At 39.9% G+C, this 72,089-nt stretch overlaps 1 long non-coding RNA gene across 1 annotated transcript; it reads right to left on the bottom strand.

The window, feature by feature from the left end:
• Positions 1-34,034: 34,034 nt before the first annotated feature.
• LOC119864737 lies at positions 34,035-70,683 on the bottom strand. Its single transcript, XR_005368299.1, has 3 exons — positions 70,498-70,683; positions 35,592-35,739; positions 34,035-34,860 (listed from the first exon to the last, which is right to left on the bottom strand). It is a non-coding gene; the product is annotated as an uncharacterized LOC119864737 (long non-coding RNA).
• Between the last annotated feature and the right edge of the window lie 1,406 nt (positions 70,684-72,089).

The following is a 72,089-nucleotide window of genomic DNA, read 5'->3' as shown; positions in this document are numbered from 1 at the left end:
CCCATAGTGGTAGGTGGAGAGTTTGCTCGTCCCTCTGTTTTATGGATGGGGACCTGAGATAGGGAGAGGTTAAGCAATTTGACCGGGGTCACACGATTGGCAGGGGTGGAGCTGGGAAGAGAGAGGAAGTGCTCCAATTCCTAGTCCAGTGCCCCCTGCAGGCTATGTTGAGAGATGCAGTAGGGTTAAAACTGAAGGACTGATGCGGAAATGGAATCACACGTTAAGATCAAGAAAGGATTGGGGTGACTGGGTGACGGGCGCTGAGGGGGGCACTTGATGGGATGAGCACTGGGTGATATGCTATATGTTGGCAAATTGAACTCCAATAAAAAAAAAGATCAAGAAAGGAAATCTGCAATCATCTTGTCAATGTCTTCAGTTCCCAGTTGAGGAGATGAGGCTTGGGAAGTTGATGCGATTTTTTCAAGGTCAAATGCGTAGTTGATTACAGAGCAGAGGCTAGAATCTTGTCTCTTAACTTCCAATCCAAGGTGGTTTCCACTTCACTGTGCTCTAGTTATCTCCGTCTACACCAGCTTTGCAAACTTTAGAGTACCTAACAATTTCTTTGGGGTTCAAGAAATGTTCAATGATAATTTGATAGTCTCATACCAGCTTTCCTTCTCTATGCCTTTGTATTCATTTTTCAGCATTCAGTTCAGGACCTAGAGTAACTAGGAAACTCCTTGATCACCTCAAAATAGCTCTAGTCTCTACCAGTTGAATCACACATTTGGGCTCAGGCATCATTTCCTAAGGTGTCTCTGTCCTTCCCCTTGACTCTCCAACTGCCACAGACTAGGTTTCCACAACACTTTGTATCTAAATCTGTCACAGTGTGTGAAAGACTTGGTCATAATCCATGATGTACTTGTGTCTCTGCTCCACAAGACCTTTTATGTGCATGGATTCATATAACCTCACAGCAGTTTTGAGTTGCAAATTTAAACCGTTTGGTAGCAAATGAAGAAAAGCAGAGGTGAAATAATTTTGCCAAGGTCTCACTGCTGGTGAGTCACTTGCAAGCCAAGTCTTTTTATACCACAATTCTGTGCTCTTTCTATTTCACTTAGCTGTGCTTTTCAAGGGCACCAACCACGTGTTTTACATCTCTATCTCCTCCATAGGGACCGGTATGATAATGATCGCTGATGAAATTCTGATTGCTCTGAAAAGAAATGGATCATAACACATCACCTGATACTACTGATGATGAGCCATGATTTTTGTTGTGTCTGCCTCCTATGTCCACATATGTGGGTGAACGTGTGAGTTCTTTACATCCGCAAAGCCTCTCATCTAGTCAAATATATCTCTAAATCCAAGCTTTCTTAGAAAACCTTGGAAAGTGTGTAGGACAATGATTATAATGTGGGGCGGGGCCATGGAAGTGGGAGTGTCTTAGTCATTTGTGGAGGTTTGTCCAACTATCACTTCTCCCACAAAATTATAACATGGGCTCCAAAGTTTTCTTTAGTTGAGAATCACTGGGAAGAGGTGTAGTAGTTCAAGGTAACGCTAACTGTTGTAACAGACTCCATGCATAAAGGCTCACACTTACTCGGAGGTTGTTTGGTGTTTGATAAAATGGTTCTGGAAATACATGCATGTGTGGTCAGGCTGGCTTTACTTCATGTTATTGGGAGACAGTTTTACAGAGCTGTGCAATCCACCACTTGCTTCCAAGTTTGCTATGATGAGCTCCATCCCAGCCAGCCATAGGGGAAACGCTTAGAAATTTTTATAGGTTAGACCTGGAAGTTATGTTTCACTGGCCCAAAAGTCACATAACCACATCTTACCTGCAAGGAAGGCTGGGAAATATAATTCAGCAGTGTGTCTAGGAACAGAGGAATACATTTATTCTGAGCTCAGATTACTGATATCATCTCATTATAATGCCTCTGTTGCAGGCACCTTTTTTCACTCATTATTTGATTCATTTACTCATAAACTTACAACTATTCATTGAGGGTCAATCATATGTTAGGCATGATAGTGACTGGGAAGAGGCAAAAGCAAAGAAAAGATCTACTTTCAGGGAGCTTACAGACGAATACAGACAACAGACATAGTTTAAATAGTCACACAAACCAATGTACATTTTTGATAAGTGCTGATTTTGAAAGAAAGGAATACAATGTTAATGAGAACTTAAAACAGAGGCTCATCATGACTTAGATTGGTTGGTCAGGTATGACATCCCTAAAGATGTGTTTTCAGAACTGAGAATAGGAGTTAACTAATGAGCTGATGGATAAGTGCCAGGAAAGTTTTCCTAGCCAGTCCCAAATAAAACAGTGTCTGATACATAAGACAGTTTATATCCTGGGGTAGGGGGAGAGAGATGCCGCAAACACATGGTATAATTTAGTCAAGCAACTGGTAAGTCTTGAATTAAACCAACTGCCTGTCTTTCAACTAGTGGCTTTGGCAGTGACCAATGGTGAGGCTTTCCAAGTATGGACAATCAGCTTAGCCAGGAGTGGATGAATAATCTACCTGACACTCCACCTGAGCATACTGTCAAGGGACCCCTTTAGGAACACAATGGCTCCTGTTCCCTCTCCAGGGATAATGCTCAGCTTTATCCCTTGAGATGGTCAGGAGTCTTTGGTGTGCTGATAGTTAATTAAGTACATCACTGCTTGGCCTCAGGCTGTTCTGCTACCTGAATCCATGTTGAGAGTCTTCAGTTTGCTCTTCTTATGCATATGTTTTTGCCATGATTATGGCACTTGGGTTGTGTCAATATCGCTGAACTGTCCTATGTTGTGTCATAGCATGTCAGGACAATATCCTACAATAACAGGGTACAGAAAGTCTGGCACAATACAAGGGAAAATAAGCCTGAGAAAAAGAGAGAGAACAAAGTCATTTATTTGTAAGATAACAAGCAGGTTGAACATTTTTCTTTTTGGAAGCTGCTGGTTTCCCAGGGCAAACACCCCACAGGTAGCAGAGCCCCAGGTACTGTTTGAAATGATGTGTGATCCCATCACAACTATAACTTGGTATATATATTTTAGAGGTATGTCCTGCCAAGAAAGATATTAATGAGGTATTGCACCATTTCTCCTTCTATTGCTTATGTGGAAATGCTGAGTCCAAATGAGATTCCTTGGGGGTTTGAAATTTAGGCTGGGGAAGAATTACCCACATAAGCTATTTTGTGACATGAGTTCTGTGGTGGGATGGCAAAGTTTATTTAACAAGTGCCATTGGTCAGGCTACCTTTCCAGCAGTCAGGTGTAGTTTTAACCAGTGAAATACTAATGACTCACTTCACCCCTCTGGGCCTCAATCTATTCATCTAGGAACTGGGAGATGTTTATAGGTGAGACTTTAGAAGTCTGTACAGCAAAAGCAATAAACAGGCCTTTAACCCTGCTGAGTGTGGGGTAGATGTATTGGATGGTACTGGTCAGTTAGGCTGAGTGCCAGGTGTGCCTTTGGGTTCTGCAATCTTGGATTTTAGCTACTTCCTTGGTGGTGTCACTAGGCATTCCTTCCTCAGAATCTCCTTTAGGTGAGTCCTGATATCTGGGCCTCTCAATTTCACTCACGTGTAATTTGTTTAAACTCACTCTAAACAAAGCAATGATATCTGTGAAATGAAAGGTTTGACAGGCTAGAGATTTAGTACTAACACATGTTAAAATTGTAGTTGTTTGAATATAAAATAGTCTTCCACATACTGTGGAAAGTTGCCTCCCATAGTATTCTGGCCACTCTTTGGGAAACATTCTGTTGAAAGCATCAGCAATAAAGTTTTTTCAATAAAGTTTCTTCTCTCCTTTTTGCTTTCTTCACCAATTTCTTAATAGCTGCTAAGGACTCTTCAAGGGGCAAGAGCTCTTGCAAAGTGACCACATATGACTGCATTTATCTCTTCCGCAGATCTTAAGATCATTTTCTTGTCTGTGTCTTCAGGGCAGGGATTGTGTTTGAGTTCTGTGGGACCCTTAGAGTTGCCATGGTGCCTGGCACACGGAAGTGCCTCAGTGAATCTGTTGCATGCATGGACACTGTCTTTGGGGTCATGGCGCTCTGGATTTAATACTGGGTAGCAAGTCAGAACTGGTAAACCTGCCATCAAAGCATACAAATGCTTCAATGTGAGAGAAATGAAAAGGAGTCGAGTTTGTCTGGGCGAGGAGTGGTCAGGGTGGCTTCATGGACAAGACTTGAACTCCATCTTGAAGAACGAATAGACAAAAGAGAAGGAAATTCAGGGCAGAGGAATGGTAGGGAGACCTGGATGGGAAGGATGAGCTTGAAGGCTATGAAAATCTTGGTATGGAAAGTGACCTACAGCGAGTAGAAAACAGTAACAACCACACAGCCCTTCCTGTGTGCCAGTAACTTTTTCAAACACTCCTCATGTATTGCCTTCCTTAATCCTCTTGCCTGCTTTGTGAGGTAAGGATTATTTGAATCCCTATTTTATGAAGGAAAAATGGAAACAGGTTCCCAAGTACAGCAGTGAAGCTGATGAGTGAAGACAGGCACCCTGGTTCAGAGTCTATGCTCATGATGACATTATATTGGATGAGAAAATAAATGGGGCTAGAGGAGACTGAAAAGGTGGTGTGTGCTAACAATTAAGCCTGTAATGAGTATCCCCAGATCCCAGGGCAGAGTGTGCTGGTTGGAGTAAAGTTTTGTCATGGGAAAGACCTTCTGAATATTGTTGTGTTGGTCGCTATTCAAATTGCCCACTCCTCAGGACAGCTGGGAATGACAAAGTGGCTTCCTTGAGGAGATAATGTAGGTAGGTGTCAGTCAGCAAACATTTATAGGCACTTCCTGTGTATCCAGAATGATGGCAGTTTTAAATGAATAAGTGAAAGGATAAATGAATGGCATCAGTGTAGAGGAGATCTGTGAAGGTTCTGGTGTGTGTGACCAAAGATAATGGTTTTTATCTAGCGGGCAATGGAAGTCTACTGTCTGTTTTAAACAAGAACAAAATATAATCAGATGTATGGATTAGAAACCACTAGAAACATATTCTTGTAACTGTAGAGAGTACAAGGTGGAGAGTAGAGTAAAGGTGGTCAACTCTGCAATGGTCTAGGGCAAATGAAGCAGTGGATATTATGAGGAGGGAAAAGATTTGAGAGATACTTATAGGGAAGAAGTCAAAGGAGAGGAGTGAATACAGAGGATAAAGGTGAGGTGGAAGTCATAAGCAGTGCTTGATCTCAGTAAGCAGTGGTTTGTAAAACATGATCCAGACCCAGTGCCTTACATATGGACCCATGGGAAAAAAGATTTAGACCAGCTTATACCCTGTCATGTGTCACTACTTATCTATCAAACAGGAAGCTTTAATAGGAGTTCTAGAAAAGGGGCAAATTCAGTATTTCAAAAAGACCGAGAGAGAGAGAGAGAGTGTGTGTGTGTGTTTAAGGTTAAAACACTTAGGAAATGTATTTTGGCATAAGTGGAGGTACAGGAGTCTAGGGAAATAAAGCTCTTTTTACCAGAATATGCTCAGTGCTGGAATTCATTCATAGGAAAGTGGAGTTCCTATGAAGAGAAACAGGAGCCTCTTTCTCACAGTCTTACTTCCTCCAGCTTGTCTGGGTTTGGCAGTGGGTGGGGAAAGGCTGATATGGGGGTAGAGGCAATGTGTGGGATCAGAGGCATCACCATCTATCAACCACGGTCCATTGATTTTGTATTTTTACTATCCCCATGATTTCTTCTTTTCAAATTGGCAGCTACAAGCAGCAGAAGGAAATTGGAGCCTGTGTGATTTTTGCCTCAGTGGTTTAAGCTTTGACTTTATTTATGCCTTTAATTTTCTATTTAGCAAATAATTGTTGCCTTACACTCTATTGCATGAAATGTCCTGGAATTGAAATTAGATTCTGCCCTTGGATATGCATCTCTGATTCCTGTTGACAGTCCCTATGATGTCATACTTTGAGCTGAGTCTCTTCCAAAGCAGGTCAGACTTCCAGGCATGGAGTATCTCCACCTCTTCCCTGTGCTTCTGTAATGCCCTCTCTCAGAACTGTCTGGTATGGCTCACCGGCCCTTCCCATCATTGCTCCTTTAACACCTGGACTGAATCTTCAAGCAGTCAAACACCAGGGAAGGCTACATTGTAGCAGAAAAAATCTGGGCTTTGTGTTAGCATCCTTGTTCTATCACTTGGGAGCAAGATGATGTTGAGAGATTATTTAAGCATGATGGCCCTGGTAAAATGGGAATAAAAATCAACTTTCTCAAAACATTGTTATGGTGATTCAAAATGTGGTACCTAAATAATGAAAACATGGGAAAGGTTTAACACAAGACCATGGTGGCTATTGACAGTTTCTAATTACAAGGGTTTCAGACACGACAGAGCACTGTTGGTGGTGGAGGGGTAGGGGCATCTTCATAAAAAACTTCTTGGAGAAAGAGAAATTTCACTTAAATCTTGAAGGATGAGAAGATTTAGCTGGCAGCAAGGACTCCTTGGCTGGGACTCACTCGGAGGACTCAAGGGAGTGGATGCTCACAGGCATCAGATGTAGGTCTGTCCTCTCCTGGGAGATGATTTCCACAGTCACTGACATGCAGCTCAGGGTGTTGGGCTCTCCTCAGCAAGGCTTGGGAGGTTGGGGCTGCCATTCGGTCTTCATTCCCACCAACTCTTTCTTTTCCCACCACATCTTCTCCCACATGGTTCCTCCCCATCTCCTCCCAGTGGGTCCCAACACTAAACTCTTGGGCCTTAAAATGTGGCTGTGAATTGTGGACTTTGTTTTTGCCATGCCTTAGAGTTTACTAGATTATTGTTTCCTCTCTCCTTTCCTCCTTCCTTCACGTTCTATTTCCTTTCCTTCCTTTCTCTCTTTCATCCTTCCTAGTAGAGTTAACTTTTGAATATAGTGAGCCACATTGGCTTTGAATTCCAACTCTGCCACTGTGGGTTTTCATGCCTCCAAATAGTAGTTTTATCCTCTGTAAAATGCTAAAAGTAATTATAATTACATTCTAGAAATTGTAGGAAGATTAAATGTGCTAATACATTTTAGGGCATCCATCAGCATTTCTGGACTTGAATAAAAGCTCAATAAATATCTTCTTTAGTTCTTACTCAATAGATACTTGTTTTTTCAAAAAAATGCATGCATGTATGTATGTGCATATTTGTATATAAATGTAATTAGAAGGACATCGAGGCATTGTATGTTCTGGGACCCCTGAGACCCTCAAATAAGAAGCTCCACAGAACAGAACCTTCCAGAACCTTTGCTAATTCTGCACCCTCCTCATAGAATGCCATACCTATTGATGCTGCACCTTCTCAAAACACGATTGATGCTGTATGACCACAATTGACCCTTGAAGTATCAACTTGGATCTCCCACTTGCACCTCCCCTCCAGCACAGTGCCCCACATAGTACCTGTGTAAAGAAACCTAAAACAGATTTCCACAACTGAATGGACTGAGACAAAAATAAGTAGGTGTCAAATTCTACAAGATTTTGTTTGGTAACCTCAGATAAAGATGCCAAGATCAGATCACTGCCTTCAAATCCTCTTGCATTTACTAGTAGAACTCAATCAAAGCTACCACAGACAGCACAATGACTATGGTGGTCCCGCTGAGAGAACAGTCACAGATCTTTTAGCCATGTAAATGGTGAGATCAAACCAAAATCAACAATGGAATATGCCCAGGCTTGGTGTAAATTAATTTACAGTAAGAAAAAAATAATTCACAGTAAGAAATAAGATACATTCCATATGTAAGAAATGACCTTGTCTATCTTGTTCATTGCTGTATCCTTTCTAGACAGCACTGTCCTTGACATTCAATTGGCCATCAAAAAATACTTGTGAATAGATAAATGATTCAATGGTGCCATAGGAGAAGGAGCTGGCTTTTCAAGAACTGCTAAGGTTTATTGAGTTTCAGTTGTGTGCCACCAACTTTAACATATATTATTTTATTTAATCCAAACAACAAAGCATTATGGTAGGCTTTATTATTATTTCAATTTTTGAGATGAAACTAAAGCTTAGGGAAGTTAAATTGCTAGGCCAACACCATACAACTGGTTGGTCTGATGCTTTTCATCATCCTAATACACAGTCTTAAATGCCTTTGTTTTGCTCTCACCTAATGGTAACAGAAAAATCCCAGTTCAACATTTTAATTTAACATAAAACTCATTAAGTACTCCAGAGGTTCTACTCTCAGGTGGACTATGGCTTTGTGTTCCATAGGGCTCTGCCTCAGTTTCTCCATTTGCAAGGTGGAAATGATGAAGCTTGCCTCTTCTTTGGGAGGTTATGAGATTTAATTAGAGCAACACTTATTAAAATGCTTTGAAGTTAGAAAGTACTTATTAATATCAGGACTCATGATTATGTTTCCAAATAGGATTTCCTTGTCTTTAAAGCCAATTGCCTGGGATGAGCCCCAAGGCCCCCCAGAGGGAATGGTAGGGAGCATTCATGTTGGATGCCTAATTCAGCCCATATGGTTTTACAGTGATTCCATAAGTGAGGAATAATCCCATCTCTTTAACTTTCAAGTGTGGGAACATTAGAGTTTGCTCCTTAATGATTATAACATTCAGGAATGTTGGCACCTTTTCTTCCTGACTTCACGTTATGAAACCCAGAGAGTGTTGAGTAACAGGATGTACATTCATGCCATTTTCGGTTTCTTTGGGGGTTCATTTGGGAAACCTTCCTTCAAGCAAGAGCTACAGTGGTTAGACACGGAGCAGCCCTTTAACCTCAGGGCTGTTGCCTCCAATGTGGTGTAAAGGTCCTGGTGTGTGGAGTAAGAGTTGGATCCTGTTCCTCATCAGTTAGGAGCCATTGTTTGCAAATGTGTTCCCCGATGGAAAAGGATTAGGTCCCGGACAGTAGGGAACATTATGTTCATATTGCAAAATCTTGGTATGATCTAGTCTTGGGCTGATGGGGATTTGATAAAACATTCTTCTTGGCTGAAAATGTCATCATAGGGCTCAGCATATTGCCGAATCCCACCCCACCAGCCCCCTCCCTCTTCATGCTGCAAGGCCAGATTTACAGAAGTCCCTTTGGCTCTGTTGGAGTTGCCTCAGGACTGTGGGAAGACCACAGGAGTCCAGTCAGAAAACTGACTTTGCTTCCCTAAGCAAAGGGAACCTGGGAGCAGGTTGTTTTAACTGTACAGCTTAAGTGTTCTCATTGCAAAGTGAAGACCATAATACTTGATTCTGTTTATCACCCATGTTTTGTGATTATCGGATGAACCTATCTCTATCTCTATTTCTCTCTACTAACCTATCTATTCAACAGTAGAGTGATAGATAGATTGACAAGAAATAAAGGGACATACGGACATGGGAGGCTGTCTAGCATGATGACCATCATGTGGATTCAAATTCTGTGTGACCCTGGGAAAGTTAGGTAATGTTCATAAGTCTTAGTTTCTTCCTTTGGTAGAGAGGGATGAAAATGACAATATTCACCACAGAAAGTTATGAAAATTAAATGAGATGATGTATATTGAAGCACTTAGCACAAAACCCAGCACATTGTAAGCTCTTCACAAATACTAGCTATAGTTATCATCGTCATTGTTAGGAGAATAATTAGAAAATTATAGGAAGTTATATACATGCAGAAAGTATTACTATCTTTTAAATTTGCTGTTTATTTTGGCAAAAGCAATTCTGAGGCTTACAAATTGTTCTTTGGGAAAATGAATTATTCACCAGGTTATTGGCCTCAGCACATTTCATCCTCAGCAGGAACAAGAGAAGTGCAAAATCTGCTGGCTGCAGCTGTGGCCCACTTACAGGATGCACTTGAGGAAATTCAGCACAGTGAGAACCTGGCTGTAACTGTTTCTTGTGAGGTCAATGTCTTTTGCAGAATAGGATCAATGTTGAAAAGATGCCTGGAAAGTGAATCTATGCATATTGAAAGCTATCTTCTTATTAAGTTTCCTTACAAATATACAAACATGTTCAGCCAGAAATTGGAACATAAAAATCACACTGGGAAACTTAGCTGATATTTCCAGTCTATTCTTTAATAGAAAAATAATAAGTGTGTATTAATAAGATAAACTATAATTATAAAAGAGCTAGGTTTTACTTTCAGTGTGGAGTCTTGAAACCCAAGAGAGGTAAGTCCTACTGATAGATTATCAGAGTCATCTGTAGATTTAAAAAAAAATACAGGTGTCCAGCCTTACATCTTATGCTGCTGATTCATAAGTCTGGGTAAAGCCCAGGATTTTTATTTTCTTCTTGGTTTGCTTTAGCTCCACATGTGATTTTTATGTACAACCAGCAAGAACCATTGAAAACATGGTGGAACTGAATAGAGCTCAATTGTTGAATTAGTAATTCAACTCTTAATTCTGTGCCTTGATTTATAACTGCATTTGGTTGTTCAGATCCTGTTTTCTAGCTCTTATTTTAGAAATGACTTTTTCTTCCTGTATAAGCCTATCTGAGGTAATGAGGAGATGTGGTGGCGGGGAAGGGGAACAGGTGACAGGAGCATAGAGATGGAAAAAACAGAGAACCCCGGTTAGAATTCACAGAATAATTTAAAGAGAGTGAAACAAGATTGTATTTTTGGAACAATATATAAAAATTTTTGGAACAAAGAAAAGGCAAAGAATTCTGAAGAGTTTTCAGATAATGAATATGCAACCAATGAGTTACGAAGTCTTGACTTATGAAAGTTTTCTTTTCTACTCATTCATGCCTAGAAGATCTAATTGACCTGAAATAACACACATAGGTGCAAATACTGGAAGAAGTTTTCATAAAGAGTAGAGAAGGACTAGGATCTAGTAACTGTAATTTCCCTAACAAATCCAGTGGGCTGCCTGTTTATGTGTATAGTAGATAGTCTACAAGATGGCTGCCCTCAATTCTGCTCCTCACTTCAGAGGTCAAAGCTTAAATCTAGGCTGATGTTAGTGATTGCTTAACTAATAGAATGTGGCAGAAATTATGTGATGGGACTTGCAAGTCTAGGTCAGAAAAAGCCTTAGAGCTTCTGCCTGAATCTCTTAGTACACTTACTCCTAGGATGCCTCCAAACTAGCTGCCATGCTGGGAGAAACCCAAGTGACACAGAGATGACAAACATAAGCGCTCTGGTTGACAGTCCCTGTTGAACTCTCAGTCAAAAACCAGCATCAGACACTAGCCAGATAAATGGGTCATCATGGATGTTCTGCCCAATTTAGTCCTCAGATGATGCAGCCACCCTAGCATCCTAGCCAACATCAGGTGGATCAGAAAAGCCACCCAAATAACTTTTCAAATTATGAGAGATAATAAAATATTGTTTTAAGCCACCAAGTGTTGGGCAGGTTTGTTATACAGCAAAAGATAAATGAAAAAAAAAAAAAAGGAAATTAGTTGCTACTCTGTATTTGCCAGTAATAGGGAGATTTTGAATTTGTTGATGCTATATATCTATCTGTTTATCCATTCTTCCATCCCTTTAACCACCCATTCTTCCTTCTATCATTCCATTCAACTGACACTTATTGAACATCTATTATGAAAAGGACAGGGAAAGGAACATTTATTTTTCTCATTCAACAAGTATTTATTTATAATTTATTACTACCAGGTATTGATCAAGGAATTGATAAAGGCAAATAAATGAGTTTAAATCAAGACAGAAATGGTATTGGCTCATATTCCAGTGGGAAAACATGGAAAAGAAAGATACCTAAATAAACAAATGGTGTAATTCAGATGAGTACCATAAACGAAATAAAACACTACTATGGGACAAATATTTTTCTGAGGTACTAATAAGTGTGACTATGGTATGTAAGTGGTTAGAGAAGATGTTTCCTAAAAAAAGTGACATTTGAAAGGAGACTTAAATGACAAAGAGATAGCTATGTGAAGAACTGGGGTGAGAGGAGCATTTCTCAAAAATGAAAACATGGTAAAGGCGCTGGAAAGAAAATCATATTGGTCTGGAGGAGGGATAGCAAAAAGATCAGTGTGATTGGAACACTGGAATAAGGGAGAGAAGAGAAGATGGAGAAGAAGGAAGAGGCAAGATCACATGGGCCATGGTAGGGATTTGGAATTGAATTTAAAATATACTGGGAAGCTCTTGCAGGATTTTAAGCAGGGAAGAAGTATAATCTGAATGTATTTTCTGTAGATCACTCTTGTGTTATATGGACAGTGAGTGTTGAGGAGGAAGAGTAGAAGTAGGGAAACCATTAGGAAGCTCTCGCAGTGGTCCAAGTGGAATTCGATGGTAATGTGAACTAGGTTGGTAGCAGTGGGGGTGATGAGAGAATATTCTATTCAGAGTGTGTCTTGGAGGCAGAACCAACAGAACTTGCTGATGGGTTGGATGTGAAGTGTTAGGAAAAAAGAAGAATAAAGGATAATTCCTATAATTACAGACTGAGCAACTGGGTGAATAGTGGCATCATTAAACAAGATGGGGTAGATTGGAGAGGAGTGTGAAGTGGGGGTGGGCAAGTTCTGTTTTGGCCCTAGTAAGTTCAAAATTATTATGCATGTTAATGAAGGCATTGAACACGCCATTGAAAATGCAAGGAGGGAGATCAAGGGAGTTCTGAACTAGACTAGTCAGCATATAGATTTTATTTAAAGCCACAGTTGCATTTCCCCAGAGTGTAGAGTGACAATAAAGTCAAGCACATTGGTTTTTTAACAAAGTTATGAGCAAGAGGAAGACCCAGCAAAGGAGATTCAGAAAGAGCAGCCAGGTAGGTAAGAGTAAACCCAATAAAATGTGCTGTAACGAAGTCAAGTGAAAAAAGCATTTAGTAGAGAAGGTACACACAAGTAAATGTCAAATTATGCTCATAAATTAGTAACATAAAGACAATTATCTATTGGATTGGGCAAGATGGAGGATGTTGGGAACTTGACAAGAGTAGTTTTAGTGGGGTGGTGGAGACAAAATCCTGACAAAAGTAAGGTAAAGAGAAAAGAGGAGGTGAAGAATTAGAGACAGAAAACAGAGTTTACTCTTAATAAATTTATCTATTAGGAGAAAAAAATGGGGCAGTCATTGGAGGGAGACATGGGGTTAAGGGAAATTTTTTTTAAGATGGAAGAAAGTATGGTATATTTATATGTTAATTGCAACGATCTAAGAAGAGAGAGAAATGCTTGATATAAGAGAGAGGTGAGATCATTTCAAATGCAAAATCTTTGAGTAGATTAGAGAGGATGGGGTCTAAAGCGTAAGACATGAGGCTGGCTTAGATAGGAGCAGTACCCATTTATATATGTTAATAGGCAGGAACACAAAGTACTCAGGAACAGAAACAAGCAAGCTAAAATTTGGTGATGAGAAGAATTAGCTGTTCTTATCTGATCTGATCTCCAGGTAGGCATGGCTTTTTAGGAAAGCTCAAATAAGTTGCCAAGGAGATAAAGAGTCTAAAGGGGTTACAGATGAAATGATATAGAAATCAAAAGGAAAGAACAGAAGTTGCTTCCAAAAGGGGGTTTAGAAAATAGATATTTATTTCTCAAGTTTCAAAAATTTCACTTAGATTCAGAGGACTTTAAATTGAGCATATCTGTAGTAACAGATACCGATTTTTTTTCTCTACCTTCCAGACACTTGGACATGCACATGTGTGTGCGGGTGCAAACACGTGCCTATATACACACACAAAGCAACATTCTGATATTGGAGAGGAACACCTGATCAAGCCTGGGCCAATTATAATGTCCCCTGCTCTGGACCTTTGTGACTGGGCCAGGAATGAACACATGACCTAAACCAGACCAATCAGTATCCTTCCCTGTGGTTATTTTTAAATAGGAAGTAGAAGAGGGAAATCTGTCCTCTCTTTACCCAAGAATGCAGTTCTGAGTCAGCTTCTGGCCCTGTTCTCTACTGCATAAAAGAAGCAGGTCTCAGTGGAAGTGGATGAGGTTAGCACTTTGATAGAAGCAGCAGCATGGAGAGGTGAGAGGAGAGAAAGTCCTGCTGGCTTTCATGCTGGCTGAAACTCACCGTATGGCTGAAGCCCATCTCCCTACATTCTGTGTTTTGTAGGAACCAATAACTTCTTGTCTTTGTACTTAAACAAATTCAAGTTCAGTTTCTGTTGTCTGAAACTCAAAGAATCTCGACTAACAACCCATCTCTGGGCACATGCAGAGAGAGTCACCCCTCCTGTTCCTGTGGCAGTCATCATTGCTCTTATCACTTTCTTTCTGGGGAGACTTTACCCTGTCCCAGCATTCTTATCAATACAATGCCCCAGCCAATTTTGGGTGAAGAGAGTTGGAACATGGATGAAAGGTAACTGGCATTCCTGGCCTCACATTTGGATGTAAATTTAAATAAACATGCCTCTTAGATTTTAAGGATTTTTTGCTTTTACAATCTCTCCCTGGCCCATGTATCTGAGTTGGTATTTGTTCAACCAGAGCAATAAACTCTTGGAGGTAGCACTTATCCCCAGTCTTCCTTCTGTGGTGGTTTACTTTCATCAGACATGCATGGTATGAACCTTGAATATGTGAGGATCACTGTTCTTCCCCAGAAGCCTATTGGGGTAACCCAATCCGACCTTATTTTAGGCTCTCTTTAAGGCTTTGTTACCAGTATCTGACATTTGGATTTGGGTTAGGAGATCCTGTATGAAAGCCATCATCCACCAAGAGGCTGTGGCTAAGAGAAGATAATAGCACTGACACCGGACAACTGTCAGAGGGGATGATCAGAGCTCTCCCCTTGACTCTTTCCTCATGTTCAGGCCTGGAAGGAGAGGGTGGTAGAGCTAGTGGTCCAAACTCATCTGGGAGAGCAGATATTCCCCGACGGTCTGTGCGTGTGTGTGTGTGTGTGTGTGTGTGTGTGTGTCTGCGTCTCCAGGCCAGGATCAGCATGGGTTCTACAATGACAACCAAGGTCCTTTAAGAGGAGTGCCAAGGGAACAAGCTCTCTGGAACACAGGGAGGTGCTGGCCAGCCCTCCACCTTGGTTCTGATTGTAAGCTCTCATTCACGCTGGCCTAACATATGCAAGGAAGAGTTTTTCCTCCTCCTACCCCTTATAGTTGGGAAAATAAAGGATAACTTTGTGATAGAAAACTAAAGTTGGTGCCCCTTTTTGAAGGGAACTATGGCTGGTATGTCTGAGGAGTTACCAGCTATGGAGGGGCCACAGCAGAGCAGCCCAGTCACAAGCCTTGGGACTGTCTTCTAGAATCAAATCATCAGATCCAGGTTCTTTCTCTTCTCCTTACGTCAGAATTTGACGTGGTCCAATTCTGATATCGTACCACTATCTGCCTTGCTCTGTACACCCTTGAAAATCTGTTTTGTGTCCTTCTTAATACATATGGCTGCTCTCCACCATGGTGTATTTTTGCTTTGGGAATCGGTTTCTGTTTCTCCTTGGGCCCCATCCCCCATAAACTTTATCTAGTTAACTTTCGGTCACCTTTCATGATACTCCTAGCGCTTCATTCACATCTACCACGAATGCCTCCTTCACCACCACAGCCTGGGCCACGTGCTCCTTGTAGGTTTGCAGGACAACTTGTCACGTTGAATTTGGATCACTGACTTAGGGCGTTGCCTCCCAGTGTTTCAGTTTAATCTTGGTGAGGAGAAACTGAGGAAAAATGGACTTGATCTTGACGGTTTATGTCTGCTGTGCCCAGAGTTGAGAGAGATTCTGATGTCAGCTTGGTAAGTGATTATTTTTCTCAGGATGCAACATCAGATTGCACTCCATGATGAGAGCAGAGATTTGTGTGTGTTCCCACTGTCAGCCATCCTGGGAATGGTGGTTCCTGAAGAGGTGGGAGAGGACTTGGGAAGTGAGTGTCCGTCTGGACTTAGATAAAATTGCTTGCTTTGGGAGCCTTGGGTGCAAGGAGGGGGACAGTTGGTCACATTTCAATGAAGTGAACTCAGAGAGAGTGATTCCAGGAGGTAGAGCATGCTGGCTTAGGTCTCATGAAGAGATATTAAGAGAGAGAACGAGCACAAGGCCAGCACTGGCCAGGGAGGGTCAAAGCAGGGCTTGTGGGTTATCTTGTTATTGTGGTTCCCTGCTAGTGTCACTGAGCTTCAGTAATATCTAGTGAACATATTTGCTTCTGTGATCTGCTGGGCAGAGTTTACAAGGAGGGCTTGGTGCCTGCTTGGGATGAAGCAGGTGGGGGAGAGCAGTGGCATTCTCTGAGGCCAGGGTGGGGGTAGCCAAGGTGGCCACCAGTGGAAGGCCTGGCAAAGCAGCTTGTTTCTCACGGGTCATCACCAGCAACCTGGAGGCAAGAGCAAATAAATAAGAGCATTCTGCTCTTTCACAGAATGAGGCAGCCTGGAAATTCTAGTTTCGGGCAATTAAGTGGTTAGAAGCTTGTGCTCCTAACACTAATTTGAGTTACACTATTATTGCTTTAATTTATTGATTTAAACCAGAGGTTCTCAACTGGGGGCGATTTTGTCCCCTAGGGGACCTCTGGCCACGTCTGGAGACATTTTTGGTTGTCATGATGGGGTGGGTGGAGACCAGAGTTGTGGCTGACCATCCTATGATGCACAGAACAGTGTCCCACAACAAAGAACGATCCAGTCCAAATGTCAGCAGTGCCCACTTAAGTCGTGCCTGCTTTAAGAGCAATTGAACAAAGCAAACCCTGGGATCAAAGTCATTTCCAACTCCCAGGGATCCATCCACTGGTTTGGTGAAGCACCCCCTGCAGCCCCTCACAGGCTGTGGGAGAGCCAGCTTTCTCAGGGAATTCAGCTTCCTGATGGCAGAGCTGAATATAGAACCTGCCAAGCGGAGATTCAACCTTGTTTACATTCTTGCTGGCAGCTAATGAAGAAGCTGCTGTGTACTGGAGCCATTATCTGAACCAAAAATAACACGAGAAAATGATTAATTTCATCTAAAAATAGGCAGGCGCTTTGCTATGTCAGCCATGATAATCAGCTCTAAGCTGATTGTACTGCAGCACCGGAGTGGAACCTGGGAACCTGAGTGAGGAGCAAGTCTGGGCCCAAAGCAATCATTGCCCCCTCCTCTGGCTTTTGCTTTTTTACTTCTCTTTCTCCATCTCTCTCTTCCTACCTTGTTCCTATTTTTCCTCCCCTACTTTTTATTCCTCTAATTCTTCCTTGTTCTCGATGGTTCTTCCTCTTCTTTTCCTTATCCTTCTTTAACCAACCCCCCCAGCCCCAATTTTAGCCCCAGCCCCGCCCCCAGCCCCAGTCCCCGCCCCAGCCCCGCCCCAGCCACAGCCTCCACCTCTAGCTCCAATATCTGTCCCAGCCCCGCGCCCCAGTCCCAGTCTCCGCCCCCAGCCCCAGCCCAGTTTCCGCCCCAGCCCCAGTCCCAGTCTCCGCCCCCAGCCCCAGTCTCTGCTCCCAGCCCCAGGTCCCAGTCTCCGCCTCCAGCCCCAGCCCCCAGTCTCCGCCCCCAGCCCGTCTCCGCCCTAGCCCCGCCCCAGCCTCCGCCCCCCAGCCCCAGCCCCTCCCCCAACCCCAGTCTCCGCCCCGCCCCCAGCCCCGCCCCCAGCCCCAGTCTCCATCCTAGCCCCGCCCCCGCCCCGCCCCGCCCCAGTCTCCACCCCCAGCCCCAGCCCCGCCCCCGCCCCCGCCCTGCCCCCTGCCCCAGCCTCCACCCCTAGCCCCTGTCTCCATCCACACAGCCCCAACCTAGACCCCAGCCCGTCTCCACCCCAGCCCCGCCCCCGCCCCAGTCTCCGCCCCCAGCCCCAGTCTCCGCCCGCAGCCCCAGTCCCCGCCCCTAGCTCCAATCTCTGTCCCAGCTCCGCCCCCAGCCCCGCCCCCAGCCCCGCCCCCAGCCCCAGTCTCCACCCTAGCTAGCCCCGCCCCCGCCCCGCCCAAGTCTCCACCCCCAGCCCCAGTCTCCGCCCTAGCCCCGCCCCTACCCCCGCCCTGCCCCCAGCCCCAGCCTCCACCCCTAGCCCCTGTCTCCATCCACACAGCCCCAGCCTAGACCCCAGCCCCAGTCTCCACCCTAGCCCCGCCCCCAGCCCCAGCCCAGCCCCCGGCCCCAGTCTCCGCCCTAGCCCCGCCCCCACCCCGCCTCAGTCTGCGTCCCCAGCCCCAGTCCCCGCCCCTAGCTCCAATCTCTGTCCCAGCTCTGCCCCCAGCCCCGCCCCCGGCCCCAGCCTCCGCCCCCAGCCCCAGTCTCCATCCACACAGCCCCAGTCTCCACCCCAGCCTCGCCCCCAGCCCGTCTCCGCCCTAGCCCCACCCCAGTCTCCGCCCCCCCTCCCCAACCCCGCCCCAGCCCCAGCCTCCGCCCCTAGCCCGGGTCTCTATCCACACAGCCCCAGCCTCGGCCCCCCTCACTAGTCATGTCCCCCATCCCCAGTCTCTGCCCCCGCTCCCAGACTGGAGAAGGCATCCCATTTCCTAGCGTAGTTTCCAACAGCAGAGTCTGTGTCTACTTGTGGCACAGGACATAATCTTAGGTAGTACATGGATGACTGTTGGTTGTTAAGAATCACAACTATTTTAATGTTTTCTAAAGGAAAAAGTACATATAGCCCATTATTTCATGAATATTTGTGTTTAAGATGAGACAAAATTAAGTATTTAAGCTAAAAAATATTTCAATTTAAACAGGAAGTTAAGGAAATAAATAATGCTGTCTTCCATTAGGAAGAACTATATGAAATTGCTGATAACTGATTATTTTTGACTTACAAAATGGCAATTTCATATGTTTTCACCTAATACAATAAAATCCATGTTCCTCAGCATATGTGAAGTCCCTTATGGCCTGGCCCAAATTTATTTTTCAATTCTGAGTTTCCAGTTTTTCCCTAGATGAACTTTCTGCTTTAATTAGATCAGCAAATATTTACCAAGGGCCAATTGCAAACGAGGTACTGAGCAAGGTCTTTCCATTGCAGATATGATTTGAAATCAGCAGTCCCTACCCCAAAGGAGCTTACTATCAAGAGGAGGAGAGACACACATGGTTTCAGGCAAAACGTAAATATCATGAGGTAGGTTTTAACTGGGAGCAGTAGTACCCATTTAGAGATGTCTGGAAAAATGTTGTGGAGACTTTTGGCTGTCAGAGTGATTGGGGAGTACATTTAGGATATTTAGGGAGTGGAGTTAGGTATACTAATTTTCCTGCGATGCATGGGAGATTCCTGATAGAGCCTTTATTGAATGCTCAATAAAAAACTGATCTACCCCAATTGCCAATAGCAGCCACATGAGAGACACTGATGGGGGCTATTAGAGGTAAAAAGGAACAAGGAGAAGGAGCATCTTTGCAAATATGGGAGTTCAGAGAAGTCCCAGAGGAGGTGGCATTTGAGCTGAGTCCTCAAGGAGGAAGATCTTGTTTGTCAATCAAAGTGGGAAAGGCCTAGATGGACAGAAAAACACATTAATTCTGGAAACCCAAATCAGCTTAGCTTCTGTCTTTCCTCACCTGGCTTCAACTGTGTACTGAGTTTGTATAAATCCATTTCCATGCAGGACATTCCATCCCCCCCTCCAATAAGTGTTTCATATGCCATCTCCTTTATGAAGTCTCCTTAGCAATTCAACTGGGGGTGATTTTTTCTAGGTTTTTGAACCCCAGCAATGCCCCTTGTCTTTGCACCTTCTCCCTTCCTCTATTGGGTTGTGATTTCTTTAAAGGCAAGACCTGTTTTGTGATTTTTTTTTTTTGCACTTGGCAAGCGATCACTAATAAATAATATTAAATTTGTCATATACTACCTTATATTGACAAATACATTGTTTCTTTTTAAAGATTAAAAACCATACTTACCAAATTTGCTCCCAGGATGGCTCAATAAAACAGTTTCACAAGTACTTGAATCCTCTCTTGTAAGTCAATAATTCTCAACTGGGGACAATATTGCTTCCCAGGGATCATTTGGTAATGTCTGGGGACATTTGTGGTTATCCTGACTGGCTAGGGGGTGCTACTGGTGTCTAGTGTGTAGAGGCCAGGAATGCTACTAAGTATTCCACAGCACACAGGACAACTTCCCACATAAACAATTATCTGGCCTGAGATGTCAGTAGTGCTGAAGTTGAGAAACCCTGGTGTAGATTAAGAAATGCAAGCAACTTCCTGAAGGTTTTGCAGCAAATTTCTGACAGATCAACTGTCCAGAACCTAGGGCATCAGCACCATGGAAGAGTGGAGAAAGAGCAGGCTGTGGAGCCAGGTGACCAAGCTCATGGTGGGACTTACTAGAAAATCTCTGACTCACATCTCACATTCCTGCACTGTCCTCCATTGCTTCCTCTTTCCTCAGTTAGATCTCCAATTGCCACACTGTTTTATTTTGTCTATGACTTTGGCTATGTTAACTTCTCAAGCCTCCATTTATTCTTAAACTTAACAAAATCTCCATCATATAGTAGTTGGGAGATTAAATGTGATAGTATACATGGAAGTATGCAAGGGTTGTTTATGACATACCTACGGTGTGCTGGGTACAATTCTAAATACTTTACGGGTATTAAGTCACTTAGTCCAACCAATAACTGTATGGGGTAGGAAATACTATTAGTTCCATTTTATCAATAAGGCAACGAGGCTCAGGGAGATTACGTAAATTATCAGAGTATCACAGCTAGTTAAGTGATGTAGCTGGATGTGTGTGTGAGTGTCTGGACATCATATTTTTCTGCCTTTTGCCATCCTGTCATTTCATCCTTCTCTGTCTGCTGATAAATGCTTACATCCTGCTCTGGGGAGAGGGTGCCTGGCTCACAGCCCACATTTCTGCTCTGTTTACCCCACTTTGGGCCTAAACTGCATCTCTAATTGCCAGGTTATTTCCATTTGGTTTCTGCATCAATAAGACCCAAGCTATGACCAGTTGTGGCAATCCAAAAGATTGGCTCAGATCTGCTCAGCTGGCCGTGGGAGTTTTCAGGGTGTGTAAGTTTCCAAGGTAGGTTGCTGTAACAAAATTCCACAAACTAGGTAGCTAAAAACAGCAGAAATGCTCTTCCTCAAGGTTCTGGAAGCTGGAAGTCCTGAATCAAGGTGTCAGCAGGGCCATGCTCCTTTTGAAACCCATAGGAGAATCTGTTCTTAATTCTTCCTAGCTCCTGGTGTTGGTCAGCAATCTTTGGCCTTCCATGGTTTGCATTTGCATCTCTCCAATCTCTGCCTTTTTTGTCGAAGGGCATTCTCTCTTTGTGTCTCTATGTGGGCTCTCCTCTTCTTAGAAAGACACCAGTCATATTGAAGTAGGGCCCACTCTACTCTTCATATGGCCTCGCCTCAATATAACCCATTATATCTACAATGACTCTGTTTCCAAATAAGGTCACATTCAGAGATCCTAGGGCTTAGGAGTTCAGTATATCTTTTTTTTTTTTTTTTTTTTTTTTGTAGGGGGACACAAATCAACCCATAACAAAGGACACAAACTTATTTTTTTAATATGTTTTTTATTGGAGTTCGATTTGCCAACATATAATATAGCACCCAGTGCTCATCCTATCAAGTGCCCCCCTCAGTGCCCATCACCCAGTCACCCCAACCCCCCTACCCACCTCCCCTTCCACCACCCCTTGTTATTTTCACAGAGTTAGGAGTCTTTCATCTTCTGTCATCCTCTCTGATACTTCCCACTCATTTTCTCTCCTTTCCCCTTTAATCCCTTTCACTATTTTTTATATTTCCCAAATGAATGAGACCATATAATGTTAAAGGACAAACTTCTATCTGTCTCTGTCATCCCATGGAAACTGGGCTCTGTTCAGGGTTTGGCCACCTCTGAGCCTCACTCTGCCTTCCCCAGGCTCTTTGGAGGATAGATAGTGTGTTTGCAGCTTCTTATCTTCAAGGAAATGAGGTATCACATGTCCTTGTCAGAGTCCCTGCTATTTCATATGTTAGTTGATCCAAATAAATGAACTCTTGAATAAATACCATCTGGACCTGCTGAGTCACTTTCTCAAGTGGCCCCCATTGCTACTTCCCATCAGGGGCATCCATCTCTGCTGATGCCATGATTTCCAGAGCTCATGGGAAGAACTCAGCTTGTTTCCCACCCTGATCCCGTTTCTGCATCATAGACTTTCTAGGTACCCCCGGGAGGCTGTGAGCTGGCCCTCCTCAAATAAAATGCTCCTGCTCCTAAAAGTATTCCTAAAAGTAATTATAAAGATTAGCCCTTTTCCTTCTTTTTTCTTGTCTTCTTTTATGAAAATGTGAGCTTAAAAGTAAAACAAAGGACTTTATTACAGCAACTTTCATGGAAATTAAAACAAATATTCACCCACATTCTCTTCATGCCTAAACAAAAAGAACTGTTAGAAACTTCATTTTCCAATTTTTAGTCAGAAGCATGCATATTTTTTTTTTTAAATTTTTTTTTTTTATTTATTTATGATAGTCACACAGAGAGAGAGAGAGGCATAGACACAGGCAGAGGGAGAAGCAGGCTCCATGCACCGGGAGCCCGACGTGGGATTCGATCCCGGGTCTCCAGGATCGCGCCCTGGGCCAAAGGCAGGCGCCAAACCGCTGCGCCACCCAGGGTTCCCAGAAGCATGCATATTTTTACATTAATTGCAACATAAATAAAATGCTCTGTTCTATTTTTTTCTTCTTTAACATTACTTTTGGAGGAATTTCTTCATGTTGCAACATGGTCATTTTGATGACTGCAAGATACTTCCATTGGGTTGTACTGATTTGGTCTCTAAAATGATTTATCCAGTGTATTTGTGTCCCTTTTCCTTATAATTCTGTATGCATTGGGCTTTGTAATTTTTAATTTTCTTTAAAATTATTTTAGTGGGTATAAAAGAGATACCTAATGCAGTCTTACTTTGCACATCTTTGATTAGCAGTGTGAACAAACACCTTTAAAATATATCTTATTATCTAATACTCCTGACAGCATATAAAAGCTATTTACCTATGCATCAGTCCAGGTTACCAGTAGCAATGAATGCTTCCTACAATTCACACTTGCACCAAGGAGAAAAAACAATAGCCTCCTCTTCCTTTTCCTGAGCATCTAGGGAGCTACTTAGGAGCTTAAGCAACTTGAGTGGTGGAGTTGTCTATGTACTTTAGCTCTGCTCTTTCAAACTTTCATGGCCCAAAGTGACAGGACAAGAGCAACTTCTATCACTTGGCATGTGTTTCCATTGGTAGTGGTAGGGTATTCATTCAAGGTTCTTTTGCTACACTGACCATAGGAAGTTACTAGAAAAGTGGATAGGGGAGTGGGCGGTTTGGATTGGGAAACTGACACCAAAGAATTAGTAGTATTCCCAAGTCACAACCAAAATACAAAATACACTAGCTTCAAAATGCAGACCTATGGTTCCAGTTAACTGTATTCTGAATATAAATCTCTAATAAAGTTTTGTTGGGATGAAGACAAAGAGGAAGAAGGAAGGTGTGTAGGAAGGATGAAGGCATATATGGGACACTTGGCTATATCATAGGTCAGCAGACACTTCTGTAAAGGGCCAGATTGTAAATATTTTCAGCTTGTGGGCATATGGTCTGTCACAGCCACTGAACTCTGCCATTGTAGCACAAAAGAAGCCATAGAAAATTCTTAAATGAACGGGTGTGACTGTGTTCTAACTTTATTTATGGGCACTGAGATTTGGATTTCATCTGATTTTTATGTGTGACAAAATATTATTTTTCTTCTGATTTTTTTTTTTGCTTTCACCATCTGAAAATGCAAAAGCCACTTTTGGCTCACAGGCAGTGGGTTGGATTTGGTCCAAGGGATGAAGTTTGCTGATCTCTGAGTTATAGTCAAGAAAGGAAGGATGGTGTTGTGAAGTGGTTTTCAAGTTTTTTTAGCAAGAGACTTATTTATGAAATCCTATATATATAGTAGTTTAAAGTATCACTGCTCTGGTTGGGAGAGGAGAACATGGAGGCTAAGAAGCAGTTCTCTTTTTCTGCTCCTTCCCACACATAAGACAACCTCTGCATCACCTCTGGCTATGGAAATCAGGCTGACCCAGAAATCTTGAGACTAGCTTTTAGTCATTCCTCTGCTACTCTGAACACCTTGTATGTGATGGGTGCTCATTTAGTTCATTAATCCAATTAGTGAATTGAGTACTGCTGAACAAGCTGTGAGCCCTTGGACTGGTTTCTATAGCTCACTGGTTTCAGTTTCTTCTTTAAAAATCAAGCAGAGTTGAAGAGAAAAGGATGGAATGATGTCTGTGGTCTCTTCCAGCTTTGTCTTGATTCTAGGTTGTATACTTTCCAATACTGGAAAGGTTGTGGCTCATTAAATTTGATGAATGTAAAGCATGGCCTTAGCTTCACTCAATTAATCGGTACTTTTTTTCTCCAACCCTTGCTCCTAGGTTGATTGAACATAATTGGAAGTCATACAGGAAGAAATGATGGGTGTGGTAATGGGAATATATTGATACTGAATTATCTAAACTTTCTTTCTTGTTCCACTAATTGAAAAAATGGAGTACTCTTCAGTTGGAAGTCCAGTTCCTTGAAATTAGGAATGGCAGGGTTTTTTTCCTTCTTCATTGCATAAGATCCTGAGTATAATAGGTATTTTAAAAAAATATTACTAATATTGATGCTAATAATGATGGCTTCTTCTCTGATCCCTTGCTAGTTCTGCTAGAGCTACACTAGCTTACTATCTCTTCTTCATATACACTAAGCTCATTTTCTTCTGTCTGGAAAAGCAGAGCCATAAGTCTTAACGCAGCTGATTGTTTCTCTTCATTTAGGTCTCAGTTTTCATAACATCCCCTTGGAAAGGACTTCTCAGACACTCTGCCTAAATAGGACAGCCTCCCCTCCAGTAACTATCCTATACAGTAGCCAGCACTTACTGAACTAGGGTTGGTCTGTGTGACCCACTGCACATAGCAAAAGTGATGCTATATCTCTTCTAAGGTTAGGTTGTAAATGATCATGGCCTCCATCTTGGGTGTGTGCAGTCTCTTTTGGATCATTTGTTCTGGGGAAGGCCTGTTGTCATGTCTTGAGGGCATTAATGCATCCTATGGAAAAGTTCACATGGAGAGGAACTGAAATTTCTGGCAACAACCAGTGAGGAATTGAGACCTGCCAACATCCATGTATGCGAACTCAGAACAGGGTCCTCCCTCAATTGAGCTTTTGGATGAGGCTGCAGCCCCAGCCCACAGCTTGACTGCCACTTCATGAGAGAGATCTTGAGTCAGAATCATCTAGCTAAGCTGTTTCTAGATTCTGGACTTGCAGAAACTATGAGATAATAAATGTTTGTTGTCTTAAGCTAAGTTTTGGGGTAATTTGTTACACAACAATAGATAACTAATATACTATGATTTATTTTCTTTGTAATGCTTTTCATGATCTGATTTAGCCTTATTGACTGATTGAGTAAGGGATATGGAATCACAAACAAGTAATTTACAACACATGCTATAAGTACAATGAAAAAATTATGTTAGAGGTAAGTGTAGGCCAGCAGTTCTCAAAGTGTGATCCCTGGGCCATCAGCAACAGTATTACTGGGAATATAACAGAATGCAAAGTCTTGGGTCCCATACCAGACCTACTAAACCAGTAACTTTTGGGATGGGAACCAAAAAACTGAATTTTAACAAGTCTTTCAGATTGTTCTGATGCACAGCAATATTTGAGAGTTACTGAGCTACCATTATAGAAGCATGTAGAAAGGCTCCTATACTGGCCTTGGGCTCAGGATAAAAAGGCAGGACACCACAAAGTAATCCTGGAGGAGGGGACACTAGAAATAGGTATGTAAAGGTCATTTAATCTTAAGCTCCTGAGGTGAATGCAATAGCAGTATAAGTATAAAAGTGAAATAGAGAATTCTTCTTGTAAAAAAAAAAAAAAGTGACTCTGCTTTTCAGTATAATGGGAAGTCTTCCTAGCAGAGATGACAACTGCGTAGGAGTTTTCCAAGAGAAGGAAGTGAAAAGAGGATTCCAGGTAGAGGAGACTGAATGAGAGAAAGCCCAGAAGTAAGGGGCATGCTGGGAATACATGGAAGGATCGTTAGCTGCAGGTAGTAGCAGTGGTGAGGCTGAAAATGTAGGCTGGAACCAAACTGCTCCAAGCTGAGCAGAGGATCTGGTAGATGGATAGCAAGATGAACATAGACAGGATTTCTGAATTCTAACATTGTGAGGCCAGATGGTGGGATGGCATGCATCTCTGAAATGAAAGTGGTAGGGATGCACCTGTAGCAGGAGGCCATCAAGGTGAGGGGAAGAAAAGGTGGTTGTTCTCTTCCTCTTCATTGACTGCCCTGCCTTAGGCACTAGAGCCTCCCTCTGTCTGTTCAGACGACAGGCTCCTCCAGCCTTCAGGCAGGAACTGCTGGCAGTTTTGATCATAAAGGGCAAGTTGTTTTAGGAACTGAGCAAGGCAAAGACATTCCTTTCCTTGTGCCTAGGAGACAAATCTTGCTTCTCAGACCAGTATAGCTTTTGCCCTTCTGTCTCTCCAAGGCACTCTTTCATCAGGAAACCCTACCTGCCCCTCCACTCCCAGTCATTGAACTAGAGTGGAACCAAGTGCAGTTGCATGTAGCCTGCCTTTTGGGTGAGAGCATCATTTATGTGGCTTGCCCTTCTGTGGAGTCACAGGGACTGGATAGTTTCCAGAACAAGGAGGTTTGAATAATCAACCACTGTATTTGCAGCCTGAGGTACTGGAGATGGTTTATGGCTAGTTTATTTCACACTGACTTGTCCCTCATGCATATAAGTCCACATGGTTGTGTTCCCAGAGACATCCATCGATACTTTGTGTGTTGCAAGAGCTAAGCCACATACTTTCTCAGAACATTTATTGAAAGAATAATAGACCAAGTGACAATAAATGAATCAATGAATACATGAATACTGTGGTAAAAAGAAATCTGGACTTTGGAGTCAGACAAAAATGGGTTTGAATTCCAGCTCCATCACTTATTATCTAGGTCACATTGGCAAGTTATTTTGTTTTTCAGAATGTTTATTTCCTTATCTGTAAAATGGGGCTCTGATTTATTTTGAAAGACTTAAAGATTTTTCTGAAGACCAAAGGAAATCAGATATATATGTGTATACCTAGCATGATGCTTAGTACTTAGTAGCCACCTCCAAAATGGTGATTTCCCTATAGAGCAATGGTTTTCAACCTTGGGTGCACATTGGAATCAAAAGAAAGCTTTTAAATTTACTGACACATGAATCTCACCCTAGACCAATTGAATTGGAATGTCTGAGGGTAGAACCCCAGCATTTGTACTTTTTATAAGCCCTCCAAGGTGATTTGGATATACAGGAGGACTAAGCATCACTCCTATGGAGAAGTGATTGGTAACCCTCACTGCACACCAAAATTATTTCTGGATCTTCTAAAACATACCAATTCTGGGACCTGCCTCCCAGAGAGTCTATTTTAATAGGAGTGGGGGGTCTCAGCATCAGATTTATTTAAAAGCCCCCAGGTGATTCTAGTATATAGTCAGCATAGGAAAAAACCCGCCTTTTTATCCATTTACTCACTTACCGTCCTGACACATTTTATAACTATAAATTAGGAAGAATATTTGCACATCAGAAGCAATCCCTTCTTCACTTAAGCTCTTACCACACTATTTTTCCCGAATAGTTTATTCACATGTATCATAGTTAGTTGTTTATAAATCTAACCTTTATTAAACATGTGAGCTCCTTGAGAAAACAGATATGGTATTTGTCTCTCAGGGGTATGGTACAATGCTTGGATGAGTAGGTGCACATTATTGTTTGTGGAAGATGAGTCTATGCACAGCCTTCTCAAAATATTATAGTCTTATCCATATATGTAACTGGGGTTATAAAAATCTGAGCCTACTATGATCCATTTTCTGATAAGATCAATGAAGCCATTAGGACCAGCGAATCATTTATATATGAATATACACACATTTTCCCCCCTTAAACTAAGTGGGCAGATGACTTTTTCTATACTTGAAAAAATCGTGTATATAGTCTGGAAGTAGAGTTGATTTATAATACAGTTTTATTCAAAGACTCAAAAAATCATGATCTGGTCATTCTCTTTCTTACATGGTTCTCCAAGTTAAAATCATTCTTAGACAAATATTGCCTCCTTATCATAGCCAGATGGCTGCTGAGTAACCAGACTTTATATTCTTTCAGGTTCAAGTTAAACCAGATGAACTAGAGTCTCCTAGAAGTTTAAGCAAAAATCTGGTGATAACTCATTGGCTCTGATTGCATCAGATATCCAAACTTGAATCTTTCTGTATAGGACCAGGAAAAGGAAACATTGTGATTGGCTCAATTGATGTAGTACTTCACCTAAGTCATACAAGACTGATGGGGGCATGGTTTCTTTGAGAACAATCAAAGTACGGTTATCTGAAGGACAACTGGATGATTGGCAGCAAAAACAAAAACAAAAGTAGATACTCAATCTAAGAATCTATTCAGTCAGTTCAATTAAATACAATTTTTAAATTAAAAATTTAATTTCGTTTGTCAAAAAGTTAAAAAAACACTTTATCATATAGATATTCTCATATATAGTCTGCGTCCTAATCTTAAAAGGGATTCAATATAAAAATTACTCATCTGAACACATACACATTTCAAAATATTATGCCATTGTGAGATATTGTTGCAGCTGTTGGCGGAGAACAGCATTATTTCCAGATCCTTCATGATCACTACCTGGCTTTGAGCGCAGACAGAGACACTATGTGATTCTAATTTCCACACTGTAAATATGCAAGAAATAAATCCATCTGTCCAGCCACCCATTCATCCATCCTTCCATCCATTCATCGTTTCATCCATGTAACAAATATTAACATCTACCCATTTAACAAAAACTATGTGTTTTAAGTACTCAGCTTTCTGAGATAAATAAGATAAAGTTCCTTCCCCAAAGGAGCTCTGAGTCTTGAGGGGACAGACATTCGTGAATTATCCATAACAGAGCATGATAAATGCTTTGCTTGAGGGATGAGCAAAATGCTGTAAGAGCACAGATCAAGTGGAGGACTCGGTGAATAGTGCAATAAAGTAATTTCATTCTCAGGAGAAGAGAAGCTGCATTCACGGGTGTAGATGCTACTTTCTGGGGCTTCTTAAAAATCTCTCCAGTCTGTGGTTGACTTTCATAGGAAGAGCCTTCCCTTATCCCACTTGCTTTGACTTGCTTCCTCGAAGCCCAACAACCTATTTGAAGTAGCACAAAGGAGGCACTCTTAGAAAATAAGAAAAAATAACCAGCAACAAGAAATCTGTGCCTCAGAAGGATCTCTGGCCAGGTCATGTAATTTATATTGTATTCTAGGGGTGTACCTGGATGTACCTGGTCCACATGTGCAATAAAATGTAACAGAGGTAGGGGATTCTCCTTTGATGGTATACCACATGGTGTGACTTTAGAGGAAAAGAAAAGCTAACTCCTCAAGTTTCAGTATCAACTCTATACTTTTTCTTTAATGCCTTCATATATTCATAGATATGCCTAGAAAAATAGACTGTGTTAAGCTGCTATCAGGTATCAGTCATTTCTCCCTCAATGTGGCTGAAAGGACTGGTCAGAGGTGGGATTGGAAAGGGAAAAAATATTTGTATTCCATTCAATTAATCTTTATATGGTGCCTTCCGAGTGATGAATCTTTGCTAGTATTTGGAGATGTAGAGATAGATGAATAAGATACAGGTGTGTTCTCAGAAATCCTTAGTCTAACAGGGAAATGGCAGTAAGCAGTCACTGCAGGATGGTAAATGACACGCTAGAGGTGACAGAGCATCATCTCACATGCTGTGGGGCTGGCCTTCTGGAAATAACAGAGTGACTTGGTTGTCTGCAGGTGTTGGCATTTCTCTAGAATTTTGCTGAAATTGAGCCCATGCTTGGACTCTGAGCTAGTTGCAGTACTTGGTATGAACTGATATTTGTCTAAAAGAGTGATTTTTAGACTTTACATGCTTTATTCTGGGAAATGCTTCTCTCAGAAATCATCTTAAAAATAACATGATGACATTGGACACAGCTGAAGACTTGGAAGTTTAGACTGATGAGCTTAAGATTTAGCTGATATCAAACATCGACACAGAGGAATTTCAAAGAGGATATTTGAGAACCAATTTTCTTGAAAAGCTCCTCTCTCCTTAGTGGAATTTAGAATGACCAGGAGCAAATGGAGAGGGGACTATATGAGGGAGATTTTTCCAGAGATTCATTGAAAGGCTGTGAGTTCCTCTCCAAGGTGGCGGGAGTGTGTTCCTCACTTCAAGCCAAGGGCGATGGGGCTTCCCTGAGACCATTCAGGGAATTTGATGTGTGTATCTAGGAGCTGTGGACTGATGACTGACTCCCTCCATAGGACTCCAGCATGAAGGAGAAGGGACTCCACTTCCTTGCACAGAGCCAATTTGAGAGGGGCAAAAGATGCCAACAAGCACATGAGAAAATGCTCTGTGTCACTTGCCATCAGGGAAATACAAATCAAAACCACAATGAGATACCACCTCACCCCAGTGAGAATGGGGAACATTAACAAGGCAGGAAACAAGAAATGTTGGAGAAGATGTGGAGAAAGGGGAACACTCTTGCACTGTTGGTGGGAATGTGAACTGGTGCAGCCACTCTGGAAAACTGTGTGGAGGTTCCTCAAAGAGTTAAAAATAGACCTGCCCTATGACCAAGCAATTGCACTGCTGGGGATTTACCCCAAAGATACAGATGCAGTGAAATGCTGGGATACCTGCACCCCGATGTTTCTTTCTTTTTTTTTTTTAATTTATTTTTTATTGGTGTTCAATTTACTAACATACAGAATAACCCCCAGTGCCCGTCACCCATTCACTCCCACCCCCCACCCTCCTCCCCTTCTACCACCCCTAGTTCGTTTCCCAGAGTTAGCAGTCTTTACCCCGATGTTTCTAGCAGCAATGTCCACAATAGCCAAAGTGTGGAAGGAGCCTTGGTGTCCATCGAAAGACGAATGGATAAAGAAGCTGTGGTCTATGTATACAAAGGACTATTACTCAGCCATTAGAAACGACAAATACCCACCATTTGCTTTGAAGTGGATGGAACTGGAGGGTATTATGCTGAGTGAAGTAAGTCAATCAGAGAAGGACAAACTTTATATGGTCTCATTAGTTTGGGGAATATAAAAAATAGTGAAAAGGAATAAAGAGGAAAGGAGAAAAAATGAGTGGGAAATATCAGAAAGGGAGACAGAACATGAGAGACTCCTAACTCTGGGAAACAAATAAGGGGTGGTAGAAAGGGAGGTGGGCGGGGGGTGGGGGTGACTGGGTGACAGGCACTGAGGGAGGCACTTGATGGGATGAGCACTGGGTGTTATTCTATATGTTGGCAAATTGAACACCAATTAAAAAAACAAAAAACAATTAAAAATTAAAAAAAAAAAGAAATGGGCACATGGGAGAAAGCTGGCTTCAAGCACTTTGCTACCTACCCACAGGGCTACCTCAGCATAAGTTCATGGAATGGGAGGAGCACTGTCCATGTGCTCGAATGAATCTAGGTCCCATAGAACTGAGGGTGCAGTTGATGATCTCCGCTAGGGCATCTAGCTCATTTTGGAACTGGCCTTGTGAAAAGTATAGAATTCATAGGATTTGTCTGTTGGGCCCAGAGACAGCAGAGCTATTTTACAATAGTACTAAGTAAGGACCTTTTGACTCCTCTTACCTCTCTTTCTTCCGTCTTCCACCCTCATCTGAAAGGGAGCAAGGATCAGAAATAACTGCAGCTGGCAAACAAGAAAGCAAGAAGTGATCCTTCTCCAAGGCAGGTTACCTGACTACCATAGGTTCTGGCTGTTGGGGTGGGCCAGGTGGAAGAGGAGTCTTATTCTTGAATATAGATAAAAATTTTGATTAATGTATTGGACTGCATTTTAAAATTTCTGAATGAAGACTGTCCATTTGAGATTTATAACCATGGGATGACCTGAATTTTCCCTCAGTGGCAGGGGAAGACTTATTAGCCTCACTGAGTGAGCTTAAGAGGGCAGTTGGGGACAAAAAAAGAAAAAAAACCCCAAAAACCAATTTTATGACTAAACCCTATGAGTTCTGCATGTTCAGTGTTCTCATTACACATGTGTCCTCATCCATTAAAAGAGGACCCGTAAGAGAGGAACTAAAGCTGCACTGGGAACCCACTAAAACGCCCATGTGTAATGAACAGTGGGTGGGAATCCATCTGGACTAAATTAGCTGAAGTGTGGGTTTGGGCATTGGAGCAGGAAGTGATTCTGAGAGCTGTCTCATGAGGCAGCTGTCCAGAGGAGGAACTCTTTGGGTTACCCAGTTTATCTCAACTCCATTAAAAGCCAGAGCAGGTCTTTTTTGCCTGAAGGGTTTTCTCTGACAAGAGGAGATTCATAATTCATGCCACTGGCTCTTATCTGGCCTGTCACGCATTGTGTTGGACACAGATTCACTGCCTTTTTCAGAATTTGTGTGTGCCATAATGTGCAGAAAGAGGAGGCTGCTATCCCTAGAGTAGCAATTCTTAAATTTGGGGGTTCATCAAAATCATCTGGGGATCTTGTTACAGCAAAGAGTCTGACACTTTTCCCTCAACATCAAATGCTGTTTTAGGAAGTCTGGGGTGAGGCCTTGGAATCTGCATTAATAATGAAGCCCACACATTTCTGAACCAGATGTCCTGATGATCATACTTTTAAAACACTGCCCTGGAGTTTATATTCTGAAGTTAGGGCACTGATGGCATCACACCAGACCTGATAGACTCACATGCACATACGCATCTATACTACAAACTCTATTCCCTGTCTTGTGATTACTATCCCCATGAAATCTTCACAAAACTCTGTGAGATGAGTCTTACATTCTTCCCATTTTACAGATGAAGATAATGAGGCACAACAAAGTTAAGTACTTGCTCAATGTCATGCAACTAGTAAGTCATGGAAAAATGATTGAAACTCAGTAGTCATCTGCTAGGGTTAACCATGGTGCAACATTGCCTCTCATTTTTTTGCAACCCATCTCTTGGTGCAATTTTGTAGGAGAGTTTCAAACAAGTTATAGTTCTTAACTCTATCAAATGTCTCTGACTCTGGTGGCCTAAGGAGTAAGTCATTCCGGGAAGAGATGGGGATGGGACAAGCTTTGTTCAAGGCCTTACACACTCCATAGCCCAATTGTAGAGAAGTTTCCTCCAATGAAAGATAAAGCAGCTCCACCATGCAGAAAGCTTAGTAATGCATCTCAGCACACAAGGAATCTGTTGAAAAGTGAGGGTCATACTAATGACTCATAGGCTTTGCAAATACTGAAAGCCTTTCTCAAGACAGAGGAAATCATGTTCAATAATAATGTGTATTATTATTATCATTATTATTATTATTATTATTATTATTATTATAGCTAATTTCTATAGAGAGCAGAGGTTTGCAAAATTTTTTCTTAAGGGGTAGCTCATAAATATTTTAGGCCTTATAGACTACATGATCTCTGTTCTAGCCACTCAGCTCTGCTGTCATAATGTGAAAACAACCATAGACAATACATAAAGGAATGCATGAGGCTATAAACTTTATGTACAAAAACAGGTTGTCATAGTTTACTGCTCCCAGTATAGAGCATTAGAGTTTATGGCACACTTTCCAGTCCCTTACACTGTTGCATCTAGAAGAATAGGATTCCTAGGGAAGTGAATGACCCACTTGAGGCCACTGGCAGTCTGGTGACACAATTGTAAACCATGCCCATGCATGCTGCTTTCATATGTAGACCTGCAACTACAACCCCAGGCACCACAGGAGATGGTATTGCAAAGATTTTGAAAATGGCTTCTTACATATGGTAGCCATCATGACAGATATGGGATGGCTTTACTGTGTAGAATCTTTACTAAACCAGAATGCCTAATTTTCCTCTTTGCTAGAAATTTAGTATTTACTGTAGTAAGTAAATTACTTACTGCTGTAAGTAATTTAAGGCCAGGGACCAGAATCATTTTTTTTTCACTTTTGTATCTTCAGAATCTAAACCAAGGATCTCAAACTGGGAATCCTACGAGGACCCAGACTGCTAACACTAATAGATATAATCATGGAGTGGTAGGAACATGGACAAACTTAGGGCATATAGCCCATTTCCAAGAGGCAGTGGCTACCTAAGTTGAGACAAATGTTGCCTTGCAGACGTACAGGCCCAGTGCTGCCAAATAATGGTTTTTCCAAGGGATTCCAGAAACTTATATTTTTAATGTGAAATATCCTGATTTTACATATCGGCCATCTGCTTCCAACTGTAACAAAAGGATGGTGCAGATCAACTAAGCAGGACACAGACCAAGTATGAGGATCATATTCTACTTATAAATCACCAGCTTTTGACCTCTTATCTAGCACATAGTAGGTACTCCACAAATGTTGACCAGATGAATGGAATTTCCATTTTATAGATGGGGATATGGAATTCAGTGATTAGAACATGGTTCAGTGCTCCTTCTGTTAAGTGAAATCCAGCTCCTAGGAGCTCCAGCAATCTTTCCTCCTCACCTCTCTCCTTCATTAGAAAGCTATTGACAAATGTTTTCTCAATCAATTACTGTAATCAGTCAGCTGCAACATTTACAGGTCAGGAGAACACATCAACACCTGTCAGGAGGCCAGACAATCATGATTCCCATTTGTCAAATGTGCCGTTTCCCTCATTCCATATGCGACTCCATCCGCAAGTGCAGAGCCTCACAAATAAAGGGCTGTCACAAGGCCCTTTAAAGAAACGGCCAGGAGAAAGGAGATCATGGTAGAAGTGGACCCAGTTGAAAACCTCATGGATACCTCGCCAACTTAAAACACTGACCTGTAATGGAATAATTAAAACAGGCATCAGTATAAGACAGGAGCAACCAAGCTATCTTTGACACAGAAGGGTAATAGCCAGTATGGGGGCGGGGGGGCTTCATTTGTTCATAATCCTAAATCTGGCATTCTCCTAATACCTCCCAGGCTGGTGTGTACCATTTCCCTGTTTCATGGTGCACCCACAGCAGGGGAAGGGAGCAGAGAATGGAGGTCTGCCTTCTATTTCACAAACAAGGAGCCTTCAGTCTGGATTCATCAATGAGTGACAGAATTTCTGGGGAAACCATATGGTGATTATTAAACATTTATATAATGCCATCTGTATACTCCATGCCTCATGAATCATGAATGAGACAAGCGCCCTTCTCAGCAAGCTGAGGATTTCTGTAAAAGTGAAGCAGAGAAAAACAGAAGGCGAGCTAGTGAACAAGGGCCTGTCAAGTGGGCCTGTTGAATAGAAGGGATGGGACTCCAGAGGAAATCTGAAGACACAGGGAGGGAATGGCTTTGGGTTTAGTGGGGCCAGGAAACAGTGCCAGAAAAGCCATAATGGTAATCATCAGAGTAACAGTAGCAACTTTGATTCTTTGAACACTTACTATGGGCTGGGTAGGATGTGAAGTGCTTTCCAGCCACAGTTTTACTTATGCTCATGACTACCATATAAGGTAGGTATTACCACTCACCCCATGGCTTTGAAAACTGAGCTCAAAATGTTTAATGACTTACCCAGTTCCAAGACCTAGTAAGTGGCAGAGTTGGAATTCAGGTCCAGGTCTGTGAGGCCTTAGGCAACCTCTGGCAAGTCCCATAGGTCATGAAGACTCAGTATACTTTTTTATTCCATTTACCACAAGCTGGCTTTGGTGTTAGGCCTCTGAAACAAACATGAGAGATGGCTCTTGCTTTGGTGTTGCGTCCTCCCTGAAGCTTGTTCATTCCCCCCCTCCTCCTGTCCTTAATGGCAGGTGATTGATGGCAGTATAATGAAAATATTGGTAATGATTATTATAAAAATAATGATGAGTACTTTTGAACATTGGTTAACTATGTGCCAAGAATTGTGGTACTTTGTGTGCATATGTTTTCTCCTCTAGTCTTCCTGCAAATTCTGTGTGGTAAGAACAATTATTTCTGTTCTATACTTGGGGAAATTGGGAGGCAGAAAGAATAAGCAGCTTGTCAAAGAATTTGAAGTTACCTTTGCTCCAGTCCAAGTGTTATGCTATAATTGTCAGTGAAAGAAGTGGATTTAGGCATGAAATATACCATCCTTTCAATATAAAGATCTCAGAGTGGGCGAGGAATTAACACCAAATCACAAGGAAGGGAGAGATAGAGGCCACACTGGACCCGAGGTCAATGGACTCCCCTCCAAGTGCTTTCCCCCCTTTTCTTCTTTTTTTCTTAGCTTCTGTAAGCTGCCTCAATGCAGAAGCCAAGAGCAGACATGTCATTTAAGCAAACAAACAAAAAGGCACAAAGAAGCCAGGATGATGTTTGTATTAGACTTTGGAGACCACCTGATTCATAATAGTTGATCTGGACTTAAAAACCAATAAGGTCACCCTTACAACTAACCTGATATAGGTTGGCTCTGACAGCAGTCATTAAGATGGTCAAATAAATGGACAGAAAGGAACAACAACTGTTGATTCCGTGTTACCAGAGGCAGTCTGGCTCACACAGTGCAATTTTTTCAAAGAAGAAAGCCATCAGTCCTGGAGATGTCCAGGATGAGATGTTGGATGAGTCCCCACCCAACATGAGGATCTCTAATTTATTACATGCATATCTTAGGCTAGATTTTTAGAGCAATATGATTTTTTATTTATAGGGGGATTTAAATACGGCATTTTTCAAAGTGTAAACTTCAGATCTAGCCTATCAGCTAGAGTCATAAATCACAGCTGTTTCATTTCCAAATCATTAGGGAGACTGAAAGCTTAAAGTATTTAATTTATCCAAACCACATGGGGTAGTTTATCATTGTGCATGATGTACCATTTTTTTATTTCAATGCTGACTAGTAAAATTTTGAACAAATCATGCTGAGTTTTGAGGGTGAATGAAAGCAATGCAAATCTTCTAAATCTCCAAGTAGTAGGTAACATGAGAATCCCTATGAAAATTTGCAGAAATAGAAGTTTATATAATACTTATGATATCTACCTGATATGACAAGGCAGCTCATATTAGAACCCATTTTGCATGGAATAAGTTGAAGGTTTCTTAAGAGAGAAAAATGTGGTGGGCTGATAGATATGGATGACATGACTGAATAATATGGAAAGAAAATGTCCTAGTCTCTTCTTGGTTGGAAAGGACATTTTCATCCCAGTTATAATTCTCTCTCTATAAATAACACGAATCCTACTGCACCTGCCTTGAAACTTATCTTGGCATGAACAAGCGAAGATCTTTGATTCTTTGATGAGTACTTTTTTAAAAAATTGATTTATAATTCCATGCAGCCTACACTCAAGGACTGGAGCAGTTGGGTTGCTTATCTCTTTTTAAGCTTAAGTGGTATGTATTCATTAAGATAACAAAGATTTAATATGTTAACAATGCTAAAACCTGGGACTTGAGCCCAGATCTATTTTGACTCCAAACAAGGTGAAGCAATTTCAGTGGTACTCAGTGCTTTTCTTTTCAGAGAAAAACAGATAGCTCTAGGCAGGAGTAAGCTGATGTGAATGTAATTTTCTTCTTAACCTAAAATGAGTTAGTGTGTCTCCCAAGTGTGACTCCACATTTGCATTGTTTTTACTTCTGCATTGAAGTTTTCATTTATATCTGTACTCCCATGTTCATTGCAGCATTATTCATAATAATCAAGATATGAAAACAACCCAAGTGTCCCTGACAGATGGGTAGATAAAAGAAATATGGTGTCTACATACAATAGGATATTATTCAGCTTTAAGGTAGAAGGAAATCCTGCCTTTTGGGATGATATGGATGAACCTGGAAGACATTATGCTACATGTAATAAGCCAACCACAGGAAGACAAATACTGCATAATTTTACTTATAGGAGGTAGCTATACCAGTCAAATTCATGGAAGCAGAGAATGTAATAGTGGTTGCTATAGCCTGAGGCAAGGGAAAGATGGAGAGGTTGTTATTCAATGAGTATAAAGTTTCAGTTCTGCTGGATGGACAAGGTCCAGAGGTCTGCTGTACAATGTAGTGTTTATAGTTAACAAGGCCATCTTGTGTATGTTAAAATTTGTTGAGAGTAGATCTCATGTTTAGTACTCTCACCCCAAGGAAACAAAACACAGACACATAAACAACAACAACAACAACAACAACAACAACACTAAAGGGACATTAGGATATGGGAGGTTGGATATGTTTATTACCTTGATATTGGTGATAGTATCATGAGTGTCTGCATATATTTGAACTCATTGAATTGTACACACTAAATATGTACAGTTTTTGTATATCATTTATTCCTTAATAAAGAATTGGTGTTACGCTAGGCAATGGGCATTCTGTATTAGACCAATATGTGTGAAATTCTAAATTGGTGTGCACTGGACCTTGAAGTTATTTCCCAAGTTTGTCCTATAACTTTAGGTGACTCTAAATTTTTATGCAAAATTTCTCTATCAATCTCTATCACCTTTTGTTTTAATGTTTTTAAAAAACATGAACCTTCATCTGCTTTTTCAAAAAGAGATTTATTTACTATTTAACAGAGACTGCATGTGTGAGTGGGGATGGCAGTGGAAGAGGGAGACAGAGAATTTCAAGCAGACTCCTCACTGAGCACAGAGCCCGACATAGGGCTCTATCCCAGGACCCTGAGATCACGACTTGAGCCAAGGGCAGACACTCAACAACTGAGCCACACAGGCGGCCCACTCCAACAACTTTTAAATTGTGGAAGTCATGCAACGTTTCTGAGCCTCAATTTTCTTAGCTGCAAGATGTAGAAAATAATGCCTTCCTTTCTAAATTGGGAAGATTAGAGGAGGTAGGGTAATGTAAAATACTGGCAATAACAATAGTACTAATTATTGAGTTTAAAGTTAATAGCTAACCTTAATTGACCACTTAGCATGATCTAAGCAAACCATGTTTTTCATTTTACATAATCTTCAGTAGAACTAAACAGAGAGGTAGTATTATTATTTTTAAGGCAAGTAAACAGAGACTTAAGAGAGATTAAGAACTTGCCCAAGATCATGGCCTGTTATACATTAACATCACGTAAAGCTTTATGACTTTGCAGTAGCCTTCGACAGTCTTGAAAGTAGAAGAGTGGAATTGTCACACCCAGCTTTGGGACAGGTTGGGGGATGCTCATGCATCTGTGAGATTTTTTAAACTTGGCTACATGTTCCCATGCCTCAGATCTGTCACATCTTATTGAAAATGTTTTAAATGGGCCACATACATCAGCCAACTTTTTGCCTTCTCAAGGGAAGGAGAGCACTAATATTTAATAGGCATCTTCCTATGTTCAAGGCTATGCTAAAAACTTTATTTCATTCCTGTCTTCATAACAATGCTATGTAGTAGGTGCTTATAACCACTTTTATAGGTTTGAAAATTAAAGTGTAGAGAGATTTTTATTTATTTATACTCTGCTTGATTTGCAAAGATTGAATAAAACACATTTATATGCTTATTTAATAAGAGGGGAAATTATGAATATAAGCATAAAAACCAGAATCATGGAAAATATGGTAGGGGAGAAGATGAAAACCAAAAGGTAAATTAGCATTAACATAGATATCATTGGGTCCTATATTGTTATTTAAATTGAGTTCTAGACAAGTCTATGAGCTTCCTGGTAGCCAGGGCATAGAGTAAAATGCAATTAGTTACATGATTTTTCTTGTCCCTAAGGAAAAGAAAAAGTATAATTTAGTATCACAGGAGCAGCAAAGTTCAAGATCACAGAGTTAGGAAGAAATGGAAATACTGGCATTGGAACCAGGGTCTGCCTGTCTTCCAATCCCACATACTTTTGCTCCACCAAAAGCTGTCTCCTACTATGTTGAGCTTGGGAAAAGGGTGCTTTTACTCTGGTTTCTATCAGTACAGCTTTGCCTTCAGCACTCACCTTGTTTCAGTATAATTAAAGTATTTCATCATAGGCAAAAGGGAAAGATGTTAAATTTTAATTCCTGTGTGACGTTAATAATGTGGGCAGGTTTATTAATTTCCCCCTCCAGTTAATACAGGCATGTGGAAGGATGGGGCTTAAGGACCAAAAGGAAGAAAGGGAGAGGCACCTCAGGTTGGCAGGTACCTTTATAAATGAAATGAGCAGATGTGTAAGGAATGATGAGGACAGTGAAGAAGGCAATGTGCATTAGGGAGAAAAAAGAAAGGAAATAAAGAACTGCAAATAAGGTGGTGGCATCTGCTGTGGCCCAGGTAGTACTTCAAGGATATAGGAAGTCTGCAATCAGGGAGGCCTTGAGATATAGGTCCCAAATGGGAATAACCACTCACCTTGGGATTGGGGAGGGGCTTCATACTCTTCCCTCTTGTCCTCTGTTAGCTTGAAGCACATCTCCAACAGAGAATCCTGGCTATCTTACTGCCACTTGATGGCTCAGGAGATGTGGGGCTACATAGTTGGACACATCTGACTCCAGTTGCAGCTTTATTATTCTAGTCTCATGAAAGTCCTTGAATCACTTTCCCTCCTGGATCTTAGTTTCCTCTCCTGTTGTGTGGGCATAACCATCCCTTGGCTTCCCAGAAGGGTTAGTCCACTCCTATAAGTGAAAAGCCTTGGGGAAATGCACACAGTGATGCCAGCATAGTGTAAGGAATTCATGACTGAGTTTCCTCCAGGATTTCTGCTTTCCATGAGAACTCTACAGAGAGGAATTCAGCCTTGTGACATTCACACAAGGAGTAAGCAAAAAATAAGACAAAGCAAGACAGGCAAGTATTAATTTGAATGATATAGCTATTTAATAAATGTGGAGTTGGTGAGAACAGCAGACTGGTTTCCTCTCTCAGGGACCTAGCATTCAAGTGGTCTGAGCTCCATATGTCTTATAGACTTCATTCCTTTATCCTAGTAAATCACTTACTGTGAGGTAAATATTAGGATTCCCATTCCATGAATTAGCAAAATGAAGCTTGGAGGACTGGTGTGATTTTCTGAGGCCAATAAGCGACAGAACCAAGTTGCACCCCAGTCCGTGCTGTGTCCTCCTTCAGCATCTATCTCTGTATCCTTCAAGACTCAAGAAGTCATTTCTAAATTCAACAAAGCACTGGCCAATTGCATACCCTAAACAGGGTGTAAGCTCTGGAAGGAGTTCATGTTCAAGTGAACAATGATTTAAGAAAAGAGACCAAACAAGATATGTTTTGAAGAGCCTCTGGTAGGAATGTCCCCAGCATTCTAGGGGGAGTAGAGAGGAGTAGGCAAGACCAAGAAAATGAAGTTGATTAAACTGCTTACCTACTTGGCACAAGGCTACTGTTAGGCAGATGGAGGGAAAATACAAATAACACTTTGATTTTCTATTGGGATTGCTTCAAAACAGCTTTGCATATCCATCCTATTCAGATCCACCCTTCTTCCACATACCCCTCCACTACCCTACTGCAACCTTCATTATCTATCATTGGGTTTCATTCACAGCTCAGTTTCTGCCCTCCTTTGGGAGTGAGAGTGAATGATCTTTGGGAAGGCAGATCTGACCATGTCACTCTCTGGCTAAATTCTTTTGATAACTTCTGATTAACTTTCAAAGAACAAGTGTCCAAGTGCCCCTTTCCCCTTCCTGCCTCAGGCTCAGACTGTTCCATCATCACACACCTGGTGCAGTCCCTACTTTGCTGAGCTACTGGCTTTTCTCTGTCATTCTAAGCATTCCCCCTCTTTCCGGCTCTTGCTGTTGCCTTTGCCTCTACCTACCCTTGCCTTCTTTTTCCCATTAAATTCCATTCTTCTTTCAAGGAGGAGCCCTGTTGTCAGCTGGCAAGATTCTTCTTGTTAGAATCAGTTCCTGTCCCCTGTATTTCCATTACATTTTGTTGACAGTTCTTGCATTTTAACTTGTCATACGGCTTGACTGGTTTACAGGGACTGAGTGTGGCATGTGTTTGTCTAGCTCCTTGGCATCACTGAGGTCAGGGTCTCTGTCGTTTTTATGTGTATGTCTTCAGTGCTTAGCACAGTACCTGCGCCTTGGGAGAGGCACAACACATTGGTGGAAGTAAACATGGAATCACTCTCTTGGTAGAAAAATAGAAATCACTCTAGTTATTTTAACAGATGGAATTTAATATAGTGAATTGGTTAAATAAATGTGAGAGTACTGCAAAGACAAGAAGAAAAAAATACCATTGAATAATTGCAGGAAGCAATTATGGAGTAACAAAAAGGAAAGTTTGAGGTAATCAGATTTAGGAAGTTTGGAAGGGTTGGGGGGAAAGGGTGCTGCCCAGCTGGCACTGGTGCTTCTTCAGGGCATAGGCCTCAGTTTCCTCATTTCAAAATGCAGATGGATAATCCTTTCCCAGTGGGGTTGTTTTGAGGATTAAATGGGAAATCGATGCAAGAGGATTCAGCACTGTGCCAGGCACATCCTTTAAGAAAGTAAACTATTATTGCCCAAGGTTATGGAGCTGCTACTGAGTGTACATGTAGAGCTTTAGGGCGGGCAGGATCTTGTTTCTGCCCTTGGTTCTGCCACCTTGCCTGTAGGGTTGAGTTGACATGAAGATTATAGATCATTTGTATAAAGAATCAAGAACAACAACAAAAAAGAATCAAGAACAATAACTTCTTAGAATAAATGGAAACTTCATTCTTTCAGTTGTTCAGTCATTCTGCCTCCCCCTGTCAAAAAAAAAAAAAAAAAAAAAAAACCCAAAAAACAAACAAACAAAAAAACCCCTTGGAATAATCCCAACTTCTCTTTCTTTGTCTTATACTTCACAGATGCCATTAGCAAATGCTGTGGCTCTGTCTATAGAACACATCCACAACTGGACCATTTCTCACTACCACTGCTGTTGTGTCTGTACTCTCACCTGGATTACTGCAGGTGCCTCCTACCTGGTCCCCTGCCTCCATCCTTGACCCACTGTTAGCTTAGTCTCTACCCAGCAGATAGGCATCTTGGAGAATGTGAATTTGATCAAGGTGCTTCTCTGCATCCTCCTGTGCCTTTGGAATCTCCTCAGAGCAGAAGCTGGGGTTCTTATAGAAGTTGACAGAGGCTATGGGAGCTGCATACCACACCTTGCTGGAGCTGCATGTGTTCCCTCCTCCAACTCTTCTTTATCACCCTTCTTTTTGTTCATGGAACACTCCCAGAACATCTCAGAACCTTTGCATTTGCTGCCCCCTCTGCCTACGATGCTTATTCTTCTGACATCTGCAAAACTAAGTCCTCATATCATTTGAGTCTGTGTTCAAGGATTGCCTTGTTGATGAGGCCTTTCTTGATCATCTCACGTAGAATTGTACATACTTTTCTTCACCACTGCCACGGCCACTATATTGAGCTAGCTGCCCCTGGTTTGCTCTATGTTGCCCTTACCATGACCTAACCCATTGAAGAGATGAATAATGACTTGGTGGTAGCTCTACTTATTCTCCAAAATCCTGGGATCTAATCTTGCATTGTTGTTTTGCTAGCTGTGGGAATGACTAGCTGTGAATATTATGCTTAACCTTTCCCTGGCAGTGGAATGTGGATAGTAATACATGCTTATAATGTTTTGCATATTTTTGTTTAGTTGCTTGTTTTGTGAGAAGTGAATGAAATATTGTTTCCAAACAGTCTAAACAGGGTGCCTGGCATACACAAGGAATTGATTAATATTAATTGTCTTCCACTTGATTGAATGAATTCCATTCAATTCGGTCTGACAAGCATTTATTAAGTTGTATTTTTAAGTTAAAAAATTCATTTAGAGGTTCCCTTCTAGAAAGCATACATCATTGTGAATATGGAATTAGTTGTGAAAATGAGCATTCACTTAGAATAGGAAAAGAAATCACAACAAATTTGACAAACATAATTAATGTTAGAAAAGTCTAAGATAAATATTTTAATTAATTTTAAAATACAACTTTATGATACTTTTTCTTACTTTTTGGGGGCCTTCCTGCCTTTTGATCTCCTTTCCTAATGACAATAATTTCCCCATAACATTTTCATTAGAGGTCATTGAGAACTAACTTAATCTTTCCTCGAGCATGGTTGATGGGGATTTGTTGTTTATTTTTGATAGTTGGGATGCATAAGACATATGACCTCACCCACGGAGACATACTATTTGTAGTACTAAAGATTGTACCCTACGATCATTAGAATGCTGATATATCCTATTTTGTGTGATTCCAAGCAGAGAAGAAAAAAATGCATAGTGAATTTATAATTGTATTGGCTGCATTGTCTGTATCCTGTCAGGAGACTCACTCTGTTTTGACTGTGCATCTGGATGATTCTTAGAGATCACCTTGACTTTCTCTGTTGAACCATTTCCACTTTCCCAAATAAACACTTGCCTCTCACTGCCTAGAATTGTATTATGAAAGGTTGTCCTAAAGTGTGGAATATTGTTTGGAAAAGTTTAAGATAATCAAGACACTGTAATTTGCTCTTTCTCCATCCTCATCCATAACAAAAAAATATTTCCAATAAAATTTTACTCTTTAATTTAAAAATATTTATGAAATACATAACATTTTAGCTTGATTGCTTATTTATATTAATAGCATTAACAATTCAATATAGAGGAAAAATTTTAAATCATAAAGCATAGTGATCCCAGGGAATGGTACACACACACATATGTACATATCCACTTATCTGTCTATATAATTTTGTTATAGACATGTATGTTGGGATTATCAATGGAAGACCTTAAAGCATGAAAATATATTGTGTTAATAAATATTCTCTGAATCTCAGGAAGAAAATAAAAACATACTTTCAAGGAAAATAGAAATGATAAACAATTTCAACTCTCAGGAAGAAAGTTATACATGTATTGAAAAAAATTAAATGGATGATTGGCTATACCAAATCACCATAACATCTAAATTCACTTAAGTAATTTTAAGAGTGATATAAATACTGAGATTTACAAAGTGCAAGTAATTACTTCCTTTGCAACTCCAATGAAAAATGAAGGATGTGAATTTAAAAATATGCAGAAGGTAAATAACTTTAAAAATTCTTTCATTAAGATATGCCAGTAGCTCATTATCTTATAACATGATAGGCTCCCAAAGATATTCATGTCCCGATCCCCAGAACCTATGAATATGTTAGGTTCAGTGTCAAAGGGGAATTAACATTGTCAATGGAATTAATGTTGCTAATCAGTTGAATGTGTGATGGGGAAATTATTTTAGATTATCCAGGTGGGCCCAATGTAATCACAAGGGCACTTTAAAGAGGAAGAGGAAGGCTGAATAAGGAGCTGCATAGAGATGTGACTTGACAAAGACTGGACTTACTGTTTTTGGCTTTGAAGATATAGGGCCATAAGCCAAGGAATGTGCATGGTCTCTAGAAGCTGGAAGGACAAGGAAACAGATTCCCTTAGACTATCCATGAAGGGCACAGACCTGCTGGCACTGTGATTTTAGACTAGTGAGGCTACGTGGTATCTCTTCTTTTTTTTTTTTTTCTTTAAGCTTTTTTTCTTTTCTTTTCTCTTTTCTTCTTTTCTTTTCTTCTTTTCTTTTCTTTTCTTTCTTTTCTTTCTTTCTTTCTTTTAAAAATTTTTTTTTACTTATTTATTAATGAGAGACACACACACACACACACAGGCAGATACACACGCAGAGGGAGAAGCAGGTTCCATGCAGGGAGCCCGATGTGAGGCTCCATGCAGAGAGCCCTATGAGGGACTCCAACCCGGGTCTCCAGGATCACGTCCTGGGCTGAAGGCAGGGGCTAAACCGCTGAGTCACCCAGGTGTCCCATCTTTTTTTTTTTTTTTTTTTTAAATCCATTTAGCCAACATATAGTACATATTTAGTTTCAGATGTAGTGTTCAATAATTTATCAGTTGTGTATAGCATCCAGTGCTCATCACATCACGTGCCCTCCTTAATGTTCATCACCCGGTTACCCCATTTCCCCACCCACCTCTCCTCCAGCAACCCTCAGTTTGTTTCCTAGAGTTAAGAGTTTCTCACGGTTTTTCTCCCTCTCTGATGACTACCCACTTGATACTTCTGACTTCCAGAATTGTAAGAAAATAAATTTGCAAAGTCAACAAGGCAACAGTGGCTTTGAATGACACACTGGAGCACATGAATTTAACAGACATATTCAGAATATTCCATGCTAAAACAACAAAATACACATTTTTTTCAAGTGCACCCAGAAAACTTTCCAGAATAGACCACATAATATGCCATAAAGTAAGTATCAACAAATTTAAAAAAAAATCGAAGTCATACCATGCATCTTTTTTGATTATAACACTATGAAACTAGAAATTAACCACAAGAAAAATTCTGGAAAGAGCACAAATACATGGAGGTTAAATAACATGCTATTAAAAAATGAATGGGCCAACAAGAAATCAAAAATCATGCAGACAAATGAAAATGGAAACACAATGGTCCAAAATTTCTGGGATGCAGGGAAAGTCGTTCTCAGAGGGAAGTTTATAGCGATAGAGACCTATTTCAAGAAGCAAGAAAAGTCTCAATAAACAAGCCTTACACCTAAAGGAGCTAGAAAAAGAAGAACAAAAAAAAAACCCCTAAACCCAGCAAAAGGAAGGAAATAATAAGATTAGAGCAGAAGTAAATGAAATAGAAACTAAAAAAGCCAGTGAACAGATCAGTGAAACCAGGAGCTGAATCTTTGAAAAGAACAACAAAATTGATAAACCTCCAGCAAGACTCATGAAAAACATAAGTGAGAGGGACCCAAATAAACAAAATTACTAAGAAAGAGGAGAAATAGCAACCAACATTACAGAAATACAAATAACTGTAACAGAATATTTTGAAAACCTATATGCCAGCAAATTAAACAACCTAGGAGAGATGAACAAATTCTTAGAAACATATAACCTACCAAAACTAAAGCAGGAAGAAATAAAAAATTTGAACAGACCAATCACCAGCAATGAAATTGATTGGTAAAACAAACAAAACAAAACACAACTCCCATTATTCAGTCATCAGAGAGAATGAATACCTACCATTTACATCAACATGGATGAAATTAGAGATTTATGCCGAATGATTTATGCCATAGAGATTATGCCACTAACAAGTATTATGTTAAGTGAAATAAGTCAAACAGAGAAAGAAATTATCAGATGGTTTCACTCATATGCCGAATATAGGAAATAGTGCAAAGGACCATAAGGGAAGGAGGAGAAACTGAGTGGGGAAAAATCAGAGAGGAAGGCAAACCATAAGAGACCCTTAACTCTGGGAAACAAACTGAGGGTCGCTGGAAGTGAGTTGGGTGGGAGGGATGGGGTAACTGGGCAATGAGCATTAAAGAGGGCACATGATGTGATGAACACTGGGTATTATACACAACTGATGAATTATTGAACATTACATCTGAAACTAATGATGTACTATATGTTGGCAAATGGAATTTAAATTAAAAATAAAAAACTCCCAGAAAACAAAACTCCAGGATCAGATGTCTTCACAGGCAAAGTCTACTAAACATTTAAAGAAGAGTTAATACCCATTCTTCTCAAACTATTCCAAAAAATACCAGAGGAAGGAAAACTTCCAAATTCATTCTATGAGGCCAGTATCACCCTGATACCAAACCCAGATAAAGACACACACAGAAAATAAAACTAGAGGCGCATATCTCTCATGAATATAAATGCAAAAATCCTCAACAAAATATTAGCAAACCAAATCTAGTAATGTATTTTAAAAAGTCACTCAACATGATTAATTCTTGGGATACAAGGGTAGTTTAATACTCACAAAAAATCAACCTGATCCATGACATCAATAAGGAAAAGGATAAAACCATATGGTCATTTCAATAGGTGCAGAAAAAGTATTTGACAAAGTACAACATCCATTCATGATAAAAAACCCTTTGCAAGGTAGGTCTAGAGGGAACATAATTCAACATAATAAAGGCCTCATACGAAAAGCCCACAGCTAAGATCATACTCAATGGTGGAAAAACTGACAGCTTTTCCTCCTAAGGTCAGGAATAAGAAAGGGATATCCATTCTCAATACTATTATTTAACACAACTGGAAGTCCTAGCCACAGCAATTAAACAAAAAGAAATAAAAGGCATCCAAATTGGAAAGGAAGAAGTAAAACTCCTTATTTGCAGATGACATGACACTATATATAGAAAAAACTCCACCAAAAGAATTGCTAGAACTGATAAATGAATTCAGCAAAGTAGCAGGACATAAAATTAATGTACAGAAACCTGTGGCATTTGCATACACTCATAAGGAAGCAGCAGAAAGTGAAATTAATAAAATAATCCCATTGCACCAAAAACAATAAGATATCTAGGAACAAACCTAAACAAAAAAGGTGAAAAACCTGTACCTTGAAGACAATAAAACACTGATGAAAGAAATTCAAGATGATGAAAAGAAATAGAAAGACATTCCATGCTCATGGGTTGGAAGACAAATATTGCTAAAATATCTGTACTACCCAAAGTAATCTACAAATTTAATGCAATCCCTATCAAAATACCAACATCATTTTTCACAGAACTAAACAAATGATCCTAAAATTTGTATGGAAACACAAAAAACTTCAAACAGCCAAAGCAATCTCGAAAAAGCAAAACAAAACTGGAGGTATCACAATTCCAGAAATAAACCCACTATTATATGGTCAATTAATCTTTGACAAAGGAAGAATGAGTATACAATGGGAAAAAGACAGTCTCTTCAACAAATGGTGTTTGGAAAACTGGACAGCCACATGCAAAAGAATGAAACTGGACCACTTTCTTTCCCCATACAGAAAAATAAACTCAAGATGGATTAAAGGCCCACATCTGAGACCTGAAACCATGAAAATCCTTGAAGGGAGCACTGGCAGTAATCTCTCTAACAGTGGCTTTAGCAACATTTTTCTAGATATGTCTCCTAAAACAAGGGAAATAAAACAAAAATAAACCATTGGGACTACATCAAAATAAAAAGTTTCTTCACAGAGAAGGAAACAATCAACAAAACTAAAAGGCAACCTACTGAGAGGAAGAAGATACTTGCAAATGACATATCTGATGAAGGGTTAGTATCCAAAATATATAAAGAACTGATAAAACTCAAAATCCCCCAAATAAGTACTCTAATTAAAAAATGGGCAGAAGACATGAACAGACATTTCTCCAAAGAAGACAAACAGATGGCCAAAAGACACATGAGAAGATATTCAATATCACACATCACCAGGGAAATGCAAATCAAAACTATAAGGAGATATCACCTCACACCTGTCAGAATGACTAAAATCAACAACACAAGAGACTACAAGTGTTGGCAAGGATATGGAGAAAAAGGAACCTTTTTTGCACTGTTGGTAGAATGCAAATTGGTGCAGCCATTGTGGAAAGCTGTATGGAGATTCCTCAAAAAATTAAACATAGAACTACCCTACAATTCAGGAATTTTCACTACTGCATATATGCCTAAAAAATACAAAAACACCAATTCAAAGGGATATGTGCACCCCTATATTTATTGCAGCATGATTTACAATAGCTAAACTGTGGAAAAAGCCCAAGTTGTCCTTGGATAGATGAATGGATAAAGAAGATGTGGCATATATATATACAATGGAATATAATTCAGCCATAAAAAAAGAATGAAATCTTGCCATTTTCAAGGATATGGATAGAGCTAGAGAGTATGAAGTAAGTGAAATAAGTCAGTCAGAGAGAGACAAATACTGTATGTCACTCATATGTGGAATTTAAGAAACAATACAAATGAGCAAAGGGAAAAAGAGAGAGAGAGAGAGAGACAGAGAGAGAGAGAAAAAAAAATTAACTATCTCTCTCTATAGTTAAGAACAAACAAATCAATGGTTGCCAGAAAGGAAGTGTGCCAGAGGAGGTGGTTACCAGAAGGGAGATGCAGGGAAATAGGGGATGGGGATTAAAGAGTTCATTTATGATGGAAAAAACATAAAATAGAATCAAAGAGTTAAAAAATAAATTTGTGTTGTGTGTCTAAATTTACAGTAATTTGTAACAGTAACAATAGGAAGCTAATATGTATATTAACCAACACAACTTTTAACATCAAGTTTTAGAGAAAAAAAATAATGCTCTTTAATACTTCTGCAAGCAATTAGAATACTGAATTTAAAAAGAGTAAAAGAATACTTATTCATGTCAAATCCATGTATATAGCAGTCTGATTTTTCTAGAATAATGATTTTCAAATGTTAGCAGGCACCAGAATCACCCAGAGGACTTGTTAAAACATAGATTGCTGAACTTATCTCCAGAGTTTCTGATTCAGTAGGTCTGGGATGGGGAAAAGACATTGCCTTTCTAATAATTCCCCAGGTGATGCTGGTGCTACTGGTGCTACTGGCCTGAGGACCACATTTTGGGAACCAGTGATCCAGAAAGTGGCTGAAAGAGAGAAGTGAAAGTCATCTTAGGAAATCAAACCTGTGTTAGAAATTTCATACATTAATACTCAGGTGATTTGCTCACAAAATGTCTCTTTAACCCTTACTCAGAGCTTTAAGGAACAGAGCCCTGTTTTAGGCAGGGTTATCTTATTATCAATTGTAGGAAAATTGATTATATCAGTTTATAAGAATAAATAAATAATAGGAGACACTGGCCTTTGCAAAGATAGCACATTTATATCAAAAAAGAAGGAAAACAAGCTGACTGCTGAGTGGTGGTGGGGGGTCAGAAACTAGGACAAGCAGGCATATGGAGTTCAAATATTTAAATGCCTACTTACATTTAATGAAGGGGCAATTAATCATTCATTCTTTATTACCTCGAGAATTTTGATGTCCGGTACAGAAGCCACTAGCCACATGTAGTTAGTAAGCATCTGAAATGTGGCTAGTCTGAATTGAGACATGCTATATATATAAAAAACCCATGGAACTTTGAAGATTATGAAAAAGAATATAAAATACATCATTAATAATTTTTAAATATTTAATATAATTGAAACGATAACATCAGGATATATTAGGTTAAGATATATTATTAAAATTAATTTCTCCTGTTTCCCTTTGCTTTTTTTAAACATGACTTCGGGGAAATTTAAAATCACCTAAACAGCTCATGCTGGATTTCTATGAGAAAAGCACTGTTCCAGAATGTCATTGTATTATTCCATATTTACAATATATTTATCCTGTTCTAAGTAATAATGGCAGGATGGGAGGCTAGGGGTTCAAGACTGTTGAGTTCCTTGAGGGCAGAATGACTTATTTGCTTGATGTACTCCAGAGCCAGAACCTTTCACCATGCGTGGCCTGTGTGAGATGTTCATTTTATATTTGTTGAAAGAATGAATGAATAAGTGAATGGATAAAAGAGTAAAATGTTGGCATTCTGTTTAAGAAAGAGTAGAGTGTTTTCAGAATTCAGGAATTCAGAAACTTCCAGCAAAAGTGGATAGGATTTTAGAAACTATAGAGTCTTTAAAGGTTACAATAAGCTTATTTTCTGAAAAATACATGAAGGAGAGGTGCCTCGTTCTAACAATTCAGGATGGATGATGTATGATTGTCTTAGATTTAAAATGCCTCTTTCCCTCTAAACAACACATAAATATTTAAGTAACAATTGTACTGTAACTTAGTAGCTCCTGAATCATTTATTGAATATACTTGGATTTGACATACTTATCATACTTGAATTAAGAAGTGGTAAGATATGAAGTAAAAAGTTGTGGAATTAAAACTCTGAAGGTTTGAGGTAGAATCTTCCAAATCTGTTATTTATTAGGAACAGATGCCTCCAAATTATGCATCTCACCTTATACAAATGGTATCTTAAGGTACCTTGCGGAACAAGGCATGTACTATAATTTTTAGGCATGCAAGATTTTTTTGCTCCATGCATGGAAGCACAAAATGGTCTTGTGTCCAAGTGCAAAGTTGAAATCAAGAAACAAGATAAGGAGAGGGGAGGGGAGAAGCTGTCCTTTGTTCTGTTCCTGTGAAGATTCTGGTTGCTTCAGCTCACATTAGTTATTCAGTGCTATTTCTGAGTGAGTCCTTCCTTTATACATCACAGTTAAGATAGGAAAATAGGGGCACCTAGGTGGCCCAGTGGTTGATCAAGTCCCTCATCGAGCTCCTCGTAGGAAGCCTGCTTCTCCCTCTGCCTGTGTCTCTGCCTCTCTTAAAGAAAAAAAAAAAAAAAAAAAAAAAAAAGATGGGAAAACAACCAGGTGATAGCAAGAATACATGTGAAATAGTTTAATTTAGCACTAAATATCTAAACAAAAATGAAATATGAGGAAAGTCAACACATTTCCTTCATTGAACTTCCAGTGAAAAATATTTTGAATACAATATAAAAAAGACATATTATATAGTGTCTGTTACCACTTTGTCAATATAGTTGCACTATCCACGTGTGGCCATTGAAATTGAAATTAGATAAAATGAAATAAAATTTAAAATTCAGTTTTTTAGTCCTATGAATGGTATTTCACATGTTCTTTGGCAACATGTGGCTAATGGCTACTGTACTGAACAATGTGTACAACACTTCCATCATTGAGTTCCATTGGATAGTGCTTCCTTAGACAGTTGATTCTCTTAACATATCTAAGTTTGGTTCACTTATCTGAGAAAAGGGAGGAATACTGATTCACTCTTTAGTTACAACACAAGATTTCTGACAGAGCCAATGTTCATAAAAGTGCCATGCAAGTGCTACACAAATGTGAATTATTGCCAGAGTCTGCATCAGGAGAGGGAGGTTAGAGGTGAGAATTGGTTATACTAGACAAATGGCTGGACATTCATTGTGTATAAAGCCTAGACCTTTCCTCAGTGTACTTTGCTATAGCTTAAGTCCATGACTGGCTTGACATCTCTTTTGCTCCACCTGATATCTTCTGGTCTGCCTTTTCTATTCCACCTACTGCTGTAGTAACCAGCTACCATGCAGGTTGAACCCAACAGCATCTGGCCTCAGCTGCATCCTCTAACTCTTGAGTTTTCCCTGGAGCTTCTAATGACTTGGCCAATGTATTGAATCTAAAGGAACCTGTTCAGACATTCTGAAGTATATGCAGCCCTGAGAGTATGAGAGGTAGCCTCTCCTGAGATGGAACCAACAGGGGATGGGAACAGGCAGCTTAATATATCCTCATTTATCTCTCAGACAGCCATTATTTGGTGTGTTCTGTAAGGTTTCTCAGAAAGGATCTAAGGGGTTTGAGCTTCAGTTATCCATGTGGGTGATCACCTGGACAGTGCACCCTGGCCAGGGTTTTCTTCATTCCCTATTTCACGCTTCACAATCCTCTTTCTGTTCCTTGGGATCACTTTTTCAAAATAAACTCCCTACAAGACTTGTCCAGGCTCCACTTTTCTTGGGGGCACCAAGGTTAAGACAAGGCTTTTGGATGATTTTCTGCTTTTCATCCACAAATTTTCTCAAGGTTGTTTGAGATTTGAAATTTGAACAAGTTGCTTTAATATAGTCCATGACCTTGAGCCTAAAGACAAAATTAGTCATGTCAATTAGCCTGCCAATTCTTACTACATCTGTGGAGAGAAAATTTGTAGAGATTGGAAAAGGCAAGGATATGCAAGAGTCTCCATGAGGACCCAAATCCCCTAATGTAAGATAAAAGTCAATATGTTTCAGTAAAGTGATTAATGTGTGCCCAGAACTGTACCTGGCAATAATATTTAACAGTAATAAAGACTTGTAGGTTTTTTTTTTACCCCAAAGTAGCTTATAAACAACATTAAAACTTTAGCTTTGATGTCAAAAGAGCTGATATCCTGTTTGTTCCTTATCTCAAAACCACATTTGTTCCTTTAATATTGCTTTGTAACTACTTACCCAGAAAGTAAACTGTAAGCTCAGTGAGGGTAAGAACTATGTCCTTTTACTCACCCCCTTTACCCTGGCACTCAGGAAGGTACTCAGCAAATATTTGTTTACTTAATGAGCAACTAATAAATAGTACTTATTGATATCTTACTTTGTGTTAGGCCAGGGGCTAGTAAACTATAGTCAGTGAGCCAAATCCATCTCAGGATCTGTTTTTGTAAATCAAGTTTTATTAGAACACAGCCATGCCCATGCATTTCCATGTTGTTTGAAGTTGTTCTCAAGCTACAGCGCCAGAGTTAAGGAGCTGTAACAGAGACCAGATGGCCCACACAGCCAAACATATTTACTATCTAGTCTTTTACAGAAAATGTTGCCAACCCCTATGTTGGGCTATAGGGTGCTAAAAGGCTGCATTTGGAGTGTGTGCCATGGCATGGAAAAGGTTGGGAAGGTCTTTGATAACTTCTACTGAGTAGAAGCCAGTGTTCTAGAATACTGCATATTAAGGTATAGAGAGAATTGTCTGTACATAGAACTTTAAAGTATGGAGCAGGGAAAGCTAAAAGCCTTCTTAGCAGGCCCAAAAAACCCAGACCTAGACAAGCCTCCTACCCTTCTTGGTGTAGTGTCTTTATAGCCTTAGCTGTGGATAGGAGAAATTGCTTTGTATCTCCCCTAAATCCCCTGCTTTGAATACCTGAGTTCTAAGGTAATAAGATAATCATAGCTACCAATTTATGGAGAGAGGGTGAAATCCACGTGTCTATTTTGTGTTGTATCTGTACTAAACCCCCAGATCCCAGTATAGCACTTATACATGATAAATGTCTATGGAGATTATGGAATTTTCACCAGATTAAAGATGAGGACTATTTCAGTAAGGAAATATAGTCTTGTTTGTTGTAGATACAGAAGCTGGTGAAAAAAAAAAAAAAAAAAGGAAGAAGCTGGTGACTGTCACACAGCTAGCACATAGTGGAGGTGGACCCAAACTCAGGTTCACCTGACGAAGCGCATGGGGTTCCCTGCCCTCTACTTGTCACTAGCTAGCTGTACTCTTAAGCTAGCTTGCTCATCATTCCAGGACTTTGTTCAGATCTGGGAACTGAATGATTTCTAAACTCACTTCTTAGTTTTGGAAGTTACTAAAACAATACAAACTCTTGTTTATAGCCATGAACTGAAAAGACTAGTTCAGTTTAACTGAGGTGGGAAAAAATGTTATGAGTAGGGGAAAAGTGAAGGAATTTCATAGTGGCTAAGCAGTGAAATCAAATGAATTTCATTTTAGAGAGCTGAGGCTTCCATACCACAAGTAGGTCAGAAATCACTAGAGTAAGACTCAAAGGTCAGGTTGACCAGAAAATAAAAAATCAAATGCACCCAATGGAAGAGACAAAGCCCCCTTTGCTTTCAAACTACTTACCCTCTATTCGGAGCTGGAAAGGGCTTATCTCAATTGCTTCATCCCATGACAACACTTTGCATGGGTTCCCTTTGGTTTTCCCAATGCAGTAAATCTTATCTTTCTCTAACCCAATGCTGAGGTTTTTGAGTTTCTTTTTTTTAGTATTATTTTTTTCTTTTAATTCTAAGAATCTGTTTCTTCCTCTGTTCATTTTGAAGTTCAAAGGCACGCTCTTTAAAATCTTCTGCAGTCGGGTCACCTTATCTATGACCTGCCATCTCATCAGTTTTATTGTCAAAGCCTCACTGTGGCTTCAGAGCACATGGTTTATTTTTACTTTATGTCCTGACGTGCCCTGGGCCACACGAGCCATTCAGAAAAAGGTGGCCCAGGGACATGCAGGCCATACTCTTCCCTTAATTCCCATAATTAATTGCTTTTTAATCAGTGGCAATGACTCTGGCAAATAAGCCTGCCAAATATTTGCTTACTCCCCTTATGAGCCATTCAGCTTCAGCCACTGAACCCACACACTTAGTTGCAGATGGAGCATGATGAGCTAGCTTGGGGATACTGAGCCAAATCTTGATCTTGCTGGGCTTTAGAGGGCTTCATGAATTATGAGTGCTTTTCTGATACAACTTCATACTCATATTGTGAAAGTGTTTTAATGAATTTTTAAGTCATTTTTTTCAATGAATATTTACTTAAGTGCTAGGGCATAAAGACAGGGCAGACAGATTATGCTTCTGCCTTCATGGGCATTCTAGTGCAAAGAGAAAGAATTTATAAAAAATAAGTAATATGTACATTAATAAACAAATAAGCAATTAGTGATATATGCTATGAAGGGAATAAAGTAGGAGGATGGGATTGAGACTGGGGTGAGATATTAGGGTGAGGGTCAAGCGAGGTGTCAATGAAGAGATGACATCTGAACAGAAACTTGAGTGACAAGAAAGAGGCAGGCATGTGGGAAACTGGTTGGTGGTGGGGTGAGGGGATTCAGGCAGATGTGAGATAGTAAATATGTAAATTCTGAGGTGGAAAGGAGCTTGCTGTGTTTGAAGAATACAATGGAGCCCAGCATGGTTGGAGTTGGACAAACATGGAGGATAGTAGTTCAAGATGAAGTAAGAATGTAGGTAGGGTCAGATAATGTTAGACCTTGTCTTCCCTTATAAGGAGTATAGGTACAAGCTCTGTTCTGTAAACCATGATAGGTGCCAGATGCTGGGGCTATAGAGACCAATAAGACACATTTGTGGACCAGATCAGTTGCCCTGACGGTCTTGCCTCCTTGTATATATAAAGCTCCTCTTCCACCCAGGATTTCTATCATTCTCAGATGCTCCCTGACTTTCAGGACTTGCCCCTTACATTTCCCATCCTTTCCTCCTTAAGCAGCATCAGAGGCCAAAGCTCCCAACCAATCCTTTATCAATGGACATGCCTCTAGGCTTCCCAAATCTGACTCTATCCCTACCTCTTCCTGCCCTCTGAAACCCCTGTGCTTTCCTGGAACTCACAGTGAGCAATTAACAAATCCCCTATGTTCTAAACTTTCTTTCTGAAAGGTCCTGTCACTTTCTTGATCTATGCAAAGTCTTTTGTCCCCTGGTGATGCAGCTTCGCCTTCAAGGCTTCCATTGGTGACTGATTCATCTCCATACCTTAGATAACTTAGGGCCTGAGGGTGAGGGGGTTATTCCCTTTCTCCACAGTGTGTTTTCTACTTCAAAAATCCTAGCTGCTTTGAAGCATATCAAAAGTACCCAAAAGTACCAGGTTACAGAGTACAGAGGTACAGAAGTACAGAGGAAGTGCTTCCAAAGTGTTAGCTTTAATTATATATTTTAGCATTTTATTTTTGCTCTTTAGAACAAGAGGGGAAATTTGTGGTTAAAGACAGACTTTGGAATCATATTGCCTGGGTAGGATCCAAGCTCTGCCATTTTTTGCTTGGGAGTTTTAGAGTAGGTTAGTTAATGTCCTTGGGACTTGGTTTCTTATCTTTAAAATGGGGATAGGTAGATGAGGAGTACTCTGAATGGTGCTGGCATATTATAAGTGCCATATAAATGTCTGTTATTTTTTGTTGTTGTTATTAACTGATTGATGACTTCAATATCTGGCTTACTTCTCCTCTCCTCCTTTCTGCTTGATAACATTCTTGGCAAATTCAGCCTCCATGAAGTTGGGTCATCTTTGTGATCCTTCAGCCTTTGGTTTCCTTAGCTCTAACCATTTCTTCTTCCACCCTACCTCAGCCACCTACTCACATGTCCATGCTCTGGTCTTTATCATCTCCAGCAATTGCATCTCTCTCAAATCTTGATTTCATATACCCCACTTGCTAATTATCATCTCCCCTCTCGTTAGCTCATTTACTCCAGTATTTACTTTCCAGAGACTGACATCATTGACCTTAAATCCATTTACCTTTCCACAGCTTTGGGGTTTCTGGTACCTGGAAGGACTTTATTATGGATTGGCAGGATATTAGAACTCCTAATTCAAGCCAGTTCCCCAGAGGAATGGGGGTTTGTGAAAAGTTACACTTATTGAAAATCCCCAATCTGGTAAGTCTGGTAGCTTTTGTCAAATATGTAATCATCACACAAATCAAATGTGTGTTAGTCATACAGGAGACAGACACCAAACTTACCCTAGACAAGTCATGGGAGAGTTTTGTAAAGTGACACTGTGCAAAGGTTTGGAGAAAGGAACAGGAAAGAACGCAGTATCCCAAGGGTTGGCAATATCAGTGAGCTGCTGAGACCCCCGGTCTGAAGAGAAAGAGAAGAAGCAATTACCTGAACCCAGAAAGAAGATCTAAGTATAGAAGCTTGCTTCAGCAAAGGAATAGAGCCAATGGAGCAGAGAAAAGTAGATGTATGTGGGATGGAGGCTGGGAATCAACAGCCAAACATACTTCCTCTGTCCCCTGACCTCTTGCATCTCACAACCGGAAGCCAGATGGTGAAGAGCTTGCATCCGTATTGGCCAGGTTAGCAGGATGAAAAAAATGTGTGGAGAATAGATCTCAAAGGGAAGGCAGAAATTATCTAACACATGAATTAAACTCTGATTTTTATAAGATACATGCTTTAGAAAGCTAGTTTGTGCCAAAGCTCCCACCTGGTGTCTTTATGACTTCTGCAGACAACAAGAGAGTTCCGGGATGTCATATTTGTCAGCCTGTGACACAGTACTGCACGTAGTGGACTGGGAATGTCCTAGTGTCCTTTTCCCTTGGAGGATGTTTCTGGGAAATGTTGCAGGCCCTGTTTATCATATTCGTGGGAGCTGAAATTGTGTTTCATTTTTCTTTTTAGATAGTTTTGAATTGTTTATATATATTTCTATCTGCCCACTCTTCTTGGCATTGTCCCATTCCAGGTATCTAGAAAATAACTTCTTGGAAATTTGAAATTCTAGGGGCTGGGGAGCGATTGAAGACAAATTGGTGGGACATAATATATGAATTACAATGCTCATTGAAATTAAGTGTTAAGTAAGAGAATTACAATTATCTTTGACTCTTGCGCTTGGTCCATAAGTGAGTGAATTAAGATCTCATCAGAATCAAGTTTATTTTCTGTACTTATTGACTCAGTTAACCCCACATTAGCAATTGAATATTGTGTTTTTCATTCATTTGTTCTTTTGTTCATTTATTCCATGACTACGTTTTGATTATCTATTTGTACTAGCTCTCTACTATATTGGAGTGGGGTAGGAAATAGTGGTAAAGCTAAAGGAGGAGAAACATGGTCTCTGTTTTCTAACAGTTTACAAAAAGCCTGGTAAATACTAGATTCTGGATTATTAATTTGCCTGACAATGCCCAGCTAATTCTGGGACTTATCTCCTGAAAAATATTAACAACAATAAAAATAGTTAATATTTAGATGTTATTTTCTCTATGCCAGAAACTCTATTAGGCTATTTTTCATTTTCTTTAAAAAATTCAAACAATGCATGTATAGAATTTAAAAATTCATGTAATACTATAAGGTTTATTATAAAACCCAGAGGCCACAATTTTTAAAATCATCTGACCAGTTCTTCTATTTATCTCATTTCCTTATAACATGTTCATTTTATAATTGCTTGATTTACATTTTTGGATATGTGTCTTTGGCTTCCTATTTGGAAGATAAGGAATTAGATCTCTTCCATACCAACCGTAAACACTTCTCCTCTCCCTGGTTCTGCTCTATCAATATTCAGTGTTTAAATTTGTATATATGATATATTCCTTGTGGCTGAGCCACATAGTATGTTATTATGGTATTTTTTTCTTTCGTTTTCTTTTTCCCATTTTGGTACATATTTTGGGAGATAAAAATTGCCCTACTTTTTCATTTATTCCATGTAACTATCACAAATGCATCTACAAACTTTCTTCCAGGTGGCAAAACTCTGCATATTATTGTGAAATGTATGAAGTAATCTGTCGGTTGTCTTTTTTGTTTGTTTGTTTTGTTTATTTTTTTTCTCCCTTGGAAACATTCTCCTAGAGTCCTCTTTCTCTTGCTTCGGTTTCATCTTGTTGCTCTCCATACTGGCTGCACCATGGTGACCTTGGAGCTTGTCTTTAGCAGCATCTTGGAATTACCTCCTTTTCTCTGCTAAGTTGGATCTCGTGTTTCCTGGATCTTTTCCCTGTCTGACTCCCTTACTTTGATGGAGTATGGCTTCCAACAGCTCTCTGAGTCAAGCTGTCTGGTAGGCAACATTTTTGGGATCTTGAATGTTTAAAAATATCTTTATCTCCTCATGCACTTGACTGATAATTTAGAGGGTTGTGATATTCTAGGTTGGAAACCATATTTGTTCTGGTTTTTGAGGGTATTATTGCATTGTCTTGCAGTCTTGAATGTTGTTCTTAAGCCTGAGGTCATTCTAATTCTTTATCCTTTTTAGGTGATTGTTTTATTCCTTTATTGCAGCTAAGTGGACTTTTTCTGTGCTAATATTCTTAGGAGAATTATCTCATCCCTTTCTCACACCAACTCTAGGAGACAGATACTGTACTTGCCACCTTCTTAAAGGTGAAGAAAGAAGACAGAGATGTTAGACATTGCTAATATACCCAACAAGTAGGTGAGAGGGCTGAGATTTAAACCTGAGTCAGTTCTGCCTACCTCACCTGTACTCTTCACCATCATACCTGAAGAAATTCCAAAAGTTCAGGTTTAGCACCATGCTTTTGTCTAAGGCCATTTCTGTTCAAGCCCACTCTCCCCTGGGTCCAAATCCACTGCTGAAATAAGTGCTTAAAGCCCAGTCAATGCCTGATTCACCCCATTCCCCTCTCCCCATCACCCTGCCATCTCAGTATGTATTGGAGCCTGGTGTGTGGGATGTTCTTAGAACATAGTGATGGTCCTGTCCATGATGTTCCTGGAAACTGACTCCATTCACAATCTGCATTACCCATCTTTTGGCAACTTCTCTTTTCGAACATCTGATATTTGAAAATGCAAGAGTCTTATATCATTTTCCTTGAGTTATATTTGTGTTCCATATTTCTGCCACTTTCTGTAAGGGAACCTTATTTATATTCCAGTGATTTGTTGTCTTTTCCTTGGCTATAGATCATACTTTTTCTTAATTTGACATGCATTCAAAGTACCTGAGATAAATTTTTAAAAATTCCTCTTCATTTTACTCCTGGCAAGTACCCTTTCCTAAGGTCTCCATTGTGCATTTTGAATTAAGAAGGATTCATATTTAAGTGTATATGCAAGGGAAGAGTGTCACTGTCAGGAAGTGCAAACAGCAGGGGATCTGAAGTCAGTGGGCTCTCATATTAGTCCTTGGTCTACCAGCTACTTGTTGTTGACCTTGAGTAATTCATTCAACTGCCCTCAGTCTTTGCTTCCTTGTCTCAACAGTGGGTTAATTTCTCGTATCCTCTCTGCTGTTACTGGATGTCACAAGGACAAATGAAAAAAAATATGTGGGAAAATATCCTGTAAATTCTACTGTAGCCTTTGTCAAGCTGTCATTCATTTATAATCATCAAAATTTGGGACTTCTCTATATTATTGTGCACTATTATTTAGTATTTAGTAGATATTTTTTCTTTAAACCAACTTACTTTTAAAATATAAATAAATTTATTTATAAAGTGAAATTAAAGGAAAGGAAATAAAATCAAGAGAAATCTAGGAAGAATCCTAGCTCAGAGAGTGAGAGTTGCTCAATGTATATGCTAGGGAGGAACAGACAGGAGTGAGTCTCAGGCTTGAGCATGAGTTTGCAGGGAGGTGGATCAAAAAATAGACAGAATGAGTGAAAGAGAGGAAGACCCAAGGCAATGGATTCACCCATTGGAAGAGAAATCTAACTTGAAAGGGAGGTCTGAGGTAGGAAGAAATAGAGACTGAGAAGTGTGGTGTCAGTGACTTATGATGAGTGGTAGGATAAGGCACCATTGGTAGGGAGAGCCTGGGAGTGAGAAAGAAGAACTAGGGGTTTAGAGAAAGGTTTGGTTTAAGGAGGTCATATAATGGTTGGGGTTGAGGGATTGGGGGAACTTGAGGAGACATAAAGCTGTTTTGAGAACACAGGAGTGTTGAAAAAGTTAAGGGAAGGGATGCTGACCATAAGTGATGAGGGATGTTGATTAGGACTTGAGGGATGGGAGTTGCCATGGTGATGCTGCTGCCAGGTAAGGTAGGAGACGCATTTGGAAGTGGGCAGATCATTGAGGTGATGGAACATATGTCCTCATCACATTAAATTTCACAGACTCTCTTCTTGGAACAAGACTCTAAGAACAGAGATGCCCATGAGCAAGTGGTAAGAACAGTCAGTGTATCACACACATGTTCTACTTTAAATTGTTTTGTATATTATATATTGTATACACCCATATATGTGACCATACTCTGGAAAACACTGATTTAACACATTCTGCAAATAGATGAAATTATTTCTAATTAGCTATTGGAATACACATTATTGTCTTGATAATTCTCTTCCATTCCTCCTTGGTAAATATATCCAAGGTCTAGAAATTCAAAAGGATCCTGTGGGCATAGTTGTCTCTATATTTATATAGTGGGTGGGGAGCAGATGGAAAATAGGTCTTGGTAAAACTTAAAACTTATTGAAGTTCAAATTCAGAATACCTTTTAACATCTGGTAAATGTAAACCATTCCCCCTTTTTGATTTTCATTTGGGCCTTTCTCAGAAAACTAAAAGTTCCTGTTCTCACAACTTTGACTTATATAGGAAGGGGTCTGAGGAAAGAAATGCAATGGAAACAGTTACATCATAAACTATTTCAAGACCTGCCCTAAAATGGGGAATCTGGGAGATAGCTCAGTGCTCCATCTTGCTGGATTCTTATACTGGAAAGCAGAGGACAAAAGAAGATTAAGTGTCCTAAGTATTATCTTGGGATTTGGGTTTCATGTCTGGGAGGCCCAAGCCTGCAGATCTGCCTAAGCACAGAAAGATAGCAACAGCTCTAAGCCTGACCTACACATCTTTAGCTAGAGTGGGGTCATTTACAAGGATGTTGGTTATGGATGATTTTGAGCAGTTGTATCAACAAGGGGAAATGATGAAGAAATGGTTTAAGGAGAAAAAACATCAGTTTCTGTAACCCTCCATGTTTTCTTCTTTCTTCTTTCCTTATCCTTCCTTCTCCAAGGCTAGGATTTAAATTTAAATTTGGGTTCCTCTGCAGAATCCTGTAAATGTCTGCTTTTTAACATAAAACTAACCACTGCTTTTGAGAATCCATGATCAATGCTTGGGCTGAGGTGGTAAGATTTTGAAGCTAGAGGGGAGGTCAGAAGTCATCTAATTCTGTCCTCTCACTTTGAAATGAGAAACTTATAGGCCACGGAGGTGAAATGATGTACCCAAGGTCATCCAAATGGTTAGTAGCAGCATCAGGGATGGGTTGCAATTCCCTGCCTCCATCTGTTGTAAATCCTCTTGGACAGGCTTTGTGGCAAGCTACCAGGGAAGCTTATTGGAAAGCATTTAAAAATGTTAGACCGTCTGCAGATGTGATTTTAAAGGTTATTTATTTGTTTTACTGCAGATCATGACTTCCCCTCCATCCGTCTTCTTGTTCCAGGGCCAGATTCTGCCCTTTGATGTTCTTTGTGGCATTCAAGTTGCCTTTGGCCTGAATCAGAAGCAGAGTTTGACCCAAAGCTACTGATGCCTTTGTTTGCTCTCACAGGACTTCCCCTCCCCCCAGGAGGCTCTGAAAAATCAGTTGTCTTAGAGTTACTTTCTACACAAGATGTGTCCTGCTGTGTTTGTGTCATAGAATCTTTGTGCTAGATGAGACCTGTAAGGTCATCAGTCCAACCCCCGATGCAGTTCAGGCACGTCTTCCAAAAATTTCCTGGCATATGGTCACACAATCTTATGGCTGAGCGTTAGCTTGGGGACCAAAAAAATATCTTGGGTTTCTTTTCTCAGGTTAAGAAGCTGAGATTCAGAGAGGTGAAGTGATTTATCTACATCCAGGCAGAAGAGCTAAAACTAATCCTGGCTTCTGACCTGAGTCTGTAGCTCTGTCTAATGTACCATCTTCTCCTTAATTAAATGCTTGCAAGAAATGTTCAGTGAATCATCCATACATTTATTCATTTGTTAATCATTATTAATTTACTAAGCCCTTATTTTATCTAGAACTAGTAGTTATAGGCCAATTGACAGTTGAGCAAGATGAAAAATCATCACACTGAAATCTTCATTAAGACAATCAGTTTCTTGGAAGTTGTGTTAGTTTTCTGGTGGTGCTGTGACAAATTATCACAAACTTGGCTTAAGGAAGCACAAATTTATTACATACAGTTCTGGAGATCAGAAATTTGCAATGAGTCTCACTGGGCTAAAATCAAGGTGTTGGCAGAGTGGTGTTCCTTCCGGAGGCTCTAGGGGAGAATGTGTTTCCTTGTATTTTTCTGACTTCTAGAAGCTGCCTACAGTCATTGGCTCCTGGTGTGATCTCTCTTCCATCTTCGTTGCCTCATCCTAACTGACCCCATCATCTCTGACATTCTCTTTCCTTTCTCTTCCGTCACAAATCTTGTGGGATTATATTCAGTCCACCTGGGTAATCCAGGACACCCTCTCCATCTCAAGATTCATCATTTAATCACCCTTGAAACTGTCCTTTAGCATATTAGTTAACATATTCATAGGTTGTTGGGTTTATGATTTGACTATCTTTGGTGGCTTTTTACTTTCCCTACCACAGAGGTCACAGACAAAGCAGCACAGAGAGGTCAGATGGGACATGACAAATAGAAAGAATAGCATGTTCTAAACTGCCCACGTAGGAGGGTGAACACATGGCATTTCTGGGGATGCCTGGTCTCTTAGAATGCCTCTTAAAGATTATTGGCCTATTAAAATATCTTTCTCAAAATCTCAACAATTGGCACACATAAAGCAATTAGTATGAGAGATAGAATGAGATATCCCAAGGAACCCCAGGTAATATTGTAAAAGTTGCATTTTTTTCATAAGGCATGAAGGTAGAAAAATATCATAAGATATGGAGGTTTGCATTTTAAGCCTGTCGTGGTCCTTCAATGATCAGAAATAGTCAGGTGGTGGGGACTGGCCAAATAGATAGCCTGGAGAACAAGGAGAAGCCTAAAGGATAAGAAATAGTTACTTTAAATGGATTTGTGTGTTGGGGTGGGGGTGGCTATAGAAAGCACAATCTCTCTCTCTCTCTCTCTCTTTTTTTTTTTTTTTTGGTTTCAACTATGTGATTTCACAAATGAGACAGACTCATTGTTGCCAACCAGATCCTAGAAATTGCTTGATTCAGATCCATCCAACAGTGATTCTCAAACTCCATCCTTATAGAATACGTTCTTTGAAAAGTCACTTTGAGTGGTCCTTGACTATACCTAACCAGTATGATCTTTCTCCAATTCACAGAAAAGAGAATAGACAAAATAGAATTTTTTTTAATTTATAATTTTTCTCTCTTACCTTTTTTTTTTCTCAAGTCTACTTTGACTTTCCTGTTAGCTGGTCCATATCCAAATGAATGGATGGTAATAGGTGTAATAGAAAAATGTAGACATGGTGCTAGGTTTTGAGATATAAAGAACCACAATATGCATCAAAGAGCCCTATTTCTAATTTGCTATGAGTTGATATGCCACAGTTTATTGGGCCCCACAAAGAACATCACAATTCCCATTTGGGCTATTATCACAATTTGTATGACCACTACATTTTTTTTTTTGACCACTACATTTTTATAGCAAGTAGTTATTAGAGCTAACTATATCTCAGGTTGTTATAAAATCAAGGGATATAGAAATACGGAAAATATTCTGAAAGTACACTTTCAGACCTTGAATCCAGAGAGAAATTAGGCAATATTAATTTCTTTGGCATCCATTAATTTGCTACTAAGTGACTTATTTGCATCCTTTAGCTTTATAATCTTTAATCTTCGATATCAATTTTGTACAAAAAGAAGCAGGAAGAATGCATAATACATGTTATTCAATCAATGAAAGAGGGATAAATAATAAAGACAATGAAGTGAGAATCTTGCTGTAAGTTGCCTATGATTACAGAGCTACTAACTGGCAGTGAACTACTATCAAGTCAACCTAGGTCCAAAGTCCTTGCTCTATGTAGCCCCAAAAGCTGCTGATGTCTAGGAAAAATAATGGCTGACATTTATTATGTGTTTACTGTGTGTCAGATACTGTTCTAAATGCTTCATATATATCCACTCATTTCTTTGTCACTGAAAAAAAATATTTTGTGGTAGATGCTATTAGCATCCCCATTTTACAGATCGAGATACAGAGACTTAGAAAAGTTATGGAATTTGCCCTGGGGTGCCTGGCTGGCTCAGCTGATAGAGCATGCAACTCTTGATCTCAGGGTTGTGAATTTGAGCCCCATGTTGGGTGTACAGATTGCTTAAAAGTAAAAAAAGAAAAGTTATGGATTTTACCCAAGATTATAAGCTTTTCTTTCTTTTCCTTTTTTAATTTGAAATTCAACTACCCAACATAAAGTACATCATTAGTTTCAGATGTAGAATTAAGTAATTCATCAGTTGCATATAATACCCACTGCTCATTACATCATGTGCCCATCACTCAGTTACCCATCCCCCCTCTCCCCTCCCCTACAGCAACCCTGTTTCTTTCCCATACTTAAGAGTCTCTCATGGTTTGTCTCACTCTCTGATTTCTTCCCATTCTATTTTCCCTCCCTTCTACTATGATACTCTGTGCTGTTTCTTATATTCCACATATGAGCTAAACCATATGATAATTATCTTTCTCTAATTAACTTATCTTGCTCAGCATAATACCCTCCAGTTCCATCCACATCAATATAAATGGTAAGATTTCATCCTTATTGATGGCTGAGTAATATTCCATTGTAGCCCAGATGTCCACCCACAGATGAATGGATAAAGAACATTATAAACTTTGTAATTATAAAGAGGGATTTGGACACAGGAAGACTTACTCCAGAGCCCATCCTGCCTTATAAAACAAAACCTACAGAAGTTTTAAGAGTGAGGGCATGGCAGCCAGAGGAGTAATGAATGATAGTTGCTAATCTATGTTAGAAAGCAAAATCCTAGAGAAGAAGCCAGCCAGCAACCTCTTTCACTTCAGCTGCAGCAACTTCTTGCTAGACACATCTCCAAAGGCAATAGAAACCAAAACAAAAATGAACTACAGGGGACTTTAACAAGATAAAAAGCTTTTGCACAGGAAAGGAAACAGTCAACAAAACTAAAAGGCAACCTATGGAATGGGAGAAGATATTTACAAATGCCTTATTAGATAATGGGCTAGCATCCAATATCTATAAAGAACTTATCAAGCTCAATACCCAAAAAACAAAAAAATCCACTAAAAAAATGGACAGAAGACATGAACAGACACTTCTCCAAAGAAGACCTATAAATGGTAAAGAGATACATGAAAAAATGCTCCACATCACTTGGCATCAGGGAAACAAATCAAAACTACAATGGGATATCACCCCATACTGGTCAGAATGGCTAAAATTAACAACTCAGTAAACAACAGATGTTGGCGAAGATGCGACAAAAGGGGAATCCTCTTACACTGCTGGTGGGAATGCAAACTGTTGCAGCCACTCTGGAAAATAGTTTGGAGGTTCCTCAAAAAGTAAAAAATAGAACTACCTTATGACCCAGGAATTGTGCTAATAGACATTTACCCAAAGGATACAAAGATATAGATTTGAAGGGGCACATGCATCCCAATGTTTATAGCAGCAATATCCGCAATAGCCAAACTATGGAAAGAGCCCAGATGTCCATTGACAGTTGAATGGATAAAGAAGAGGTAGTATATAGGTATGTGTGTGTGTGTGTGTGTGTGTGTGTGTATACACACACACACACACACACACACAATGGAATATTACTCAGCTATCAAAAAGAATGAAATCTTGCCATTTACGATGATGTGGATGGAACTAGAAGTGAAATAAGTCAGTCAGAAAAGGACAAATTCCACATGATTTCATTCATATGTGGAATTTAAGAAACAAAACAGAAGAACATGGGGAAGGGAAGGAAAAAGAAAATAATATAAAAACAGAGAGGGTGGCAAATAGTAATAGACTTAACTCTAAGAAACAAACTGAGGGTTTCTGGAGGTGAGGTGAGTAGGAGATGGGGTAATTGGGTGATGGGCCTTAAGGAAGGCACTTGAAATAATGAGCATTGGGTATTGTGTACAACTAATGAATCACTAAATTTTACCTCTGAAACTAATAATACAGTATGTGTTAGTTACACTGAATTTAAATTAAAAAAAGAAAGTTTAGCTAGTGGTCACATCCTAGTCAGACCTCATTATCTGGTAGTTCTAAAGCATGTGTAGTGGAGTCCTAAACATCTATCTCCTAGTGGTACCTCAGGTCCCCTGTAAAGTCTGAGGATAAATCAATAGAGTTTTTGTCCATACTTGCTCTCCTTTTATCTGTTGTACATTTTATGCTTCTCTACATGGCTTAATTTGAATAATGGACCTTTAGCTTTTAAAGTTGGGAGGCTTCTCTCCTACTTACAAAATCTGGGTGTTGTCATCAAGCCATCTTTTAATACTTTGATTTTTTTTTTCTGCTTCCTTTTCCTAGCTGCAATGGGTTTTCACTACTTGCCCAGGGCCATAATTATTTGTTGCTCCTTACCTATAAGCTTAAAGCTTTTGTTGTGTAGGAGAGTGTAGAAGGATCCAGGTAGGGCTCATGACTTTCCCACGGTGGCTGCTGGCCCACTCTCTGAGACCTATGTCAGGAGGGAGAGTCCCTTAGGTTTCACACCTTGCCTCCAGTCATTCCTGTGAGCACCCACTGAGGTCTGTTGTCTATTGTCTGTTGAGAAGAGCCAGTGAGTGGGTGGAAATTCCCATGGTGCCAGGCGTTCTATAATCTCATGTTACCCCAGTGTGGTTTTTAGCAATGTGTTAAAAATTTTTAGCTGAATTCTTATTAACAGCTTTTATGGTTCCTGTAGCATCTACCATAAGTAAGTGCTCAACCCTGGCTCTTCTTGAAGGCATGTATCTTTTGATTTAGGGCTAGCTGGTTGTCCTATAAACTCAGTACTCTGATTGGTTCAAAAAATTTTGTGAATTTGCAGATTGCTTGGCACTGTGTTTGTAGTACCCACAGCAGTGCCACTCTCTCCCACATTCTACATCCTAAGAAACCAAAAGTCTTTGACAACATTCTTTTTGATGGAATTAGAGACACTAAATGTGAATTTCACTTTGGACTTTCTTTGTCATCCATGGAGTCTATCAAGAAGCAATTTTAGGCATCTGGGACTCCCAAATATTACCTTCAAACATCTCATTGTCTAGTAGGAACCATAAATGCACCAACAAATAATTTTGAATAGCAAGTAAGTGCTAAGGTAAAAGTAATGTATATTAGTAAATAAAATGGGCAAATGGGGTACAGCCTGGGTAAGAGACAAAGGAGCTACATTAGTTCTTAAAATAAAAATGTTTTCCTAGTGTAGAAATCTGTGTAGGGTCTTTTAAGAAGATGAGCAGAATAATCTGAGTCATGGAATTAGCATAATTTTTGCTTTAACATAATGAGATGGAGAGAATAATATGTCCTACTCACAGACTCTTGTTAACACTGTTTAAGGACACTCAGCCTTTTTCCTCCCTGGCCTATATATTTTTTAATATTCTAGTAAAATGAAATCATATATTCTGAAAGATTGGATAACTGCTTGCTAATATAATAGTGCTAAATATTTCACTTTTCCTATTGTTGAACATTTGGGCTTTCATTTATTTTGCTTTTGCAAATGAGATTGTTATAAATATATTTTACATGTAAAATATCTTCCACATTTTTTTTGGATTATTTCATTGGATATACATTCATATGAGAAGAATTTCTGAATTAAAGATGACTTACAACAATTTGATACATATTTCTGAATTGCTTTTTAAAGTGGTAATTCCAGTACTTATTTTCCCATTAGCTCAAAAAAGTGCTCATCTTATCACATCTTCACTTGCATAAAAAAAAAAGTTAATTTGATAGGTACAAAAAATGGCATGCCATTCATTCTTAAAAGTTGGCACTCATTAGAATACGATAGGTCTGACAACTTAAAATATTTCTATTAGCCATCTTGCTTCCTCTTTTATGAATTCTCTTTTCATGCCCTTTGCCCATTTATATATTAGAGTGGTTGAGTTTTTGCTGGCCTTTTGGTGTTTTAGATTATGAGATCATATTTATTGGCTTTAAATATTGTGAAATCTGCCAGAGTTTTGGAGCAAGGCTACTCAAATCTGACTATTCAAAACTGCCTTTGAAGCTTTTTTAAAAAATATGCATTCCAGGGACACCTAGGTGGCTTAATGGTTTAGAGTCTTGACTTCAGCTCAGGTCATGATCTCAGAGTCCTGGGTTCTGGCCCCACTTTGGGCTCCTCGCTCAGCAGGGAGTCTGCTTGTCCATCTGTCCCTCTGATCCTCCTCCCTGCTCTCTTTTTCTCAAATAAATAAATAAATAAATAAATAAATAAATAAATAAATAAATAAAATTTCTTTAAAAATATGCATTCCTGAGCCCTATCCATGGAAATTTTGTTAGAGTTGCTCTAGGGCAAGGCTCAGGAATTTGCATAAAAAACCCCAGAAGGTTCTGACATACCTCTCCAGTTTAGGAACACCTTCTCTTGTTTTCCATTTTTCAGTTGCCTTCTTTGGTTATCATATTATCCTCTTAGGTTCTGCTCTTCACCTGGCAATAAGCAGAGTAAAAGCTGCATTCCAGAGGATGAAACTGGTAAATACTAGAGAATACAGAAAACTGGCTTTTTACTTGGCCTGGGTTTCACTTAGTTGCTTTCTAAGCTGAGAGATCTAGGTCATATTTGGATGATTTTCATTTTCATTATCTTTAAATGGAGAGAATCATATTATCTATGACTACTACTTTACTACTAAGCCAAGGCTACCAGTTAAGAAACTTTTGTCATGGTCTCAGGATAAGATAATTGGGATCTAAAAGAGAAAGAAAGAAAAGATGGATGTAAAAGACATTAGGATGAAAGAACTCCAAGGCCATACTTGAATCATCCTTATGGAATGCTAACTGTGGCAGGTACTCTGAGAAGCATTTACATCATATTATCCCATTTGATCTTCACACTGACTTTGAGATGGGTGCAATGATCACTTTATAAATGAAGAAACTGAAATTCAGAAAGGTTAAATGATTGCTTCAGTTGACATGACTAGGATGATGGAGTTACCACTTCCTAATAGAAGGAAGATTATAGGAACAACAGGTTTGGGGAAGAAGATCAGGAGTTCAGTTTTGCATGTGGTAAGCCAGAGATATTCATTAAATGTCAAGGGGACATATAAAGGAGACACTTGCCTTTATGACTGTGGAGTTGGAGGGCTAGAAATAAAAACTTAGAAGTCATCAGCTTACAGGTTAATGCAGTGGGAAAGAATGATTCCAAATGCATGGTGAGAACAGATAAGAAAGGGAAGGAGTCTAAGGTCTGAGCCCTGGACCCAGTGTTAAGAGGTCAGAAAGATTAGGAGCAACTGGTGAAGGAGATCATGACGAAGTGGTGAGTGACAAAGGGGGAAAATCAGGAGAGGATGGCATCTTGGGAGGCAAGAGAGAAAACGAATAAATATTTAAGAAGTATGTGTCAAATGAATGAAATGACACGTCTGGGCAGAATTCAAATCCAGATCTCTCTGACCCCAAAGCTTATATATTCTTATCCAATATGCCAGTGGTCAGCAAACTTTGAAAGGGCCAGAATGGTAATTATTTTAGATTCCGTGGCCCAACAGGCAAAATCCAGGCTACTAGGTAGGTGTTCACATAATCATTTAAAATGCAGCCATTTAAAAATACAAAAACTATTCTTAGTTCAAGGGCCATAAAACAAACCAAAACACAACACAACACAACAAAACAAAACAAAACCAGGTCTCTGGCCCACATCCATGGTTTGTTGACCTTGGCGCTGCACTTTAATTCTAGAACCATCTGTCACCAAAGATATTCATACTCAGGCACTCCCCCCACCCTGTCTTAACTAGCCTCTTCAGTCTCACACAAAATTCTACAATAATTTCAATAGACTTTTTGCAGCAGTGCCATAGTTTCACTTTTTTTTTCTTTATGTAAAGGTGGCCTATATCTAATCTAGCAATCTTATTTCTCCCAAGACACTATTTCTTGTTCCATTCTGCTTAGCTGCATAGCTGGTGAAG

This window comes from Canis lupus, chromosome 13, assembly GCF_011100685.1.
Source record: "Canis lupus familiaris isolate Mischka breed German Shepherd chromosome 13, alternate assembly UU_Cfam_GSD_1.0, whole genome shotgun sequence".
Taxonomy (NCBI): Eukaryota; Metazoa; Chordata; class Mammalia; order Carnivora; family Canidae; genus Canis; species Canis lupus.
The sequence above is the reverse complement of the archived record's forward strand: the minus strand, read 5'-3'. Positions and strand labels throughout refer to the sequence as shown.